This window comes from Dasypus novemcinctus, chromosome 9 (genome assembly GCF_030445035.2).
Source record: "Dasypus novemcinctus isolate mDasNov1 chromosome 9, mDasNov1.1.hap2, whole genome shotgun sequence".
NCBI classification, from domain to species: Eukaryota; Metazoa; Chordata; class Mammalia; order Cingulata; family Dasypodidae; genus Dasypus; species Dasypus novemcinctus.
In genome coordinates this window covers 118,518,321-118,590,409 of record NC_080681.1, presented here as the reverse complement: position 1 = coordinate 118,590,409, position 72,089 = coordinate 118,518,321, and the positions used below count along the sequence as shown (strand labels likewise).

At 40.2% G+C, this 72,089-nt stretch overlaps 2 protein-coding genes across 2 annotated transcripts; both read left to right on the top strand.

The window, feature by feature from the left end:
- The first annotated feature begins 17,352 nt into the window (after window positions 1-17,352).
- Window positions 17,353-67,681, top strand: DDI2 (DNA damage inducible 1 homolog 2). The gene is made up of 10 exons (XM_023582708.3): window positions 17,353-17,762; window positions 27,274-27,403; window positions 30,684-30,923; window positions 32,579-32,705; window positions 36,182-36,309; window positions 40,019-40,147; window positions 52,841-52,944; window positions 54,469-54,658; window positions 56,955-57,017; window positions 59,446-67,681. The coding sequence occupies exons 1-9, from the start codon at window positions 17,625-17,627 to the stop codon at window positions 56,969-56,971; spliced, it is 1,203 nt and encodes a 400-aa protein (XP_023438476.1). The 5' UTR covers window positions 17,353-17,624; the 3' UTR covers window positions 56,972-57,017; window positions 59,446-67,681.
- RSC1A1 (regulator of solute carriers 1) lies at window positions 59,478-67,681 on the top strand. The gene has a single exon (XM_058304345.2). It carries the CDS (start codon window positions 59,478-59,480, stop codon window positions 61,329-61,331), a length of 1,854 nt encoding a protein of 617 aa, XP_058160328.1. The 3' UTR covers window positions 61,332-67,681.
- Window positions 67,682-72,089: the final 4,408 nt, after the last annotated feature.

Sequence of the window (72,089 nt, the reverse complement as noted above, 5' to 3'; positions counted from 1 at the left end):
CTGAAGGAGAGCGCTAGCACAGGTCAAATTGCAATGACTGGGAAAGGTGTTTTTCTTTTTTCCTTTTTTTTTTTTTTTTTTGTTAGTTCCTGGCATTCAAAGAAAGCAGTGTCATAATACTAGCTGGATACAAGCCTAAGGAACAGATGCCTCAGAGTCTAAATTCCAGCAATAACACATCATTAACTATCAAAATGCCCAGGTTTCAACAAAAGATTACAAACCATACAAAGAAACAGGAAGTGATAGCCCAGACAAAGGAGAAGATTAAAGCATTAGAAACCAGCAATGAGGAAGATCAGACCTGGGACATTCCAGACAAAGACTTTAAAAAAAGATCCTCATTATGCTCAAAGAACTAAAGGAAAACATAGACAAAGAACTAAAGGAAATTTTAAAAAACCACAGAATATCAATAGAGAGATGGAAATTATTAAAAGGAACAAACACAGCCAAAGACTACATAACAGAAATTAAACATTCCCTGGAGGATACAGCAGCAGATCGGAGCCAGCAGAAGAAAGTATTAGTGAACCTGAAGATAAGAAAATTAAATCATCCGGTCTAAGCAGAAAGAAGAATGAAGGAACATGAATAGAGACTGGGGAACATGTGGAACACCATCTAATGTAGCAATGGATGCATTGTGGAAGCCCCGAAGGAGGAAAAGAGAAAAGGGCAGAGAAAATATTCAAAGAAATAATGATTGCAAATTTCCCAAATTTAATGAAAGACATAAATGTACATATCCAAGATGTTCAACAAATTCCAAACATGATAAATCCAAATAGACCTGCACTGTACCATGTTATAATCAAACTGCTAAATGCAAAAGATAAAGAGAGAAACAACATACCATATTTAAGGAAGCCTCAATAAGATTAAGTGCTGATTTCTCATCACAAATCATGGAGGGAAATGGATGTGGCTCAACCAATTGGGCTCCTGGCTACGATATAGGAGGTCCAGGATTCAATGCCCAGGACCTCCTGGTGAGGGCAAGCTGGCCCACGCAAAGTGCCATCCCATGCGGGAATGCTACCCCACGCAGGAGTTCTGCCCTCCTTGGGAATGCTGCCCATCATGGGAAAGCTGCCCTGCACAGGAGTGCCGGCCGACGCATAGAGCTGACTCAGTAAGATGATGCAACAAGAGACACAGAGGGGAGAAAATAAGAAGACGTAGCAGAACAGGGAGCTGAGGTGACGCAAGAGAGTAATCACCTCTCTCCCACTTGGAAGGTCCCAGGATCGGCATCTAGAGCTGCCTAATGAGAATACAAGCAAACACAGAACACACAGTGAATGGACACAGAGAGCAGACAACGGGGGGAATGGGGAGAGGATAAATAAAATAAATTAAAAAAGTAAATCTTAAAATCATGGCAGCAAGGAAGTGGGTGTGGCTCAAGCAGTTGAGCATCTGCCTCCCCCACATGTGAGTCCTAGGTTCAGTTCCCAGTGCCTCCTGAAGAAAATGAGCAAAGAACTAACAACAAGCCAACAGCAAGCCAACAACAAGCAAACAATGAGCAAACAGAAGAAGGAGTCAACAGATGAGGAAGAGCTGATGTGGCTCAGTGGTTGAGCCCCAGCTCAATCCCGGTCCTGGTATCTAAAAAAAAGAAAAGAAAGAAAGAAATCATGAAGACAAGAAGGCAGTGGGAAAACACTGAAAGTGCTAACAAGGAAGCAGATTTGGCCCAATGGATAGGGCGTCCGCCTAGCACATGGGAGGTCCAGGGTTCAAACCCCGAGCCTCCTTGACCCATGTGGAGCTGGCCCATGCGCAGTGCTGATGAGCACAAGGAGTGCCATGCCATGCAGGGGTGTCCCCCGTGTAGGGGAGCCCCACACACAAGGAGTGTGCCCCGTAAGGAGAGCCGCCCAGCTTGAAAAAAGTGCAGCCTGCCCAAGAATGGTGCCACACACACAGAGAGCTGACACAACAAGATGACGCAACAAAAAGAAACACAGATTCCTGGTGCCACTGATAAGGATAGAATTGGTCACAGAAGAACATACAGCGAATGGACACAGAGAGCAGACAACTGGTGGGGGGGAGGGGAGAGAGAGAAAAAAAAGCAAGTGCTAACAACCAAGAATTGTATATTCAGCAAAACTCTTTCAAAAATGGAGGAGGGGGGAGCAGATGTAGCTCACATGATTGAGTGCCTGCTTCCCATGTATGAGGTCCTGGTTTCATTCTCCGGTACCTCCTTTAAAAAAAATGAAGGAGTATTAAAACATTCCTATACAAACAAAAGCTGAAGGAGTTCACCACTAGACCAGCTGTACAAGAAATGCTAATGAGAGTTTTGCAAGTTGAAAGGAAAGGACAATAGACAACAGATTGAAGCCACATGAAGAAATAAAGAACTGGTTTAAAGGGAAGAGTCTGTCATGTATATTATAAGAGGAAAGCTAAAAAACGTAACATGGAACTGCGTAGCATAATAAAACCACATATGAAATATGAATGGGGTAAATTTTCATATATAAGATCATTTTTCTTTAAAGCTGAACAAATGTATCTGTTAATACTACAAAGCATTAATAGCAGACCAAAAAAAAAATATTATGCTAAGTGAAAGAAACCAGACACAAATTACTACATATTGTATGATTCCATTTCTATAAAATGTAAATATAAATCAATTTATAAAGATGAAATTAGATCTGTGGTTGTGTAGGGCTGGGGAAAGACTGCTAAGGGGTATAGAGTTTTTCTTTTTGGAGTAATGATATTGTTCTAAATTTTTTTGTGATGAATGCACAACATTGTGATTATACTAAAAGCCACTGATTATACACTTTGGATAGATCATATATATATGAATATTCCTCATTAAAACTGCTTGATAAATAAATAAATAATTGTGCAAGAAGAGCCAGAAATAGCAGCTATGTACAGCAGGGGAAAAAGAGAAAAATTGAGAGGTGAAGAATTTTCTTGTTTGTTTATTGTTTATTATTATAGAAATAATGAAAATGCTCTAATAATGATTAGAGTGATGAATGCACAAATGTGTGATTATACCAAATGCCATTGATTGTTCACTCTGGGCAAATTGTATGCTTTATTAATATGTATCAATAAAATTGATTTTTAAAAAATAAAAGAAATAAAGAGCTCCAGTAAAAACAAAGGCATGAGTAAATACAAATATATTTTTTTAATTTTTAACTCCACTTCTTCCTACAAGATCTAAAAGGCAGATGCATAAAATATGATAAATCACTGGTTTTGGATTGAAAATATATAAATATGTAATTGTGGCAAGAACCATATAAAGGTGGGTGATGAAGGGGTATAGCAATATAGTTCATGTTTTCTATTGAAGTTGGTATCAAAACAAACAAGACTGTTACAGATTTGGGATTTAAATTTTAGCCCCATGGTAACTACAAAGAAAATATTAGAGAATATGCAAGCTCATAGAGACAGAAATTAGAGTACAGGTTACCAGGGGCAGGGGGCAGGGTTAATGGGGAGCTGATGCAAAATGAGTGTAACATTTCTATTTGGGATGAAGGAAAAGTTTTACTAATGGTTGGTGGTGAGGGGGCTGCAATGTTGTAAATGTGATTAATTCCACTGAATAGTACGTTTGTCAGAGCTTGGGATGGGAAGATTTATGTTGTATATATATTTCCAAAGTTTAAACAAAGAAAAACTAAAAGGATAATGACAATTAAATACAATACGTGTTCCTGGACAGGATCTAAGAACGAAGGAAAAAAGGTTACAAGGAAATTATTGGGACATAAAAAATGTAATATAGACTGTAAGCTTTATATAAATGTTAGTTTCTTGAACTTGATAACTGCACTTAAAGTGATTACATAAGTGAAAAATCCTTGCTCGTAATAAATGTACTTGGAAATATGTGTTCAGGGAGTATGATGTGTGGAACATGCTCTCAAGTTTTCAGGAGAGAGAGAGAGAGAGAGAGAGAGAATATTAAAAAAAAGGTGGCAAAATGTTGAAATTGGTGAATTTGGCTATTGGGGGAAGGGGTTATGTTGGAGTTTTCTGTATGGGTTTGTATTCCTTTTGCAACTGTCCTGTAAGTTTGAAATTACTTCAAAATAAAAAGTTTAAAAAATGCAAATACCCTAAGAGCGATCATATTGAGTTTCAGTAGTCATTAATATCTTAGAGCAAGTTAGTTCTAGATCCTCTCTTGAGAGGACATTTTGGTTTCCCAGTGCATATAAAAGCTATGTTTACACATATTGTAGTCTATTAAGTGTACAGTAGCATTATGTCTAAAAGAAAAAATGTACATGCCTTAATTTTAAAAATACTTTATTGCTAAAAAGTGCTGACCAACATCTGAACCTCCAACAAGTTTGTAGCAGTTTGGCATTGTCTATGAATTCCAGAAATAGTTATTGGATTATGTTTGTAAACTTGTCTGTCAGAGGTATCACTTTTTTTTTTTTAAGGTTTATTTATTGATTTCTCCCCACTCCCTCCATCGTCTGCTCTGTGTGTTCCTCTGCGTCTGCTCGTATTCTCATTAGGCGACTCCCGAAAGCGATCCTGGGACCTTCTGGAGTGGGAGAGAGATGATAATTCTCTTGTGCTACCTCAGCTCCCTGGTCTGCTGTATCTCTTGTTATCTCCCTTCTGTGTCTCTTTTTCTTATGTCATCTTCCTGTCCCAGCTCTCTGCATTGGCCAGCACTCCTGTGCAAGGCAGCACTCCACAGAAGAACACACAGAGAATGGACACAGAAAGCAGACAACAGGGAGGAAGGGGAGAGAAGTAAATAAAATAAATCTTTAAGTAAGGGGGAAATGGAAAGGACAAATGAGTTTATATGTCTATGATTCTCTAAAAAAGAGTCTGGAGGTTGTCAGAAGGATTGCCCTTATGCACACCTGAGCAGAGTCTCAGAGACAGATAAAGTAGATACAACCCGAGGTATTGGTCCTTTTGAGGGCTAAAGAGACCCACAGGTTCTATGGTCATGGCAGATGGGGTTCACTGCCATGTCAGTTGGCCCTTCTTTGGAGCTGGTGTTTCTGCGTGATGGAGCTGGACTCAGATGGGATCTCTTTTCGCAAGTCTTTCATGCTACTTTACTGGAATTGTAGTTGGTGCTGGGGTTTAAGATATATCTAGGGGGGAAACAGACTTTGGCCCAGTGGTTAGGGCGTCCGTCTACCATATGGGAGGTCCACGGTTCAAACCCCAGGCCTCCTTGACCCGTGTGGAGCTGGCCATGCGCAGCGCTGATGCGCGCAAGGAGTGCCGTGCCACGCAAGGGTGTCCCCCGCGTGGGGGAGCCCCACGCACAAGGAGTGCGCCCATGAGGAAAAGCCGCCCAGCGCGAAAAGAAAGAGCAGCCTGCCGAGGAATGGCGCCGCCCACACTTCCCATGCCGCTAACGACAACAGAAGCGGACAAAGAAACAAGACGCAGCGAATAGACACCAAGAACAGACAACCAGGGGAGGGGGGGGAAATTAAATAAATAAATAAATCTTTAAAAAAAAAAAAAGATATATCTAGGGGATTTGAATCTCTGGACTGACAATATGATAGCCAGGCCCTGAGCCTCAACAGACTTCAGCTCCTACACTCTGATTTATTGGACTTACCCCACTCAGCTAACATGGCGTTGAAGAATGTCAACCACCACACCATGGAGCCTAGAGTGCCTACAACTGAAAGCAGGAGGATTGCATCCAGTATCCATGTGGAATCTAAACCCCCTCTTGACATAGATGTGGAATGGACACAAGCAAGCCAAGGTCCACAGGAAGGAGGAATACAGTAAGGATTAGAGTGGACTTAATGATATCCTATTCATGAACTATTGTGGTTAATAATCGAGAAAATGTGGCATTGGTGTGGAAAAAGTGGCCATGGTGGCTGCTGGGTGCAGGGAATGGGAGGAAGAGATGAGATGTGGAGGCATTTTCGGGACTTGGAGTTGTCCTGGGTGGTGCTCCAGGGACAATTGCTGGACATTGTATGTCCTCCCATGGCCCACTGGATGGAACATGGGAGAGTGTGGGCTATGGTGTGGACCACAGGCCATGGGGTGCAGCGATGCCCAGAGATGTACTCAACAGATGCAATGGATGTGTCATGATGATGGGGGAAAGTGTTACTGTGGGGGGAGTGGTGGGGTGGGAACGGTGGGGGTGAATGGGGACCTCATATTTTTTGAATGTAATATTTTTTAAAAAATGAATAAATTGAGTAGAATTTGAAAAAAAAGTACAAAAAAATCTTTAAAAATAAATAAAATAAAATAAATTATGATTAGGACTGTGGGCCACATCAGTAGGGCATTGAGTCCCTGCCCCTTGGTGGGTGGAGACTCACAGAGAAAAGACATGGCAAAGGACAGAGTTGGGAGTTTTTTGAGCTGGAGCCTGGGAGGTGAACACACAGGAGAACTACAGAGAGGAATAGAGAAGGCTCCTTAGACATGGCAGAAACCCTGGGGAGAGAGAGAGAGAGCCATTCGCCTGATAGTCTACAGTTGGCCTTGTGGAGCAAGCACAGAAGCTGAGCCCAGAGAAAAATGGAGCCCTGGGAAGAGAGGAAACCAAGAAGCCCGAACTCTTGGCAGATGTTGCCAGTCATCTTGCCCCAACACGTGGCAATAGTCTTTGGTGAGGGAAGTAACTATGCTTTATGACCTGGCAACTGTAAACTTCTACCCCAAATAAATACCCTTTATAAAAGCCAACAGCTTTCTGGTATTTTGCATCAGCACTCCTTTGGCTGACTAATACCAGGTTGTAATCTTTTTGCTAGTGGAAGTTCTTGCTGATGGCTGCTGACTGATTAGGGTGGTGGTTGCTGAAGGTTGGGGTGGCAGTTTCTTAAAATAAGACAATAATGAAGTTTGCTGCACCAATTGACTCTTTTTTTAAAATAATTTTTTGTCTTTGATTTTTTAATGTTACATTAAAAAATATGAAGTCCCATATACCCCTACCCCCTTCACCCCACTCCTCCCCCCATAACAACAACCTCCTTCATCATCATGAGACATTCATTGCATTTGGTGAATACATCTCTGAGCACCGCTGCACCTCATGGTCACCAATTGACTCTTTCAGGAAAGCTTTCTCTGTAGCATGCAATAGTGTTTAATAGCATCTTACCCACAGTAGAACTTCTTTCAAAACTGGAGTCAACCCTCTCAAACCCTGCCACAACTAAGTTGATGTAATATTTTAAATCCTTTGCTGTCATTTCAATGATGTTCACAGCATCTTCAGCGGGAGTAGTTTCCATTGCAAAAAATCACTTCAGTTGCTCATCCAGAAAAAGCAACTCCTCAGCCACTAAAGTTTTATCATGATGGGTGCAGCAATTCAGTTACAGCTTAGGCTCTACTTCTAATTCTAGTTCTCTTGCTATTTCCACCACATCTGTGGTCACTTCCTCCACTGAAGTCTTTAGTCCCTCAGAGTAATCCATGAGGGTTGGAATCAACTTCTTCCAGACTCCTGTGAATGTTGATATTGTGGCCTCCTCCCATGAATCCCAAATGTTCTTAATGACATCTAGAATGGTGAATCCTTTCGGGAAGCTTTTCAATTTACTTTGCCCATACCCAACAGAGGAATTACTGTCTATGCCAGTTGTATCCTTTTGAAATGTATTTCTTCAATAATGACTTGAAAGTCGAAAAGACTTCTTGGTCCATGGGCTTCAGAATGAATGTTGTGGGTGGCGGATTTGGCCCAGTGGTTAGGGCGTCCGCCTACCACATGGGAGGTCCGCAGTTCAAACCCCAGGCCTCCTTGACCCGTGTGGAGCTGGCCCACACACCGTGCTGATGTGCGCAAGGAGTGCCCTGCCACGCAGGGGTGTCCCTGCATAGGGGAGTCTCACGCACAAGGAGTGCGCCCCGTAAGGAGAGCTGCCCAGCGCGAAAGAAAGTGCAGCCTGCCCAGGAATGGTGCCACCCACACGGAGAGCTGACGCAGTAAGATGATGCAACAAAAAGAAACACAGATTCCCGTGCCGCTGACAACAGAAGTGGACAAAGAAGACACAAAAAGACACAGAGAACAGACAACTGGGGTGGGAGGGGAGGGGAGAAAAATAAATAAATAAATCTTTTAAAAAAAAAGAATGAATATTGTGTTAGCAGGTATGAAAAAAACTTTAATCTCATTGTACATCTCCATCAGAGCTCTTGGGTAACCAGGTACATCGTCAATGAGCAGAAATATTTTGAAAGGAATCATCTTTTCTGGGCAATAGGTCTCAATAGTGAACTTAAAATATTCAATAAACCATGTTATCAACGGATGTGCTTTCTCCAGGCTTTGTTATTCCATTAATAGAGCACAGGAAGAGAAGAGTACATTTAGCATCATTCTTAAGGACCCTAAGATTTTCTTAATGGAATTGAGCATTAGCTTCAACTTAAACTCACCAGCTGCATGAACCCCTAACTAGACAGCCAGCCTGTCCTTTGGAGCTTTGAAGCCACGCATTGACTTCTCCTCCAGCTATGTAAGTCCTAGATAGCATCTTCTTCCAATATAAGGCTCTTTCATCTCTATTGAATGTCTGTTCTTTAGTGTGGCCACCATCAATAATCCTAGGTCTTCTGGATAACTTGCTGTACTTCTACATTAGCACTTGCCGCTTCACCTTGCATTTTTATGTTATGGAGATGGCTTCTTTTCTTAAACCTTAAGAACCAGCCTCTGCAAGCTTCAGACTTTTCTTCTGCAGTTTTCTCATCTCTCTCAGCCTTCAAAGAATTGGAGAGAGTTAGGGCCTTACTCTGGATTAGGCTTTGGTTTAGGGAGAGTTGTGGCTGGTTTGATATTCTATCCAGACCACTAAAACTTTCTCCATATCAGCAACAAGGCCATTTCACTTTCTTACCATTCATGTGTTCTCTGGAGCAACACTTATAATTTCCTTCAGAACTTTTCCTTTGTTGTCACAATTTGGCTAACTAGCGCAGGAGGCCTACTTTTTGCCTATCTCGGCTTTCTTTCCTTCCTCTCTAAGCTTAATCATTTCTAGATTTGATTTTAAGTGAGAGACATGCAATTCTTCCTTTCACTTCAACACTTAGGGGCCATTATAGGGTTATTAATTGGCCTAATTTCACTACTGTTGTGTCTCAGGGAATAGGGAGGTTGGAGGTGAGAGGGCGAGACAGGAATGGCTGGTTGGGGAAGCAGTCAGAATACGCACAACATTTACCAATTAAATTCTCTTTCTTATATGGGCATGGTTCAAAGGCTCGAAAATAATTATTATAGTAACATCGAAGATCACTGATCATAGATAACCATAACATATAATAATATTGAGAAAGTTTTAAATTTTGCAAGAATTACCATAATATGACACAGAGATAGGAAGTGAGCACCTGCTATTGAAAAACTAGTACCAAATAGACTTGCTTGTCACAAACATTCAAACTATTAAAAAAAAAACAAAAAAACAAAAACAACATCTGTGTGGTGCAATAAAGAGAAGCGCAATAAACCTAGGTATTTCTATACTACTTGTGTACCCTTGGGCAAACTATTCTCTCCTCTCTAAACCTCAGTTTCCTTGTCTTTAAAACAGAGAATAGCTCACAGCATTTTTGTGAGGATTAAATGATTCCACACAAATATAGTGCTTAGAAGAGTGTCTGGTACAAAATGAGCGTTCAGTAACTGTTAGTGATCATTAGAAAGGTGCTTGGGACACAGCAGTGACGAATAATGTCCATTCTTCTTGGTAGCTAGTTGTCTGAAGCAGGATTCTGGATTCTGAGATTTCTCTTGCTGTCTTCAACATCCACTCCCAACCCACGCTGCCTTGGGAGAATTTACAGCTGGAAATGTCTCAAGCTATTTGTGGTTGCTGGTAATAGAGGTACAGAGTCTACTTCACAGAGTGATGAGAGAGAAGCAGGAGTCCAGATTATACCAGATCCCAAGATGCAACTGAGCAGATTCTGAAAGGGGCAGAGTCCAAAAGCTGGTTGGTAAAAAGCTGTGGGAACTTTGTGCTCTAAAAGAGTGTCTCTCAAGAGAAGCAGGAGGGTGGGGCATGAGTTCAGGGACACAGTGAGCAGAGCTGTTAGAAGGCTGGGTGGATCCAGGTGGGAGGAGATCGTAGAAGATCTCTGCATTCCAAGAGATCCTGGTACAACACAGAAAAACAGCATCTTGGTTACCAAGGTGTGTTGACAGTATATTGTCTCCTGGGTTTCCTTTTTCTTAACCTGGAATTCATTCTTCCCTCTCCTTCATCCTCCAAGTCCAATCCATTAGCAAGTCCAGCTGACTCTTCAAAATCTCTAATTTACCTACATTTCTATCTTAACTGCTGCCTCTCTAGTCCATCATTTCTTCCACCTAGACCCTTACGATGGGCCCCTAAACATTTTCATGCTTCCCCTTTTGCCCCAGTACAATCTATTCTCCACTCAGCAGCCAGTGTGTACTGAAAAAAATTTTACAGCTTTATTGAGGTATAATTCACAAACCATATAATCACCCATTTAAAGTGTAGAATTCAATGGTTTTATCAAAACAACCACAATCAATTTTAGAATATTTTTACATCCCCCAAAAAACTACCATTAGCAGTCGCTCCCCATCTCTCCCACTTTCCTCATCCCCCTCCAGCCCTCAGCAACCACTAATCTACTTCTGATTTTATTGATTTACCTTTCTGGACATTTCATATAAGTGTAATTATATAATTTTTAGTCTTTTTAGACTTGTATGTTTCACTTAGCATATTATTTTTAAGGTCCATCTATGTTGTAGCACATATTATTACCTCATTTCTTTTTAATGCTAAATAATACTCCATTGTATGGCTACAACACCCTTTATTTATCCATTCATCAGTTGATAGTCATTTGAATTGTTCCCAGTTTTTGGTTACTATGAATAATGCTGCTGTGAATATTCAGTTGTTGTGGGGATGGACAATTTCATTGCTCTTGGATATAAACCTAGGAGTGGAATTTCTTGGTTGTATGGTGACTCCATGTTTAACTTTTTGAGGAATTGCTAAACTCTTTTCCAAATGGCTGCACCATTTTACATTCCTACCATCAGTTATGTGAGGTTTCATTTTCTCCGTATCCTCAACAAGACTTATTACTGTTTTTCGTTTTGATGCTAGCCATCCTAATGGGTGTGAGTGGTATCTCTTTGTGATTTTGATTTGCATTTCCCTGATCGCTAATGATGTTGAATATCTTTTCATTTTGGCCGTTGTGTAGCTTCTTTAGAGAAATATCTATTCAAGGCCTTTGCCCATTTTTTAAATTGGGTTGTCTTTTTATTATTGAGTTGTGAGAGTTCTTTGTATGTTCTGGATACAAGTCCCAGATAAGTAATTTGCAAATATTGTCTCCCATTCTGTGAGTTGTCTTTTCACTTTCTTGATGATATCCTTTGAAGCACAAAATTTCCTAATTTTCATAAAGTCCCATTTATTTTTTCTTTTGTTTGTGTTAAGTGTATTTTTGTATGTGGTGTAAGGGGGGAATCCCACTTGATTCTTTTGCATGTGGATATAAAGTGGGTAGTCCCAACACTATTTGTTAAAAAAACTGATCTTTCCCCATTGAATTATCTTGGTACCACACCTGTCTTAGTTTGCCAAGGCTACTATAACAGATACCCCAGTCTGGTTGGCTTAAACAATAGGAATCTATTGTCTCATCATTTTGGAGACTAGAAATCCTAAATAAGGTGTTAGCGGGGCCATGCTTTCTCTGGAATCTGTAGCATTCTAGTGGTGGTTTGCCAGCAATCCATAATTCAATCTCTGTCTTTGTCACGCGGCCATATCTCTTCCTGCCTGTTTCCTACTTACTCTGCATCCAGATTTTCTTGTTTATAGGACTTCAGTCATATTGGATTAAGGCCCATCCTGATGCAATGTGGCCTCACCTTAATTACTAGGATTTTCAAAGATCCTATTACAATTGAGTTCATATCCATGTGAGTTAGGACTTGAACATGTCTTTGTGGGGGATATGATTCAATCCATGGCAGCACTTTGTCAAAAATCAATTGATCATAAATGTGAAGGTTTACTTCTGGACAGTGTGAATTTTTTAAAACATGAATCTGATATTTCCCTGCTTAAAACCCTCCCAGTTGCACCTAGGATAAAATCCAAATGCCTCACTATGGCCTACAAGGCCCTGTATATTCTGGTGCCTTCTTACTTCTCTAACCTCTTCTACCATATTTCCCCTCTCTCCCACTTATTCCAGCCCCATGAGCCTCCTTCTAAAATGATACCAAGTTTTTTTCTCACCTAGGGGCCTTGGCATTTCCTATTCATTCTGCCTAGAAACTCATCCTCCATATGCTCTGGATGGCTGATTTCTAATCTCTCAGACTTCAGTTCAAATAACACCTTCTCAGAGAGGTCTTCTCTGAAACATCCTATCTAAGTTTAAGTTCATCCTCTAGTCACTCTATGACATCATCCTCTTTATTTCTTCTCTGGTAGTTATCAAACTCTTTACTTGTTTTGTCTATTTATTTATTTGTGTTATTGTCTGTCACTTCCATTAGAATTTGTACTCCATGATGAAGGGATCTTATCTGTCTAGTTAGGCTGTGAATCCCTCTGCCTAAAATTATATCTTGAACATAGCAGGTGCACAAACTATATGTTGAATGAGTGTATGAACAACTTAAACTGTCTTCTAATACTTAATGAAATGTATTCAAGAGGGGTTGCTCAGGGCCGCCCAACAGGGTATGTATGCTGGATTTGGAGATTTGGGCTAATATTAGTTAGACCTCTCCCCACCTCCCCCCCCCCATGACTTCCTCATGTTTGCTTGTTGTTTTTTTGCTGGTTGTTTGAGCTCATTATCTGCTCATTGTTTTTGCTGGTTGTCTGCTCATTGTTTTTCGCTCATTGTCTGCTCTTGTCTGTTTTTCTTTAGGAGGCACCAGGAACCTCCCAAGTGGGAAGTAGGAGCTCAGCTGCTTGAGCCACATCTGCTCTGATTGTTTGTTTTTGCTAATTGTCTGTTTGTTGTCTTGCTTGTTGGTTTTGCTCCTTCTCTGCTCATTGTTTTTATTTGATGTCTGCTCATTGTCTGTTTGCCTTCTTTAGGAGGCATGGGGAACCAAGCCCAGGACCTCCCATGTGGGAGGTGGCCACTCAACTGCTTGAGCCACATCCACTCTGTTAGACCTCTTTTGTTTGCAAATTTTGGAACCCTAAACCCAAAATGGTTTAAGGAAAAATGTACTGGGAAGCAGATGTGGCTCAAGTGATTGGGCTCCCACCTACCATATGGGAGGTCCCTGGGCCTCCTGGTGAAGGTAAGCTGGCCTGTGGCAAGCTGACCCAAGTGGAGAACTGGCTGTGCAGAGTGCTGGCCCATGCAGGAGTGCTGGCTCACGCAGAAGTACTGGCCTGCATGGCAAGCTGGCCTGAGCAGAGAGCTGGCAGAACCAGATGACACAACAAAAAGAGACACAGAGGAAACAATAAGAGACATAACAGACCAGGGAGCTGAGGTGATGCAAGAGATTGAGTGCCTCTCTCCCGAAGGTCCCAGGATTGTTTCCTGGTGCTGCCTAAAGAGAAGACAAGTAAACACAGAAGAATACACAGCAAATGGACACAGAGAGCAGACGATGGGGTAGGAGGGATAAAAATAAATAAATCTTTTTAAAAAAATTTATCTACCCGAATACTCAAAGTCCACAAAATGGATGAATTGTGGTATATTTACACAATGAAACATATAGCAATGAAAACGTACAATTTCATGCAATAATGTGGATGAACCCATTTAATATTGAGTGAAAGAAGTCAGACACAAGACTATTTGCTGTGTGATTCCATTTACATATGGTAGAAAAATGATAAAAGTGATCTGTACTGTAAAAGTTAGGACACTAGTTACACTTGGGTGGGGTATAGACTGTGCTTGAAAGGGAGTATAAGGGGGGCTCCTGAGGGACTGGTGATGTTTTGTTTCATGAATGGAATTCTGCTCACACAGCTGTGTTAAGTTTGTGAAAACTCATTGAGGTGTACACTTGACATATGCACTTTTCTTTTTTTGTATATTATACTACAATAAAAAGTTCTTTTTTTAAAGGAGTTTATTGGCTGCGCCTATATTCAATGTTCCAGTTATTATTCCTTATAATAAATCACCCCAAACTTATCATGCCCACAGGAACTCAAAAAGTATAGAGGGGAGAGTTCCACTGGAAGATGCAAAGGCTGGTGATGACTGAATGGATGGGGCTGAAATCATTGGGCATTTTTTTCATTCACATGTCTGAGGGTTTTTCTGGTTATTGGCTGTGACCTTACCTGGACTCTTGGCTGGAACACCCACATGTAGTCTATTACATGAAATTTTACTGCATGCGGATAGGCTTCCCCCCAGCCTAGCTTCTGGGTTCCAAGAGAACTAGGCAGATGCTGTACTGCCTTTTATGATGTACCCTTAGAAGCCACACAATGTCACTTCCGCCAGAGTCAGTCTGGCATGATTCCAGTAGAGGAACAGAGATCCTCCTTCTTGAAGGGAGAAGCATATAAGGCCACATTGTAGGAAGAGCACTGTTACCATCTTGGAAAATACAATGTGGCACACATGGGCACCTGAACAGCACTAGAAAAAAAGCAAACAAAATTAATGAACTCAAGAGTCCAATTACAACTGAATCCACCTGCCAATCTTACAACATTTCCCTGCTAAACTTGCTTTAACTTGCAATGGTCATTTCAAAGCTCTGCTGTAACAGGTACTACGAATCTCTTACCTAACACCCATTACCAAACCCTTCCTTTTTTTTTTTTAAAGCTTTATTCTTTTACTTATTTCTCTCCCCTTCCCCGCCCCCCAGTTGTCCGCTCTCCGTGTCCATTTGCTGTGTGTTCCTCTGTGTCAGCTTGTATCCTCGTCAGCGGCACCTGGAATCTGTGTCTCTTTCTGTTGCGTCATCTTGCTGTGTCAGCTCTCCGTGTGTGTGGTGCCACTCCTGGGCAGGCTGCACTTTTTTTGCACTGGGCAGCTCTCCTTACAGGGCACACTCTTTGTGCATGGGCCCCCTACACAGGGAACACCCCTGAGTGGCACGGCACTCCTTGCATGCATCAGCATTGCGCGTGAGTCAGTTCCACATGGGTCAGGAGGCCCTGGGTTTGAACCTTGGACCTCCCATGTGGTAGGTGGACGCCTTATTCATTGGGCCAAATCCACTTCCTGATTACCAAAACCTTTCTTCCTAATCCATGTCTTTTAAAGAGGTTGGAAAAGCTAAATTCTCTCTTTCCCAGCCTCTTTTTGCATCTATGTGACCCAGTTCTGGCCAGTGAGAGACAAGTAGAAATCTGGGCAAGACTTCTGGGCAATCTCTTGCCTTGAACAGAAAAATGACGCATAGAATGGAGGCAGCCAGCCAGCCTGTAGCCTTTTGGGAAAGGATGAAAGAAATGCACAAGTATTGGCCCTGTTATCATAAAGACACTGAACCAATGAAGCTGTCTATGTCAAGGCTTCCAATTATGTGAAAAAAACACAACAACACTTGTTAGATGAAAAAATAAAGATGATATATAAATATACATATATATACACACACACACTCTCGTTTATTTAAGTACTGATTGTCAGGCAATCCATTGCTTGTTGCTATAGTCACTCTCTTCAACCCTCTGCTTCTCCACCTTCTCTCTTTATTCTCCACAGATGACCTCCTCAAGCAGAGAGGGTAAGGCAGAGAAAATAAAACTCTTCATCTGGTGTTGGCAAGGATGCAGAGAAATAGGAACCCTTGCACACTAGTTGTGAGAATGTAAAATAGTGCAGCCACTGTGGAAAACAGTTTGGCGACTGGATTTGGGGAACGGAAAGTTCATACCAAAGGGAAGCAGAGTTTCTATTTTCATTCCCCTCACCTGCTCAAGCAAATACCATGAAATGGATTGACATAAAAATGGGAATTTATTAGCTCACGGTTTGGAGGCTAAACGAAAGTCCAAATCAAGGTGTCATCGAAGTGATGCTTTCTTACAGAAAACTGGTGTTCTGAGGCTGGCCGCCGGCACTCCTTGGTCCTTAGCTTGTCAGGAACTTGGTGTTGCCTCCTTCTCTCTCCCTTTTCTTCCGGGTTCCACTGATTTTACCACAATAAAAAATTTAAAGAAAAAGTCTTCAGCTGGATAAAATGAATTAATCTCAAAGAGATTGAGAATTTGGGAGAAAAGGAGTTGATTTTACTGTACAATGTTATCAAGCTGAACTAGCCTGAAGTCTCCATGGGGATACAATGTGAGCAAAAGGACATAGTTACTTCTCTCCCCAGGTTACATTTTGGAGATGTGACTGCTAGGTGAATCAGAATATATTCAAGTACCCTGCCAGGATAGAGCTAGGGACACGGACAATTTTTTTTCCTCTGGTCATTATATTTCAAGCTTCCATGCAGACCTCTACCTTACATGCCAGTGTTACCTGAAAGTTAGTTACACTTTAAGCTCTTTCATTAGTTTTAAGATATATCCTTGTTTCCTTTATGTTATTAGCACAACACTAAGCTAGGAGTACCTCTGCAGGTGGCCAATCATTCACTTTATAGACCATTAATAAGTTATGCGGCTTTAAACAGGCTGTTTCACCCACAGAATAGCAAGTATTTATTGAGCAGATTCTAAGCTGTGTCCAATAAAGGCACAGTGCTAGGTGCTGGACAGTGCCAGGAAAATAGACACAGTACAAGTAGAGAGAAAACTACTTACGAGGTGGGGGCAGGGGAAGGAGCAAAAAGACAGTTACTTTCAGTCGACCACGTGGCTGGAGGTTAGAGTCAGGTGAGGGTTCAGGAGGTAAGGTTGGAAAGGTAAGTTGGAGCCAGACCCAGCTAGGCAGGGTAATTTTGGTTTTAAAATCGCTACGACAGAGAGTGCATTAATCTCTCTGAGTCTCAATCTCTACCTCGGAAAATGTGTTTTAGAACTACCTGCTTAATTTTATCAGTCTTCTCTGTTAAGTTGAAGAGTTCCGAAAGGACTAGGACCTGTGTTTTTATCCACTTTTGTATACCGAGCGCTTAACACATAGTAAGCGCTTAATAATGCCTGTTGGATGAATAAATGAGTTCGTGGAACCCTGCTTTGATTTCAGTTGCTAAATCATGTAATACACGGCTCTTTCGCGGCATTCCCTTCCATCCCCTCCTCTTTGCTCGCCCCTACTCCCGCGCCCCTCCCACGCCCCGCCTCCAGCCCTAGCGCTCCAAATCTCCTCCTGCTTCCAGCGCCCCTTCCTCGGCCCCGCCCCTCCACTGCGTCGCGAAGGCGGAGGGGGTACGGCCAGCTTTACGGCAGCCGCGTTGCGGCGGGGCGGGGCGCCGGGCGGCCGGCGCGCTTGGCGGCAGCGGTGGGAGGCAGGCCGGCAGACAGGCAGACGGACTTGCAGGCTGGTGGCGGCAGTGTTCGCTCGTGAGGGCGGTAGGGAGTGAGTCACTGAGCGTGTGTGAGGGAGGGAAGGCGCCAGCGAGCGGGCGAGGAAGCAGCCCGCGCGGTCGGTCCGCAGCACCAGCCAGGCCCCGCCGCCAACGCCCCTCCGCTCCGGGCCGAGCCGAGCTGGGTCGGGCCCGGGCCATGCTGCTCACCGTGTACTGTGTGCGGAGGGACCTCTCCGAGGTGACCTTTTCCCTCCAGGTCGACGCCGACTTCGAGCTGCACAATTTCCGCGCGCTGTGCGAGCTCGAGTCCGGCATCCCCGCAGCCGAGAGCCAGGTACGCCGGGCAGCGGACGGGGCCTCCCGCCCCGCCTGGGGGCTCATCCTTTCCTTTTTCCACTGATGGAGAATGGGAGGAGGACCTCAGGGCTGGCCATTCCCAGCTCGCCCCCGCATCCGGGAGGGATCCGGAATCGGTGGTTGCCCCCACGCACCCCGAGCGTGGAGTGGGGTGCGAGGGGAGGGAGCGGAGAACGCCGCCGCAGACGCACCCACTGCAACGTGAGGGGCGAGTGGACTCTTTTGGAGAACTCCCCCCACTTTCTGGCTCTTTCGTCCCCTTTCCCCTAATTCGATTTTGGGGTGTAGTTGTGGACCTTGTAGGCTCCCTGAGTTTTCAAGGGTTCATACATCCAGCTTCCCCAACCAGAAATACCAGTTTGGATCACTGTGGTAGGTAGATGTTCATTTGATTTTTTTGGAGAGGGTTCCTGCCTAAATGTATGTAATTTACCTTTAAATGTCCCAATTTGCACCTGAAATGAGGGGGAAAGTTTGAGACTTGCACCACTTCGTTTTGAGGTTTTGGGAAAAACTTTTAACTACCATAAGCGTTTCTGGCTCTGTTCTTTAAAAAAAATCATTGGTTCAACTCAGGTTGTTTGTTTCTCTCTTTTCTTCCCTGGTGGTAGGCCAAAAGCCCTCTTTCTTTCAGGTCACAGGTTAGTGTTTGGGTCAGTTCAGAGCTCAGTGTTTTATAAGGATATTTGCTTGAAAATGGTGTAGTATCTTATCTTCTCCTTAGTGTAATTTGGTTGTTTCATTTCCCTATCCTCCATGAAAGAAGTTCAACTCCTTTTAACACTTTAAATAAAGTAGTTTATTCTCAGAATGCTTCAGGGCTGCCACTGGTCTTTATCAAACACGATTGGGAACAGTAACTCTGTAGCCTTCACATTAAAACACTTAAATCCTGACTTGATAAGTAAGAGTTGGAGTACATAATCTAAACATTGAAGGAAATTACAGAAGTCCTCCAAGGCCCCAGAATGTAAATCTTGATTTTCTACTGCAATTATGAAATAGTTCCCCAGACCATCACCCCACCACTGCTTTTTCTGCCCTGTGTTAGGGTAAACAGATGTGTCAATATTTTGCTCAGAAATGAGTGTGATTACACTTTGAACATTAGAACCTTGGCATAGAGCAGAATATCAAAAAAGAATTTAGTTTGGGGCACCAAGCGTCACTCAAATATGCACTTTGGCAACAGGTACCAAAAACTGGTAAAAGGGATTTTTTGCAACTCCTATAAAAAGTTAGTCTACAAAAACTCAAGAACCAATTCCTGTTGATGAATCCCCTCATATAGAGAACTAGGAAAGGACAGTTTATGTTCAGAGAGAAAATCATCTCTTAAATTTTTGAAGATAGCTATTTCAATTCTTCTATTTTCTCTAGCTGCTGTATTACCCTGATTATAATCACCAGCTAGTAAGAGAAATAAGAGATTAAGGTTTAAATTGGTTTTGTTATTGGGGCTTGGAAAAAGAAAGATTGAAATTGTCTGTATTTCTGTACTTACTTTTAAATGAGGTACCGGGTATTGAACTTGGCACCTCGTATGTGGGAAACAGACATGCAACCGCTGAGCTACACTCGCTTCCCTCTCTTTTTTTTGAGATGGCTGTATTCAGAAAATTTAAATTAATTAAGGGTGGTGTCACATTTGAAAGGGAAGTAATTTATGGTCAAGGTAGGCACTGTTTTTGCCAGTTTTAAGGATAGGAAGAGCTTACTAATTGAACAATTAGATAACTCCAAATTCTTTCTTGATTGTTGTCAATGTTTTGGTATTTACTTCCTTCACAAGCCATATTAGCGTATAGAAATCTGGACTCCCACCAGTGTTAAACTTGTATTACATAGCTGTAAACAGCTCTTGTTTTTCAAGTTTGTTCTGTTGGCTCCATTGTAACCTGACAACACAGTGTCTATTTTAAGCTGTCTGGTGGTCGGTTGTCTTTCATTTACTTGCCGATCAGGCGGGAACAGGATCCATCCTAGACACTTGAGTCATTTCCTTTCATCAAATCATAATAGTAAACATCATTAGAGTTTTAACCCACAAATATATGTCTTCTTCCCTTACTTGAGTCTCCTCCCCCTATTCACCTCCCAGGGTTCTCCCACATTACTCATTTTCCCTTCTTCCCTTGTAATTCTCCTGGTCTCTTTACCTCCTCTCATTTACCTTCTCCATTCTCATTCCTTCGCCTCTCTTTTCTGACTCCATTACTTCAAGGGAGTATATATATTTTTTATATTTTTGGCTATTCTTTTTGGCCACTGTGTGTCCAGACCACTGGTCTCCAAACCTTTTCCGTCATGTACCACTATCAGTAAAATGCTTTTAAACGTGCATCCTTGTTACATATATGATACATTATATATATAAACTAATTAATATATAATTTATATACATCATGTATATAAACTAATATTTTATGTGTGTTATGTGCATATAATACACTTCACATGAATTATATACAGAAGTAATACATCATCTACATTATAAATAAGCATAAAATAGAATTAAGGAAGGATGAAATAAAATGAATTGAAATGAACATTCTAGTATTTTTGGTTTTCTTCCCACACCCTTAAAAAATCGTCTTCATGCCTTCCTTACCTTGGGAATCACTGGTTTAGAATTCAGTCTTTCATATCAGCATCGATTGTGCAGGAGCATGTATTTTGAAAGGTGATCATTTTTAACAGCTACATTCTGATTATGGTGGTTATAATGCCGTGTTGAGCATGGTAACAAATTTAGAATAGAAACCATCTCGCCTTTTACATGTGATTAAAGCTGGGCATGTTCCATCTCTTAATACAAGTATGGGCTTGGAAGCCAGACATGGCTCTGCTTGATGCTTTGCTGCAGACTTGACTGCGTGAACTTCAGTTGCCAGAACTTGGCTTCAATTTAAATTAGTCTTCAAATTTTAAAAGCATCATTATAATTTACCTCTGTAGGCGGCCTGTGGTAAACTTTGTGCAGAATGTGTAAGGACCGTCGAATAAAAGACATATTTTAAAAGTCAAATAATAGCAGTAATTATGATCTGCAAATGCAACTCTGCACACAGCACGATTTGTTGTTTGTAAAACACTATTTTAAACTAGTGGAAACTGAAATTCTCTATTGTTGCCGTTTTTGGTATGTTTATTTTTACAGGTAAATTTCGTGTGTTTTTTTACCCTGATAAGTATTACGTATTCACTATAGAAATGTTAGGAAAAATATAAAGAAGAACATAATCACTTCTTACATCATAATCCAGAGATACTGTGGTTTACTTTTTTAATGTTGTTTTTTTTTTTAAAGGAGGTACCAGGGATCAATCCTGGAACCTTGTATATGGGAAGCAGGAGTTCAACCTCTTGAGCCACATTCGCTCCCCACAATTTTATATCTTTTTTCAGTTAACACTATATTGTCAGAGTTTTCCCATTACAGTTCAGATTCTTCAAATTTAAATATATATATATATATATATATATATATATATATATTTTTTTTTTTTAGGAGGTGCTGGGGATTGAAGCTGGGACCTCATATGTGAGAAACTGGGAAACAAGTGCTCAACCACTTAGCTACAACAGCCATAGTCCTCCCTTTCAGGAGAAATTTATAATTTTAACAGCTGTGTAATAGTCCATCATATAAGTGTGATATAATTTATTTAACAACTTCTCTGTTGCTGTTAATTTGAATTGGGGAAAACTGGAAGCAGTTATGAGCAGCATTGCCATGGACATCCGTATATTGTCCCCATTCCTGATTATTTTCTCAGGACAAATTCTTGGATCTGGAATTACTAGGTCAAAGTTATAAACTATTTGAGAGACTTTTAGTAATATTGTGAAATTGCCCTCCAGAAGGATTGAAAAGTCAAGGTGGCTATTATATGGCCATTATATGTAGAGCAGACTCAACTAATGGTAGACACCATTTGAGTCATTCCAAAAGGTTTTATGGCCAGTTTTTGGTCCTCAATGCTAGAAATGCATTGTTAAGGTTTTGTTAATTGAAGGCTTGCTCATCTAGATCCAGAAAACATTTGACTTCATGCTTAAAAGTTTTGGAGTTTTATTAACTAGTCTATTGCTAAATGTTGATTAGAATTAGAATTCATTCTCAAGGATGCCTCCTCTGGAGTAAGTACAAGCAGTTGTGCTAGTTCTGCAGATTAAGACTTCTAGCTGTTCAAGTTTTCCAGTCTGTTGTATGGTCTCATAAGTGCCAAAACTTAAATTTTGATCATAGTGGCCTTTGAGTTGGATAAGTTGAATTGTGAAAAGTGTCACCTTTAAGTCTGGAATTCTGTTACCAAATTTGTTTGGCATGGTACAGATTTGAAACCATTAGTTCCAAAGGAACACATATTAAGTTTGAAAATTACCACATAGACTTTCTCTGAGATTTAAGCTGTCAAATAATTATTCGTAGACTTCTCTAAGTCTATTCTAACTAAAAGAAATCAGTTCTTTGTGGCAAACAGGGCAAGTATTATTTCAGCTAAGCTTTTGTTTACCTTATTTGTGTTCTTGGCCTAAAATGAAGTTCACCTGCTGTTTTGTCATTATAAAGAATGTTTTCCTCACCCACGCTCCCCAATATCTCTAGGAAATTGGGGCAGATAGCAGTATTCCATATTTCAAATGCTTGGTGTTAGTAATTAACTGGATCTTACATTTTTATTGTTAAATCATACTGACTTTAAAAAATTATATTGGGAAGCAGACTTGGCCCAGTGGATAGGGTGTCCGTCTACCACATGGGAGGTCCGCAGTTCAAACCCCGGGCCTCCTTGACTCGTGTGGAGCTGGCCCATGCACAGTGCTGATGTGTGCAAGGAGTGCCATGCCATGCAGGGGTGCCCCGCACGTCGGGGAGCCCCACGCGCAAGGAGTGCGCCCCGTAAGGAGAGCCGCCCTGTGCGAAAGAAAGTACAGCCTGCCCAGGAATGGTACCACACACATGGAGAGTTGATGCAGCAAGATGACACAACAAAAAGAAACACAGGTTCCTGTGCCGCTGACCAGAAGTGGACAAAAAGAACACTCAGCAAACAGACACAGAGAATAGACAACTGGGGTGGGGGAAGGGGTGGGGAGAAGAGGAGAGAAATAAATAAAATAAATCTTTAAAAAAAATTTATATTGTCTTAGGAAATATTGTGGCAGTTGAACAGTGATGGGAGTGAGGTATTGCATTCATCAAATGGGAGTGCAAGCAGTGAGGACTTGGTAGTATTCCTTTCTTTATGTTTGCAGTGGACATTAAGCACTGGACAGTATTTTGATCCCCTTGGTGGTTATAGCCCTGGCTCAATAGTACTTGTTAAAGTCACCCAACTAATTCACCAGACCAATATGTACAGTTAGAATATGTCACTCCCCAGGAGACTGAGCATGTGTCTTTATGTGTACTGATAATTGAGTGTCTGAACCTGGAAAATTAAGGAGTACTTGGACTACTGTTGACTTCATTATATTGTCTTCCTTCTTGCTACACACCTCAACCTGTGGAACTTAAGATTTATGTTTTGTTTTTTCCAGGCAGCCCCCAAGTTATAATATTCTTGTGTTGGTTTACAAAAAAAAATTCTATGTTTGATTATGATGGTTTTGCTATGAGATAACCTGCTTAAGTGAAACCATGTGATTGGGGTGATAGAGTGACAGGTACAATCTGTTGTAATGTTTTAATTCTGCATATTGAGAGTGAGAACTAGTAATACTTTCCTAGCCATGTATAGAACTTGTAAAGTATAGTTGAACCTGCAAGCTCTGCAAATCAATTTTTTGTTCATCCCCAATGTTGGAGGGAACTAAATTTAGTTTCCTGTTAGTTCTGTTCCTCAGGTTGATGTAAATTCTGAGAACAAAAATGACAGAATCACTTTTTTTCCAGTTTAAATCCTGCATTTTCAGTTTGGTGCCATGCAGCCTTCCTGTGAGACCTCTGAGGACACGTGAGGAAACACTGTAGAATGTTGGTGTAGCAGAAAGACAATGTAATGATTAGTCCCAACTGCTTGTTCGAGAAATGGGAGGCCAGGACCAGCCTAGTGACAGAGCCAGGAGAGGACTCAAGTTCCTTAGTTTGCTTGTGTCCTGGTGAATCGCCCTGAAAAGTGAATCCTTAGAAAGAAAACCATTCACAGCCTGAGGTTTATTCTGAATGCCCCCCCAAGCATGATAATACAGGGCAGGTTTTCATGTTCCTTCATGCCTTTGTGTATTCTTTTTTCTTTTCCCAACACATTGTTTCATCTATTTTTTATGCTCTCAGTTTTTCTTCAATGTTTGATTTCACATCATAAAAATATTTTTATTGGTACTACATTCCTGGCCCTTTTGCATCTGTATTTAATTATTATTTTCTGGGTTTTTTTTTTTTCTTTTCACTTTTTTTCTTCCATTCATACACATTAGAGTAATAAATTTTGAGGGTGGTAGAAGAGAAGGAAGAGTGCAGGAAGGGTAATATTTGGAAACAGTTTGTACCGGCCAGTATGCAAGCTCATTTAAAAGTATGTACACGTTTTAAATTGTGGTAACTTGTACACAACATAAAATTTCTTTTTAACCACTTTCAAGGGTACAATTCAGTGCCATTCATCATTCTCACAATGCTGTGCCACCATTCCCACTGTCCATCTCTTACCAAAACTTTTTCATTATTCCAAACAGAAACTAAACCCATTAGACATTAACTTTCTATTCCCCACCACCACCAGTAATCTGTAATCTACTTTCTTTGAATTTGCATATTCTAGTTATTTCATGTACATGAAATCATACAATATTTGCCCTTTTGTGTCTGGCTTACTTCACTCAACACGATGGCTTCAAGGCTTATCCACATTGTAGCATGTATCAGAACTTCATTCCTTTTTATGGGTGAATAATATTCCACTGTATGGACTGTGTACCACATTTTCTTTACTCAGTCATCTCTTGGTAGATACTTAGGTTGCTTCTACCTTTTGACTACTGTGAATAATGTCATGAATACTGTGAACATCTGTGTATAAATATCTGTTTATACAGATGTTTTTTATTCTTTGGGGTAGATACCTAAAAGTAGGTTTTGCAGTGGGGTATATATACCTAAAAATAGGATTTCCAGGTCATGTGGCAGATCTGTACTTGAACTCTTTGAGGAATCACCAAAGTGTTTTCCACAGTGGTTGTACCATTCCCACCAACAAGGTATAAGAATTCCTATGTCTCTGCATCTTTGACACACTTCTTTTCTTTCTTTTCATTGTTTTTTTTTAATAACCATTCTAGTGGGTGTTAAGTGGCATCTTACAGTAGGTTTGATTTGCATTTCCCTAATGGCTAATGATGTTTAACATCTTTTCTTGTGCTCATTGGCCATTCTGTTTTCTTTTTCAGGAAAATGTCTGAGTCCTTTACCAATTTTTAATTGTTGTCTTTTTATTGTTCAGTTTTAGGAGTTCTTTATATATTCTTGATATTAAACCTTTTTCAGATATATAGTTTCCAAATATTTTCTCCCATTCTGTAGGTTATCTTTTTTCTTTTAAAGATTTATTTATTTATTTGTTTGTTTGTTTCTCTCCCCTTTCCACCCCCCACCCCCCACTCCGGTTATCTGTTCTCTGTGTGTATTTGCTGTGTCTTCTTCTTTGTCCGCTTCTGTTGTCAGCAGCACAGGAATCTGTGTCTCTCTTTGTTGCATCATCTTGTTATGTCAGCTCCCCGTGTGTGCGGTGCCATTCCTGGGCAGGCTGCACTTTCTTTCGTGCTGGGCAGCTCTCCTTACGGGGTGCACTCCTTGCGCGTGGGGCTCCCCTACATGGGGGACACCCCTGCGTGGCACGGCACTCCTTGTGCGCATCAGCATTGCGCGTGGGCCAGCTCCACACGGGTCAAGGAGGCCTGGAGTTTGAACTGTGGACCTCCCATGTGGTAGACGGACGCCCTAACCACTGGGCCAAGTCCGCCACCTGTAGGTTATCTTTTCACTTACTCGATAATACCCTTTGATGCACAAAAGCTTTTTAATTCTGGGAAAATCTAGTTTATCAGTTTTTTTCTTTTGTTGCTTGAGCTTTTGGTATAAAATCTAAGAATCCATTGCCTAATATAAAGTCCTGAAGCTATTCCCCTATGTTTTCCTATTTTAATTCTTTTTTTTTTTTTTAAGATTTATTTATTTCTCTCCCTTCCCTCCCCCCCACCCTGGTTGTCTGTTCTCTGTGTCTATTTGCTGCTGCTTTGTCTACTTCTGTTGTCGTCAGCAGCACGGGAATCTGTGTCTCTTTTGTTGCATCATCTTGTTATGTCAGCTCTCTGTGTGTGTGGCGCCATTCCTGGGCAGGCTGCACCTTCTTTCGTGCTGGGTGGCTCTCCTTACGGGGCGCACTCCTTGCACGTGGGGTCCCCTACGCGGGGGACACCCCTGCGTGGCATGGCACTCCTTGCACGCATCAGCACTGCACGTGGGCCAGTTCCGCACGTGGGCCAGTTCCACACGGGAGGGGCAGCAGATTTGGCCCAGTGGTTAGGGCGTCTGTCTACCACATGGGAGGTCCGCGGTTCAAACTCCAGGCCTCCTTGTCCCGTGTGGAGCTGGCCCATGTGCAGTGCTGATGCGTGCAAGGAGTGCCCTGCCACGCAGGGGTGTCCCCCGCATAGGGGAGCCCCACGCGCAAGGAGTGCGCTCCGTAAGGAAAGCTGCCCAGCAGGAAAGAAGGTGCAGCCTGCCTAAGAATGGTGCCGCCCACATAGAGAGCTGACACAACAAGATGACGCGACAAAGAGACACAGATTTCCTGTGCTGCTGACAACAGAAGCAGACAAAGAAGAAGATGCAGCAAATAGACACAGAGAACAGACAACCGGGGTGGGGGTGGGGGGAGAAGGGAGAGAAATAAATAAATCTTTAAAAAAAAAATTAAACCCAAGATGATATCCATGACTTCCACAGATTCGTTTATCTTTTAATTGAGGAAATATTTCTCATCAGTTATATAACAGACCTTATTCTAAGCATTGGAGCTATAGCGAACAAAATGAAGTCCTTGTCCTCAAGTAGCTTGCATTTTAGTGAGGCAAAAAGACAATAAACTAGTAAGTGCATAGTATGTTAGGTGAAGTTATGTTTCAAAAATTGTAATTAAGGAAGACCTCTGAAGAGGGAATGTTTGATCAGAATAATGACTGGGGAATGCACATTCCTCAGAGAAAAGAACAAGTGAGACAGCCCCAACAGGAAGCTTGATCCCTGTTATTTGAGGAGTAGCAGTTGTGGTAGGAGATGAAGTCAGAGAGGGAGGCAGGGCCAAATTATTTGGGCCTAGTAGGTGATGGGAGGACTTGGTTTTATGCTAGGTGTGTTGGGAAACCACTGAAGGGTTGAGCAGGGAGCAACAGTATCTGATTAAGGGGAAGCCTGTGGTCTTTCTGCTTTATACGCTGTTATTTCTTGGTTCTTTATGCTCTTACACCTTTTCTTCTTGTAGATTGTCTATGCTGAAAGACCTCTCACAGATAACCACAGATCACTGGCTTCTTATGGCTTGAAAGATGGGGACGTTGTGATTTTACGACAGAAGGAGAATGCAGACCCTCGACCTCCAGTGCAGTTCCCAAGTAAGACATCCCATAATGGTTTGCATCTCCTAACACAGGCATCCAGCGGTAGCACAGCCTAGTGATTTAGAGTGGAGGGCTTTGGAGAAGGACTACCAGGGTGCAGATCTGACTCTGCCCCTTGCCTTGGACGAGTTATTTAACCTCTCAAATCCATTTCCTCATCTGTAAGATAGGTACAATAATTCACCCCAGCTCCTAGAGTTGGAATGAAACTAATGCTTGTAAAACCTTTACCTCATAGCAAGCCCTCAATAATGTTAGTTTCTTTTGTTGTTACCAGTGATAATTATACAATAATCTTTATCCTTGCGAAGGATTTTGGAGTTAGATGTGCCTGACTTTGACCGACTGACTTTTGCTACTTTGTGTCTGGCCTTCAATGGCAGACCTTTATTTTCTGATCAGCCAGGCATTTGCACCCAGATATCCTGTGATCTCATAGTTCTGTTGAGGGTGAAAAAATCCTCCTTTATAGTTTTATATCATTAACAGATGAAGCTCAGATTTTAAATGATGTCTTTGAAGTTAAATAGCCAATAAGTGAAAGCACAGTAAGAAAATCTTGGTGCTTTCTTCATTACACTGAACTTTATGAACATTAAGCAGCTGAATCACCAGTTTCTGCTTTCCTACCAGCTGTATTAATCATGTAAAGAGGAATTTACATATATATATTCATATATATTCATGGCTCCATCCAGAATAGGTATTTAAAATCTATGCATTAGGATTTAGGATCTCTCTTTGTCTCTGAAATAATTGGCAGAAGTGTGTGTGTGTGTGTGTGTGTGAGTGATGGGGAGAGGGTCCATAGATTTCTACAGACTCAAACAGATTCATAACCCATAAAAAGTTTATGTATTCCTGATGTGTAACTACTTAATGAAATGTATTCTTTTTTCCCATTCCCTCCTAGATTCTGGTGAATACCTTTAAGCAGTGTTTAGTCTCTATCTAGGTCAGCAGGTTTTTAAGTTTATGGTAACAGATGATAAGTGTCTGGGTAATGACAGGCTTCAGCCTCATAACACAGTGCTTTCATTCAGCCTGAAACTGAAGCCAATAGAGACCATCAAGCACCATCCCTACCACATCAGGAGTACGTTAGATTCTTGGTATTATTGCTAAAATGGTGAAAATATGCCACACAAAATTTTACAGATATAGCTAACCAGAGCTCTCACTGTTTAATTCAGAGAGCTTGTTAATTAACCGAATCTTCTACTATTTAATTTAGAGAACTGAGGATTTGCCTCTTTTCTCCCCCCATACTTTCCCATTCAGACGAGAACCTAGTAGGTACAAACAAAAACGTGGTTTATAAGGCAAATAAGTTTTTCGAAGTTATTTTGAAATGAATGGACACTCAAGATAATATGTGTAATAGGAGTGGAGGTAAAATAGCCAGTAACTCTAAAGATAATGTGTAAAAGGCGTGGGGATAAAATATCTCAACCAGCGAAGAACACCCACCCATAGTTGATACAGAATAACTACACAGAGAGACCATGCGCTCCAGGCACCTTTTCACTGGTTGGTAGTTCTAGTGTGTATCCTAGCTGCCAGCCATAGTGTGTTTGAAGAAACAGGCTGGTTAAACCCATACCAAGAGGCAATAACCTTAAGCATTTCCTCTTTCTATTTGAGGCCCAAAAGGCTTTAGACTAGCCCAACACCCGGGAGAAGCATGACTATCAGATATATATTTTTTGAGATTGAAGAAATGTGGACTCGCTCAAGTCTAGCCTCTCATTCTGGCTCTACTTGTTTATTTTTCTAAAAAAATAAAATTCTTAAAAATAACAGTTTCATTGAGATGGAATTCATGTCATACAATTCATTCATATGAAGAATTTTTAGTATTAATATATTTGCAGTGTTGTATAACCATCACCATACTCAGTTTCAGAACATTTTTGTCACCTTATAAAGAAGTTCTGTACCTATTCCCCATTTTCCTCTAACCCCTCTAGCTGTAGGCATCCAACCACCAATCTACTTTCTATCTTTATGGATTTGTTTGTTCTGGGCATGTCACATAAGTGGAATCACACAGTATATGGTCTTTTTTGTACCAAAATTCTTAAAAGAACCAAAACTACCTTTTACTTTCCTTTAATTGTAATAAGGTCAACTCATCCTAGATTATGGAACCTGGCAGTTGCAGCTCCCTAAACGTTTTGTGGCTTTAGCTGCACTAAGCACTAAGAACCTGTGTGAGTCCCTTCTCCTCTGCCTTTCTCTCCTGTAACATGATAGTACCCACTCTTTCCAGGAGCCTGAGAAGAGTAAGCAGTGATGCACAGATGAACGTGCACGCTCAGAGCACTGTTAAGAACCTTACAACCAATAGGTTTAGCACAGACTTGCAGAATTTAACATCTAACATTTGTGCTAGTCACTTGATAGGTGTTTCAGTTTCCTAGCTGCTTAAACAAATAACGTATGATTGGTTGGCCTAACAACAGGAATTTATTGGCTCACAGTTTCAAAAGCTAGAAGGCTTGCTTCTTCCTGGGGTCAGTATTTTCTGGCTGGCTGGCAGTCTTTTGGGTCCTTGGCTTTTCTGTCACGACAATGCATGCGGCAGCATTTTTGCTTTCTCTTCTGGGTTCCATTGGTTTCCAGCTTCTGACTGCTCCCCGTGGTTTCTCTGTGTGTGTCCAGGTTCCTCTGTTTATAAGGACTTGAGCTATTTTGGATGAAGGCCCACCCTTGTTCGGTTTGGGCACACCTCAACTAATAACATCTTTAGAGTTCCTATTTATACACGGGTTCACACCCACAAGTCCAGGGGTTGAAACCCGAACATGCCTTTTGAGGGGGAGATGATGCAGTCCCCAACAACAGGGTGGTATTCTTTCAGTTGTCAGGGCTCTCTGAAGTTTGTCAGAACAGGTTAGGTATCAAAGCAGGTTAGGTGTTTTCTTAAGAACCATATCTAGATTTAGGAAATCAGGTTTATTGAAACTAGCTTTAATGTTTTAAAAAAACATAAAGTTAATATCACATTCTGAGATTTTCATAAGCCAAAAGCTTGGGGTTACTACCATTGCTCCCCCCACCCCTTCTTTTCTATTAGTTCACCCTCATGGACTCCACTCTTTAAGCTAGCACGAGAAGGGTAGCGAGAAAGAGCATGGAGGAGTGTTAAAAGAGTGTCTCCAGTTACCATTTAATACCATGGTTTCTTAGATGAGCAAATGTTCTGTTCCTTTCAAATGTTTGTTTTTATGGAGTCATTTGGAGTAAACTTTGAATTGATTTTCCCCAACAGACTTACCCCGAATAGACTTCAGTAGTATAGCTGTGCCTGGCACATCAGGCTCCCGGCAGCAGCCCCAGCCACCGGGAGCACAGCAGTCCCACACATCTCCTGGAGAAATTGCTTCATCTCCTCAGGGCTTGGACAATCCAGCCTTGCTCCGAGACATGTTGCTGGCCAATCCCCATGAGCTGTCCTTGCTGAAGGAACGTAATCCACCCCTGGCAGATGCTCTGCTCAGTGGAGATCTTGGTAAGCTTATAAACCTGGAAGGCTGTCAAGCTGACCTGAAGTGAAGTAATTGTGTCACAACAAATGTAGAGAGACTCAAGCAACTTGTGTGTTCAGCTCACTGCTACGTGAGTTACTGAAAATATCAGTTGGTCTCTGAGAGGTAAATTAGTGCTGACATTACAGGCTGAGTTAACTGGCAATAGTGATAGAATTTTAGGACTGCGTAGAGCCCTCATATTCATCTAGACCTGGGGTTCTTACAAGGGGTCCATGAGCTTGAAATTCAAAAACATTCTTCTTGTGGGGATGTGTTGGTGCGGGTGTGATATATTTATTAAATAATACTCAATATAGTGTGGACTTAGTAAGGTGTTGTTGGTTTTCACCTCACTGGCAAAGGGGTCTGTGGAACAAAAATGGTTAAGAACCCATGATCTAGACCAGTCCCTCATTTTACATCTCTAATTGTTTTTAGCACACAGTTCAGGTACTAATTTTCTGGCCTATTCAGTTGAGCCTTAATTGAAGAGAGTATCAACAAGCCAGCTGATGCCAGTTGAAATGCTTTTATTGTAGGAAACAGGTCCAGTACCCTCAGCCTGTATGGCAAATGGAGCTCCTTTATACTTACCCAACCCAGGTTTTGGTGATAATAGCGTTGTTGCTAGCAGTTTGTTTAGAGCTATATTTGAACCATTGTTTTTTTTTTTTTCAGGAGGTACTGGGGAATGGACCCAGGACCTCATACATGGGAAGCAAGTGCTCAACCCACTGAGCTACATCTGTTCCCCAATGAGAGTCGGGTTTTTTTTTTTTCTTTCTTTTTTTTTTTTTTTAGGAGGTACTGGGCATCAAATCTTGGGCCTTGTACATGGGAAGCAGGGGCTCAAACAATGAGAGTTGGTATTTTTATTGTTTGTTTATTTTTAGGAACTACCAAGGATGAACTCTTTCATGTTTGGCTTCTTTTATGTAACAGTGCTTTCTAGATTCATCCTTGCTAATACGGTTCATATGACTGTTACCTTGACTTCTTAAATTTCTTATGTCAGGATTTCTAGTTGCCAAAGTCTGTGATGATGACACCTGACAGTTTTCAAATTTAAATGCATCACTATTTAAGAAATAGCAAAATAAAGATCCTTATAATACATGTCTTATAGCAAATAGTGTTTGCTCCTTAGTGATTTTACTACTTATTGTCCTCAGGACACACAAAATATAGGTTAGCAGTAGTTTTGCATTTAATTTATCAGGTTTAAGTGAGTTAAAAAGGAAAGGAAACTGGAAAGAAAAGGGAGGCTTTGTGTGCTCTGTTTTCTTCCTAGTTATTAGGATGATGAGGGCAAGGCAAGGGGAGGAGTGGGGCACATTTAATTGCCACACTGATTTAAATTGCACAGTCATTATCTCTGAGTAGAAACAATGTGATGTGTAACTTAAAAGAATAAATGATCTTTGCAAATACTTTATTTCTTTACACTGCTTTTAAGTGAAGAAATAGTCTTACCTGTGGAATAGAAACTAAATGTAATTGCTCAATCCAAATAAATTCTGGGCATCCTCTCTGCATCTCTTATTGTTGTATTTTGAAAAATGGTTGGTGTGGAAAAGTACTAATAAAGAATGAAAATGCAATGGGACTTAGATATTTTTCCCCCTTACTTTTGCAGAGAAATTTTCTAGGGTCTTGGTGGAACAGCAGCAGGACCGAGCCCGTAGAGAGCAAGAAAGGATTCGTCTTTTTTCTGCTGACCCTTTTGATCTTGAAGCTCAGGCAAAGATAGAAGAAGACATAAGGTAATGGCTTGTCTCAGTTTTCTAGGGCTGCCATAACAAAGTACCACAAACTTAGGGGGCTTACAACAATGGAAATTTCTTGTCTCACAGTTCGGGAGGCTAGAAGTCCTGAAACCAATGTTTTGGCAGGGCTGTGCTCCATCCAAAATTGGTAGGGGAGAAGCTTTCCTTGCCTCTTCCTGGCTTCTGGTGGTTTACCAGGAGTTCATCCTGTTCCTTGGCTTGCTACTGCAACACGTGAATCTCAGCCTCCGTTGTCACGAGGCATTTCATGTCGCGGTCTTCTTTCATGTGCCAGTGTCTCTTCTCCCTTTCTTATAAGATCACCAGTCATACTAGAGTAAGGGCCCACCCTATTTCCAAATAAGGTCATTTTCAGAGGAACAAGGGTTTAGGACTTCAACATAGCTTTTTGGGGATACAGTTCAACTCAGGACGTGACCCCTTTGCCAAGTAAGACTCAGACAGTGCAGATTTCCCATACTATAGATCATCTTGCATTCGGTGGGAATCTGCTTTAAGGTAGCTTCTCTTCTTTTCCATCTCCGTCTTCTTTCTCCCAAAAGTATAAGGACTCCCTGACAGGCAGAGACGGCATCATTAAACCAGCTCCAGGTAGATGACCCCACCCCAGGTCTGAGGAGAAGCCAGCATCTGGTAAGAGTTAGGCTGGCTATGCTGGCTATGTAGGCTAATTTGATCTTCTTTCCTTAAAATATGTGAGTCCTGATCAAATCTGAGGCTTGAGAATGACTGGATTAGAGAAACAGCTTTCCGTGAACGGTGCCTATAGTCCTAAATTTGTTTTTCCTCCACCGTCCTTGTATTGCGCTCTGTGGGTAAACTGGTTGTTGGACCCATTTCTAGTACTAGTTTCTGTAATGCAGTGGTTCTCCCCTGGGGCTGAATTAAAATCATGTGAGAAGCTTTTAAAAATAATTAGAATCTTCAGGCATGGAACCTAAGCAAATACAATGATTCTGATGCCAACCTTGGTTAGCGTAAAAGTCACAAGCAAGAAATTGTTCAGGCAGTGCCTTTGAATAAAAGAACAACCCTCTTCCCCCTCACATTTTGTTGCTAGTTGTGAAGGCCAAAATATAACTAAAATGAACCTTTAATTGTGATGATACTACTTGTAGTCTGAGTAGCCTTTTAGGGGCCGTGCCATCCTCTCTGTGGTTACTTAAATGAAGCCTAACTTGATCATTACATTACACTCTCAGCTTGGCAGTCAAATAATGCTTTTCTTATTTGTCTGACAATATTTGAAATCTGAGAAATATAAATTGTATACCAGTATCAGTCGATAGCCTACGCCATTCACTGGTGTTCCTTTTAAGTGTTCCCATTAACTGTATCTGATACTAGTGCATTTCTTTGAGAAACATCACATTAGTTAAATCTACTCATAGAAATAGAAAGATTTTTGTGTGCTCTGAAGTAGACCCTTTTATAGTTATAAGGGAGAACTGACAGACTTTTCAAGAATAGTTATTTTCTTTCCAGGGAGCTGCGGGGGGCATCGTGGCCACACCTTGATTCTGCACTGTTAGAAGAATAGAAGTGAAGTGGGGCATGTCCATGTGGCTCATGTTTCTTCCCAGCAGTGGAGAAAATGCATCCATTCTTTCAAAGGAGAAAACCTTGTGCCACAAGAAACTATAGCCCAGAATAGCTAAAGGAACTAGTGTTATTTCTGAGGACCCTTTACTGGTTGGAGTCATTGCTAGGTCAGAGTTACAGAACTAATTTTATGTTATTTCTAAGTTCCATCATGTGGCTTTGGCAGAAAGCTGTGTAATTACATCAAATGTCTGTCAAGAGTTTTATTTGGTACACCATACTAGTGATTATACAGGTTATATGCATGCTGGTATATAAAAGCTTGCTTGACTAAATTAAACAAGTGTGCATTGGTTTTCTGAGATGTCTAATATATTTATTTATTTATTTTTATTATTTTTTTAGGCGGCACCAGGTATTGAACCTGGGACCTCAGATATGGGAAGCAGGCACTCAACCACTGAGCTATACCCACTCCCCTAATATCTTATTACAGAAAAGCTGATAAAACCATCAATTTAATTGAGCTAGAATACTATTACAAAAAGGACAGGGGAGGGTACTACATATTTTCAGCTTTGCAGGCCACCTGCTGTCTGTTGATGTTGCTCAGCCCTGCCACTGTAGTACAGAAGCAGCCATCAGCAGTATGTAAATACATGAGTATGGCTGTTTTCCTGTTAAGCTTAATTTACACAAACAGGTGGTAGGCTATAGTTTCCAAGCCCTGGTTTACAGTATAGCTTACCCCCAGATCTTGAACCCTATTTTGTCATTGTCTCAGTCTTTAGGCAAGTTGCCCAGCCCCTACTTTAGTTTCCATATTCCACACATGACTGATGGTAATATTTTATTTTTAGGGGTGTTGGATAGTTAAAAGGAGTATGGGAGTGAAGACATGAAACGTTCGAGTAAGCTAGAACTCCATTTATATGTTTTTGTTGTATATGATTTAGGATATGTTGAATTTTTGAAGAAATGGTTTGATGTACCAGGTGAACTATGATAAATGTATTTGTGTAATTTTAAGGTAGCTAGCTAGATTTGTGCATTTTTTGCTCTTATGTTAGTTTTGTATATGAGGCTTTATGCCTCTCTATACAACTCTATAATACAAATTATTATCTTCAATTCATGGATTTGAAAACACAGTCTTGGAAATAAAGTGGCAGGTATGTTTGGCTTCAAAATTATTTCATAGCATTAATCATAAAAGCAGTTGACATTTATTAACCACTGACTGTGTGCCAGACACTCTTCTAAGAACTTCACAAGTATTATCTTAATCCTCACAACAACCCTATGTGGGTAGGGTAAAATGAAGCACAAAGAAAAGAGGTTAAATCATTTGCCCAGGCTATGTAGTCAGGAATTGGTGGAGCCAGGATTCAAGTCTATTAGCACCCACATTCCTTACCTCTACACGAGTGCTCCCTTGACATCATGACATTACTAAGGAACTATGGTTTCGTTAAACATATGCAGTTGAAGTATCTATGTATTATGTTTGCAAACTATTTTATCACACCAGGTATAGGAAATGTACCCAGATACCCTCAATTAAATCCTCAGTTAAAATTGGAGCATTCATGAAATTCTGATATTCTACATAATTAAAAGTATTATGACCCTTGCTTTCCAGAAGTTTATTTTCCTATTTGAGCTTGTAGAAGGATCATAATTGTTTTATGTAAGGGTAATTTTTAGACCTTTATGTTTTCTACCTCTGTATCTCAACCTGCCTTCCTACTGAGTCTCCTGGTTCAGTATAAAGCACCCATTTCATTTCCATGGCTCAGCTGCTGTAACTAGGGCAAAAGATATGCAGAGTTCTATTTTGAATGTTATGACATTGAAACAGATTTCTCGTGGAAATAATGCTTTTAGTACCTGGTTTTGGTCTGTTACAGGCAACAGAACATTGAGGAAAACATGACAATAGCTATGGAAGAGGCTCCGGAAAGTTTTGGCCAAGTAGTGATGCTTTATATTAACTGCAAAGTGAATGGACATCCTGTGAAAGCCTTTGTTGACTCAGGTGATGCCTCCATCTTTCGTGTCTCAGTCTTCCAATTCTGACCTGACACAGGGGGAAGGAAAGACTCTAGTGTCCAAAGGATGGCAGTTGTCCTTTGGACTTCTAACAAGGGAATATTGTTTCATTTGCCAATCTTCTTTTGTTTGTAATAGGTTTATTTCTTCATACACTTTTTAAGCAGTTTTATATTTTGTGGTCTCTCTTTTCTTCCTGCTTCCCCTTATTTTGCATCCTGAATCTCTAGGAAACCTTGGTAAAAAACAAACAACCAAAAAAAAAACTGGGAATAAATAGATTTAGAGTAAGGAGCTATAAGAAGGAGTCATGTAAAGTATAGGTCAGCTATTTTAGCCTGTTCTGTATGCCAGCACTTTTGTCAGGAGCTTTGAGGAATGCAAAGATAACATACAGGGTGTTTGAAGAACTAACATCCAGGTATGGAGACAGGCAGTTTCTCCACTTGAGGATTCATATAATCCCTGTACTAATAGGCATTTCACTTTTTAATAACAGCTCTTTGCTTTTGAGTAAGAACACAGTGCAGTACTGTGGGTGGTGGTAGATATGAGACCGAGTGGTCATATGGGTGTTAATTCTGGATATCATACTCTAGACTATAAGATAGAGTTTCCTAGAGTAGAAAAGCCCCTGCTCAGATAATATTTTTTCTTTATTTTCTCATCCACATATACTTAAGCAGTTGCTAGGTTTCAACTGTCTTGAGATGTGGATGTACCTGGGAGAAATAAATCTGATGATTATTCAGTTCTCAGGGTAAGCCCTTGTGCTGAGTGCCTTGAGGTAAGACTAACAAGCTTGGGCTTCATAGGGATTTTATAGTGAGAAAGACGAATAGACAATAGACAGTGAGAACCTATTATAGCACTCTCAATAAACAATGAGAACCTGTTATAGCACTCTGCATTTATTGAGCCCTTACTGTGTGCTAAGCCTCATGCTAAGTAGTGTACACTATCTCATTCAGTTTCATTCCATCCTTAGAACATTTCTATGAGGTAGGTTAAGTCACTCTTCCAGGCAGGCAGAGACGTGACTGGAGGACTTTGGATTCAGTCAGAACTCTCAGTCACCGTGCAAAAATTAGATAAATGTTAGCTAGACAAAGAGGTCATATTTTCACTTTGACAGGGATGCTCAGGAGTCACTTCCCAAAAGAGGGCATTTGGACTGAGCTATCTTCACAGGCAGAGACTGGGCCTTCAAGCTGAGGCATGAGAAAAGGCAGGGGAGCAGTGAAAGAATCCCTTCCTCTCCTAAGTCAGTTACTTTAATTACATCAGTAGCTAACTTGTGTAGATTGGAGTTGGGAGAGAGGAAGAAAAGAAAGACCTGCCTCTCCAAATTCCCTTTTCCTTGATTCTTTCTGGGCCTTCTTGAATCTAACTTCCTCCAATGCCAAAAACTTTCAGTGCCCATAAAGTTTTATAAACCTAATGAGTAATACGATTTGGATTTGATTGATGGGAGAGATCACTGGGAAAGGAGGGTCAGTCAGGGAGAAAGTGGGTCTTGGACCTTAGGTGGATTCAGAGAAAGTGAAAGCAGGGGTGGGGGAGTTCATAGGAGAAGTATGGTCTGTGTCAAGGGTTGAAGGGGACACATTGTTTTTGCTAAAGTAAATGTTTAGAGTAGTCAGAATATAAGGCTGGAAATAAACAGTGGAACCTGAATGAGGTAGTGGTAATGTGGTTTGAAACTAATGTTATAAAGAGTGGAAGGCATTGAGAATTTTTGAACAGATAAGTGACCCGAACAAGGTGATACTTTTGGGAATACTGAAGGCAGGGACAGATCTGGAAAATTCTATACCCCTTTTTCCTTGCTTTAAATTATATATCCACAATGTGTTTTAGAAGCCAGAGAAGTTGTCCACTTGCAAGGAGGTTAAGCTGGTTGCTGTGGCTAGAAGAAAGAAGGTCAGACATGGCAGAAATTATATAGAATTTATTAACAGAATTGGAATGGGGTTTGAGAAGAGGGAGAAAGTTAAGAGAAAAAGAGTCAAAAGTGAAAAAAGGTACCTGGGAAACGAATGTGGCTCAATACGTTGGGCTCCCGTTTACCCTATAGGAGGTACAGGGTTCGATGCCCAGGGCCTCCTGACGAAGGCGAGCTGGCCCACATGGAGTGCTGCCCCGTGCGGGAGCAACCCCCATGCAGGAATGCCACCCTGTGCAGGAGTGCCAGCTGACAAGGAGCTGGCGCAGCAAGATGATGCAACAAGAGACATAGAGGAGAGACAGTAAGAGACATAGCAGAAAAGGGAGTTGAGGTGGCTAAAGAGTGATTGCCTCTCTCCCACTCTAGAAGGTCCCAGGATCGGTTCTCGGAGCTGCCTAATGAGAATATAAGCAGACAGAAGAACACACAGTGAATGGACACAGAGAACAGACAATGGTCGGGGAAGGGAGGGAGGTTGGCGGGAGGGAGAAATAAATAAACCTTAAAAAAAAAAAAAGCAAACAATACTGAAGTTTCATGATTCTGAGAAACTGATTCCATTGCAAAGATAGAAAAGCCCAAAGTGAGAATTTTTGGGGGATAAAGAGTTTTATACCTGTTGACTTTGAGGTGGAAATGTCTTACACTCGGGAATATGAAACTAGAGTTTGAAGAAGAGGTTGGGACTGTGGATAAAGATTATAGAGGTGTCTTCTTCTGCACAGGCTAACTCCTTCTGTGTGAGTGAGTACATATAACTAGGAGAGAGATTACTTAAAAGCCCTCACCCTTACAGGGAAGAGGGTCAAATTGTTGGAGTAGAGAATGGGGAGTCCACTTCTAAATTTTTGTGTGATTGCAGGATATATCTTTTTACTAGTAAATATGTCCCCAAATTTGAAATAAAAATAACTTGATAAAATCTTTAGAGATACTCATAAAAACTGCTCTGAATGCAAAGTGGTACTTAATTTATCATAGCCATCTATAGACAAAGTAGTCATCATTTGTACTTTAGGAAAGTCCTTTCCAGGTATTAAGAGTTTTGTGGTTTTTTTTGGTAAAGTTTAAAAATATTTACTGGGAAGCAGACTTGGCCCAGTGGTTAGGGCATCTGTCTACCACATGGGAGGTCCGCGGTTCAAACCCCGGGCCTCGTTGACCCTTGTGGAGCTGGCCCACGCGCAGTGCTGATGCGCGCAAGGAGTGCCCTGCCATGCAGGGGTGTCCACGCGTAAGGGAGCCCCATGTGCAAAGGAGTGCGCCCTATAAGGAGAGCCGCCCAGCGGGAAAGAAAGTGCAGCCTGCCTAGGAATGGCGCCGCACACACAGAGAGCTGACACAACAAGATGACGCAACAAAAAGAGACACAGATTCCTGTGCCGCTGACAGCAACAGAAGCGGACGAAGAACACGCAGCAAATAGACACAGACAGCTGGGATGGGGAGGAAGGGGAGAGAAATAAATTAAATAAATCTTTAAAAAATAAAAAAAATAAAAATATTTACTATATTGCAACAAAGTACTCTTTCTCTCAATGTCAAGTTTCTACACTATGCTTCAGATCCTAGTGTGGAACTGAAAGTTCAGTTAAGCGCAGCAGGAAACCTGCCAGTTAGGAATGATTTTATAGGGAAAAGCCCTGGAGTTTACTTGTTTTCTGCCCTGTTCTTAGTGCTGTAATTTGAGTCTTAAGCACAAATGTGGATTTTGTTTTTTTCGTCCCATATTTCCTTCCCCATCCAGGTGCCCAGATGACTATTATGAGCCAGGCTTGTGCAGAAAGGTGTAATATAATGAGGCTGGTGGATCGTCGGTGGGCAGGAATTGCCAAAGGAGTGGGCACCCAGAAAATTATTGGAAGAGTACATCTAGGTGAGTGAAAATCACTGCAAATTAATGTCATTTTGTAAGGTTATAGTTATTTTTTTAAATTTATTTTTAATTGTGGTAAAATATACATAACAAATATTTTAACCATTTTAAGTGGACAGTTTTTGTGTTGAATACATTGACAGTACTGTGTAATTGTCACCACTGTTTCCAGACTATTTTCATCCTCCCAAAACAAAACTACTTATTTAGTAATAACTGCCTATTCCTCTCTCCCTCCTTCTGTCCCAGTAACCACTATTCTGCTTCCTGTCTCTATGAATTTGCTTATTCTAAGTATTTCGTGTAAGAGAAATCATACAATATTTATCCTGTTGTGTTTGGCTTATTTCATTCAACATGTCTTCAAGGTTCATTCATGTTGTAGCATGTTCTAGCACTTTACTTTTTTTTTACTGCATATTATTCCATTGTATGGATGTACTACATTTGTTTATCCATTCATCTCTTGGTGGACACTTAGCTTGTGTCACTTGGCTATTGAGAATAATGCTATGATGAACATTGGTATACAAGTATCTGTTTAAGTCCATGCTTTCAATTCTTTTTGGTTTTATGCTGTTGTGGTCTAAGATAATGCATTGTATGGATTTCAGTATTTTTATATTATATTAATATTTAATAATTAAACTTATTAATATTTTTAATAAACTATTTGTGACCTAACATGTAGTCTATCCAGGAAAATGTTCCATGCACACTTGAGAAGAATGTGTTTTCTGCTGTTGTTGGGTAGTATTCTGTGTTTGTCCATTAGGTCAAATTGGCTAATCGTGTTGTTGAAGTCCTGTGTTTCTTTATTGATCTGCTTAGATGTTTTTTCAATTCTTTTTCTCCCTTCAGTTCTGTCAATATGTGCTTCATATATTTTTGGGCTGTGTTGTGAGGTACATGTACTTTTATAATTGTTTTCTCTTTTTGCTGGATTGAAACTTTTATCAATATATAATATCGTTGTCTCTTGTAATCATTTTTACTTAAAGTCTTTTTTTTTCCTGAAAGTAGCCATTCTAGCTCTCTTTGATTATCGTTTGCATGGAATATTTTTTCCATCCTTTACCTTCAACTTCTTTGTGTCTTTGTACCTAAAATATGGCTCTTGTAGATACCATAATAGGATCATGCTTTTTCATCCAATATGCCAATCTCTGCCATTTAATAGGGGAGTTTTAATCCATTGACATTTAAGGTAATAACTGAAAAGAATTTACTTCTGCCATTTAGCTATTTGTGTTTTTTTTGTCTTTTGTGTTTTCCTCAATTACTTTATTGCTGCCTTTTATTGTATTTAATTGTTTTTTGCAGTATACCATTGATGATTGGTATTGATTACCTTCTTCTTTCCTTTTCTCTATGCTTTTTTAGTTATTTTCTCATTGGTTAGCTTTGTAATTACAATTAACATCTTAAACTGACAACCTAGTTTGAGTAAAATCAACCCTATATAGCTCTATCACTACTTTTTTTTTTAGATTTATTTTATTTATTTCTCTCCCCTTCCCCCCCCCCACCATGTTGTCGGTTCTCTTTGTCGGTTTGCTGGATGTTCTTCTTTGTCTGCTTCTGTTGTTGTCAGCGGCACGGGAATCTGTGTCTCTTTTTGTTGCGTCATCTTGCTGCATCAGTTCTCCGTGTGTGCAGCGCCATTCCTGGGCAGGCTGAACTGTCTTTCGTGCAGGGCGACTCTCCTTATGGGGCGCAATCCTTGTGCGTGGGGCTCCCCTACGCGGGGGACACCCCTGCATGGCACGGAACTCCTTGAGCTCCTCAGCACTGTGCATGGGCCAGCTCCACACGGGTCAGGGAGGCCCGGGGTTTGAACCACGGACCTCCAATGTGGTAGGCGGATGCCCTGTCCATTGGGCCAAGTCCGCTTCCCACAAGATTTTATATTTACCTATGTAGTTAGCTTTTCCAGTATTCTTTATTTCTTCTTATGGCTTTGAGTTACTGTCTAATGTCCCTGTATTTCAGCCTGAAGAACTCCCTTAAGCATTTCTTGTTAGGCAGTCCCCTGGTAATGGACTCTTTATTTTGTTTACCTGTAAATAATTTATCCTTCATTTTTGAAAGACAATTTTGCTGGATATAGAATTCTTAGTTGACAATTATTTTTTTCTTTAAAGACTTTAAATATGCCAATCCTACTATCTTCTGGCCTTCATGGTTTCTGTTGAGAAACCTTTGTACATGACAAGTTGGTTCTCTCTTGCCGCTTTCAAAATCCTTTCTTTGGATTTTGGCAGTCTCTCTATAATGTGTCTTTTTTTTTTTTTTTTTTAAGATTTATTTTATTTATTTCTCTCCCCTTCCCTCCAGCCATTGTCTGTTCCCTCTGTCCATTTGCTGTATGTTCTGCATCCACTTGCATTATCCGGTGCCAGTGGGAAACTGCGTCTCTTTTTTTGTTGCATCACCCTGCTCCGTCAGCTCTCCATGTGTGTGTAGCGCCAGTCCTGGACAGGCTGCGCTTTTTTCATGCGGGGCGGCTCTCCTTTTGGGGCACACTCCTTGTGCATGGGGCACCCCTACACAGGGGTCCCCTGCGTGACACAGCACTCCTTGTGCGTGGCAGTACTGCATGTGCGCCTGCTTACCTCAAGGGTCAGGAGGCCCTGGGGATCAAACTCTGGACCCTCCATATGGTAGACAGATGCTCTATCAGTTGAGCCACATCCACTTCCCTCTATAATATGTCTTAGTGTTAATTTCTTTGAGTCTATGCTGCTCGGAGTTCTTTAAGTCTCCAGGATGTGTAAATTCATGTCTTTCATCGGATTTGGGAAGTTTCCAGCCATTATTTCTTCAGGTATTTTCTTCTGCCCTTTCTCTTTCTCTCTTCACCTTCTGAGACACCAATCGTGTATATATTGGTCGACTTGATGGTGTCCCACAGGTCCCTCAGACTGTTCATTTTTCTTCTTTTTTCATTCCTTCTCCTCACACCGGATAGTTTAGTTGTCTATTGAATCTGTCTAATGAGGTTTTCATTTTAATTTACTGTACTTTGCAGCTCCAAAATTTCTGTTTGGTTCATTTTTATGATTTCCATCTCTTTATTTTGTTCAGACAATGTTTTCCTAATTTTCTTTAGTCTTTTGTACATGGAATCCTTTAGCTCAGTGAATGTATTTAAGATAGTTGATTTAAAGTCTTTGGCTAATAGTCCCAATGTATGAGTTTTGTCAGGGATGGTTTCTAGCAAATTATTTTTTTCTGGAAAATGGGCCATAATTTCCTGTTTCTTCATATATTTTGTAATTTTTTTGTTGTACACTGGACATTCCGAGTATCACGCTGTTACAGTTCTGGGAATCTAGTTCTCCCAATCCTCTGTGATTGCTAGGGTTTTTTCTTGGTTGGTGGTGGTGGTGGTGGTCTGGAGCTGTCAATTTGTAACTTTCCCAAACTATTTTTGCTCCCAAGTAGGAGTAGAAAGAGAAAAGAGCAAAATAAGACAAAACAAAAAGAATGTTTTAAAAAAAGTGATCTATTTATCTTTTTTTTAAAAAGACAAAAAAATGTTAAAAAAAATTTTTTAAAAACAGGTACTGCCTCTTTAAGACTCTTCTGTGGCTTTTGCCTGGTGACCTCCCTCATGACTGGTCCCCCAGTGATCTGAAGCAGCTAATCAAAAGCAGTAATCACTAATCAGACCATACATATCCAGATTTGGGGGGCCTAAGTCCTTCTAGCTCACCAGCAAGCTGTACAAGGATCTCAGGCTACAGTCCCCACTGCTGCCTGCCATGCAGCTGGGGGCTAGGGGATGGTAGCCTCTCTGCAAGGGGGGTGAAATTCCCAATATTTACTACAATTTACCAGCCTCTTCCTCCAGGTAGTCCCTGGATGCTGCATAGTGTTCCACTAGATTCCAGAGTTTCAAAATAGGTAGTGCCTGCCAGTTCATAGTTGCTTTGGTGGAGGGACTGATTCCTGGAGCTTTCCTCTCTGTCTACTAGGGTAATAGCTTTTTAATGTCTGTTGTTTTTGGGATTTTTTTTTTTAATACTTTTATTATTTCTTTTGGGTGATATATCTGTACCAGCAAGCCTAATTCCTAGAAATTTTAAATACTGTATTTGATCAAAATCATACATGTGGGGAAGCAGACTTGACCCAGTGGTTAGGGCGTCCATCTACCACGTGGGAGGTCCGTGGTTCAAACCCCGGGCCTCCTTGACCTGTGTGGAGCTGACCCACGCGCAGTGCTGATGCGCACAAGGAGTGCCATGCCACGTAGGGGTGTCCCCGCGTAGGGGAGCCCCATACAGCGCAAAAGAGAGTTCAGCCTGCCCAGGAATGGTGCCGCACACACGGAGAGCTGACACAAGATGATGCAACAAAAAAAGAAACACAGATTCCCATGCAGCTGACAAAAACAGAAGCGGACAAAGAAGAACTTGCAGCAAATAGACACAGAGAACAGACAACTGGGGTGGGGGGCAAGGGGAGAGAAATAAATAAAATAAATCTTAAAAAAAAAAATCATACATGTGTATGTTTTAGCTGGTTACCAATAACATCAGTCCTCTACATACTTCCTCTTTTGTTTCTCAGAAACCCTTTCAACTATTTTAGCTGCTTTTTTTTTTTTCCTTTCTTTTATTTTTGAGGTACCAGGGGCTGGGGATTGAACCCAGGACCACATATGTGGGAAGGCGGTGCTCCAGCCCCTGAAGCCACATTGGCTTCCCTGAGGTGATTTGTTCACTTGTTTGGCTTGTTCTTTGTTTTTGTTGTTTTTTTGGTTTTGTTTTCCAGGAGTGCCAGGACCATCTGGGAAGGAAGAGCTCAACAGCTTGAGCCCTAAATAACATGTTTATATTTCTATTTCCTGATACGACTATGTAAATGCTATTGAGAGCTAAGCCATCTAATTGACTATATTGATTTTCCTTTCATTTCTAGCATTTTTTCTTGTACTTTTTTTTTGGTCGTTTGGTTTTCTATATGATTATTCGTCCCCAGACATTTTCCTACTTATATGTAAATACCCTTTCAACAGTTTTAAACACATCAGGTATTCTGTTCATTTCATCCTTTTGAAGATGCTTTTTCCTGGGCCGTCTGATCTACTGCAGCCTGAACCGTTTACTCTAGGCGTACTTCACATCTGTTCTTTATTTATTTTTGTTGTTGTTCTTTTAAAATTACCCTCGACTGTCCTGCAGAGTCCCTTCACCTAGGTCTTGTGTTGTATAACATGAATCTTTGGTTCATGATTTTGAAATTTCATAATGATGTACTTTGGTGTGCATCCATTTTCATCTACTGTGCTTAGTACTTGGTAACCTTTTCAGTCTGGAAACTCATGTCCTTCAGTTCTGAGGACTTTGCTTGTGTTATTCTGATAATGACTTTTTTCCCATCTGGTTTATCTGTTATTCAAATAGAATAATTTTTTATCCTTTTCTTGTCCTCTTTGTTTTCTCTTTTATTTTGTTCTGTTTTGTGCATGTGTGTTTTAGTGGGATTTCCTCTACTTTGTTTTTCAGACTTTCTGTTATATTTTGTACTTGTTTATCATTTTCAATGTTTTTCTCAAATGTCTGGTAATCCTAGGCATCTGCCAATACGAAGATGGGACACCAAAAGCTGTTTGAAAGTTTGCTTGAGTGGACAGCCACGTTGATCATGGTGTTCGTGTAGGGTGATCTGAGAGCTGGGAGGTAGGAAAGAGGCTAGGGACTCTGTAAACTTACACTTAATCTAACCCTTGGTTTTCAGGAGGTGCTTATTGTGTTCCTGTCTCCACACCTGCCTCCATTAGGAGAGCTGTTTTTTTTACCTTCTCCAGAAAATGAACTTGGGTCTGCTGCTGTGGTGAAGGGAGTAGTCACCAGGGTGAGCAGAGTTAGGAGGGGGCTCCCCAAGGCCTGACTGCAGCGACGTAGACGTCCAGCCAGTCCTCTTGTTTGGGCCCACCTCTACCCCTATTTGCAAAAGTAGTTGTGACCGATTTCTACGCCTCTTGGGAATTCTGTGATGTAAACTGGGTTGCTTCTCAAGTTTTCCTCACTGTGATCTTCCTATTTCCTAAAATTTTGTGTCTGTTGACTCTTCCATTACTTTTTTTTTTTCTTTCCCAAAATGTGGAGCAAAAGAAAGAAGCTTTATTTAGCAAGTAGTCATAATGAAATCACATGCAAGGAAATGCAATTGCTAAAGTAATTATGACATTATCCTACCGCTTTGCAGGCGCTGTGCAGGTATCAGATTTCTGCCTTCAAAATAAAATTCTTTTTAAGTGCTCCTCAAACAGCAGCAGCAAAGTAAACAGCAGTCCTCACTTCTTTATTTCATTTTACACCAATTCCTGATGATGTAAGGTCTCACCAAGAGCCTTGTTTTATCCTTTGTTATTACTCTGTTTCCAAATGAGCTCCACAAATAAACAGGTAATTCTGTGTAATTTTCAACAGTGAATCAGGAAATAGATGTCTTCTAGTCCATAAGTGACACTGCTCAGTTAATCTGAGAGATATTTTCTGAGTTCTCTGTGATTTAACAAGTATTATTGTGTCTGGAATTATGCAGACTTTTTGTTTCCTTTCTCTCTGCTTTCTGTGACAGGAGTTAAATAAAGCATGTGAAATAGTCATTTTACTTATTCATGACAAATTTTTGGACAAGACATGTAATGAGGAGAAAGTTAACACTATCAGCTATAATCCAGACTCTAATTCAATTCTTCACATCTGGTTAGTACTTGGGGAAAAATTTTTTTTTTTTTTTAATGTAAAATATCACCTCTCAAGCCCTTTACTTATGGTCATTTAGAGAAACAAAACAGGAAATTCTAAAACCTTAGCATCTGTTATAAGACTCTCAAATTTATAGAAATGATAAGTAATGGAGGGCTTGATGAAGGAGAGTACAAGGTATACAAGTATTTTCTCATAATTTTCCCTTTGCCTGGAGATGGGGCAAAAATCTTATTCTAAAAGGCCCAAGGAAATGTTCTTTTGAAAACCTGCCCCTATCATCTGCCCTACTGGACTCCCACTGAAGTTCCAATCATGTCTTTTATAAAACACTACATTACAGTTGTTCATGTATCTGTCCCTCCTTGGCCCTTTCAAAAGATAAGCCCTTTAAGGATCTTCCATTATTTTTGTCCTTAAAGATTTGTTCACTTAAAACAGGGGTGGAGGGAAGCAGACTTGGTCCAGTGGATGGGGCATCCATCTACCACATGGGACCGCGGTTTGGGCCCTAGGCCTCCTTGACCCGTGTGGGGCTGGCCCACGCATAGTGCTTATTGCTGCGCAACTCGGGTGCCCTCCGCGAAAAGAAAAAAAAAAACGGGTGGAGGGAGCCTACGTGTCTTCAGTGATTGAGTGCTGGCATCCCACATACAAGGTCCTGGGTTCAATCTATTTTTTTTTTAAGCCTATATTGTAATATTACAAGAGTAAAGAAAGATAAATACATGTATTCAGTCCTTAATTTCTAATCAGTGATTTTTCTTTTTTGTTTTCTGCTTTTATTACTCATTTAATAGATGCTTATTGTAGAGAATTTGGGAAATATAGAAATGTGAGAGGCAAAAAGACCTCAAATCCCTTCAATGAGCATCAACTATCATTAGTATTTGGACATATCTCCTTCTGGTCTTTTTTTCTATGCATTTTTTCTCTTGCATACAAAGTCACGTGATATATAGAATCTTTTTTTTTCTTTCTCTCCCCTTTCCCACCCTTCCCCATCCCCCCAGTGGTATGCTCTCTGTGTCCATTTCTGTGTGTTCTTCTGTGTCTGCTTATATTCTTGTCAGTGACAACAGAAATCTGTGTCTCTTTGTTCCATCATCTTGATGCTCTCCATGTGTGCGGCGCCACTCCTAAACAGGCTGCACTTCTTTTGCACTGGGTGGCTCTCCTTACAGGGTGCACTCCTTGCGCGTGGCACAGCACTCCTTGCACATATCAGCACTGCACAAGGGCCAGCTCATAACACGGGTCAGGAGGCTGCAGGTTTGAACCCTGGACCTCCCATGTGGTAGATGGACGCTCTATCCGTTGAGCCAAATCCGCTTCCCAGGAATCTTGTACTCTGCTTTTATACTCTAGTAACAGTCATAACATTTCTCCCAGGTCACTATAAATTTCATACACATGATATAAATAAATACGTAGCATTCTGTGTGTGTGTTTCTTTTTTTTCTTTTTTCAGTAGGTACCAAGAATTGAACCCCGGACCTCATACATAGGAAGCAGGCACTCAATCACTGAACTATACCCATTCCCCTAGTGTGGGTTTAATGACCAACTTTTGGGATATTTTATATTTTGACCTATTTCTTTAATTGAAATACCTTATAATTGAAATTACTAAATCAAGGGTTGGGAATATTTCAAGGCTCTGATAAGTTTTTCTGGTTTCCCCAGCACTAAGTGACTATTTATCTTAATATCCTTAAATTATTTCAGTATTATTAGTTTTCTCCTCCATTAATTTGCAGGTAAAAAATGCCTTCTTATTTTAAGTTGCTTTTCTTTCACTGCAAATGATAGGTTTTGGGTGTTTTTTTAACCTATTCACCTTTTCCCTTTTTCTTTTGACATATATTGTGTATTTATTAATTACTTTGTGTTTCTTTATTGATGTGTGTAGAGTAAGGATAGTTTAAATAACTTATATACTTTCCTCTATACTTTAGGACTGAGATGTGGGTAGGAATACCACAAACTGGTTGTTTCACAGGCTGTGTTCTCAGATTTTTGATATTATTAAGGAAGAAGACAATAGGAACAGACTAAAAAAAAAAAAACGCACCTGTCCCTTGTGTCCTTCCTTACCATCTTGTAACTTAGTTTTAGTTGAAAGGCTATGTATGATAGGCATGCAGAAAACAGTGTAACTGTATGAGAAACTTAAAAGAGACCTGGACCATGGTTTGGGAGGCTCATTATGTTCAAGACAGTAACTCTCCCACATTGACTTACAGAATCCGAAAAATATCACTGAAATCCCAATAAGGTTTCTTTGGTGAGACTTGATGTGCTAATTTTAAACTTTATATGGGCTCTTTATTGTAGGAGTAGGCAAGACATTCTTGAATAACAAACCCTTCCAGATATCAAGACCAAAGGACTAGAACTGAAACAGACCCAATCTTTATATGGACCCTGGTAAATGAGAGATGAGGTCTTACAGAGCAGTAGGGAATGTTTCAGGAAGTGGTGCTAGGATAACTTTGATAACCATGTGGCAAAACAAATTGGAAATTGAACCCTGCTTCACAACTACATAGGAGTCAGTTCAAGGCAGAATAAAGACAGATGTGAAAGGCAAAGTCAAAGCTTTTAGAAGAAAATAGTAGGATAATATCTTGGTAGGGAAGGGGTTTGTCAGCCAAAGGGGTGCTGATGCAAAGTACCAGAAATCTTTTGGCTTTTATAAAGGGTATTTATTTGGGGTAGAAACTTAGAGTTGCCAGGCCATTAAGTATAAGTTACTTCCCTCACCAAAGTCTTTTGTCACTTGTTGGAGCAACTTGGCTGCCGATGTTCGGCCTCCTCTTCCTCTGAAGGTGCTGTGGTCCCAGCTTCTTCCAGTATCAGCTGTAGACTGGGATAAGTCTCATCTTTTTCCTGGGGCTCATTGCTCTCCAGTCTCAGCTGCTCAGGGCTCTGGTCTCTGCAGCTGCATACTATCAGGTAAATAGCTGGTCTCTCTTCCCGGGGCCTCTGCTATGCCTATTTGAGCCTTCTCTCTGTTCCTCTGTGTTCTCTCCTCTGTTCAATGGTAAACTTCTCTCCTTCCTCACATATCTGATTCTCTGTGTGTTTACTTCCTGGGCTCCAACTCAAAACTCTAAACTCCCTTCTCTGTGGTGTAGTTTCCCTGCCTTGGTGGGCAGGGACTCAGTGTCCTATTGACATGGCCCAATCAAAGCCTCAATCATTATTTAATCAAATGAAAGTGAAACTTGTGAATCCAATATCTGATGTGCCCAGAAGAACAAACCAGTTTACAAACATAATCCAATATCTATTTTTGGAATTCAGAAATAAAGCCAAACTGCTACAAGGTTCTTTATAGATATAAAGAAGGTGATGGGGGAAGCGGATTTGGCCCAGTGGTTAGGGCGTCCGCCTACCACATGGGAGGTCTGTGGTTCAAACCCCGGGCCTCCTTGACCTGTGTGGAGCTGGCCCACACGCAGTGCTGATGCATGCAAGGAGTGCCCTGCCACACAGGGGTGTCCCCCGTGTAGGGGAGCCCCACGTGCAAGGAGTGCGCCCCATAAGGAGAACTGCCCAGCACAAAAGAAAGTACAGCCTGCTTAAGAATGGCGCTGCCCGCACTGAAAGCTGACACAAGATGACGCAACAAAAAGAAACAGATTCCTATGCTGCTGACAACAGCAGAAGCAGACAAAGAAGATGCAGCAAACAGACACAGAGAACAGACAACTGGGGCGGGGATGTGGGGAGAGAAATAAATAAATCGTTAAAAGAAAAAATAAAAGAAGGTGATTATTAAATCTGACCATATTAAGGATTAAGGTTAGAAACTTTTCCTTAAAAGAGATCATAAAGAAAGTGAACAAATACAAACTGGGCAAGGATATTAGTAGTATATATAACTGATAAAGGATTCATTTTCAGAATGTGCCTATGTGTATCCTCCAACTCAGCAAGAAAGACAATGTAAGAATTTATAGAAACACTTGAATAGACCCTTAAAAGAGGAATTCAAGTGGTTAATAAATACAGGAAAAGTTGCTTAACCTCTTTATTAATTAGAGAATTGCAAAATTAGGTACCAGATTAGCAACAATTGTTAAATCTAATAGTATTGAGTGTTGGAGAGATTGTAGAGCAGTGATAACTCTCATGTGCTGCTGGAAATCTTGGAAAATAATTCACCGTCATCCAGCAAAGTTGAGCATATCCTATCACTCTGTGATTCCACTTCCTAGAATGTTCCTTAGAGAAATTTGCGTGGTACACTGGGAGAGGTGTCCAAGAATGTACATGATAGGGAAGTGGATGTGGCTCAACTGATGAGAGCTTCTGCCTACCATATGGGAGGGCCTGGGTTCGATCCCTGGGGCTTCCTGGTGAAAAAAAAGAGTAAGTGTGCCCACGCAGCAAGCCAGTGCCCTGCACACGTGAGTCACAGCAAGATGATGATGCATCCAAAGAGAGACAAGGGGAGAGTCAAGGTGAGGCACAACAGAAACCAGAAACTGAGGTGGCACAGTTGACAGGGAACCTCTCTCCCCATCAGAGGTCTCCAGGATCGAATCCTGGTGAATCCTAGAGGAGAGAAAATGAGAAGACAACACAGCAAAAACAGTAGGGCGGGAGAAGGGAGGGACAGGGAGGAAAATAAATAATTTTTTTTTATGTTCATGACAGTCTGTGGTGTGACAGGAAAAACTAGAAGCAACTCAAAAGTCCAGTAGTAGTAGAGTGAATAAATCAACTGTGATGTATTAGACCTTGTAATACTCTTAATGACTTATTTAAAGAAATTTAGCCACAGTCCCCTACCAGAATGTGTCAGAAATTTTTGTGTGTAAGAAAAGCAGGTTATATTTCCAAAACACAAAACTGAACAACAGGGAAACGGACTTGGCCCAGCGGTTAGGGCGTCCGTCTACCACATGGGAGGTCCGCGGTTCAAACCCCGGGCCTCCTTGACCCGTGTGGAGCTGGCCCATGCGCAGTGCTGATGCGCACAAGGAGTGCCCTGCCACACAGGGGTGTCCCCCGCGTAGGGGAGCCCCACGCGCAAGGAGTGCGCCCATAAGGAGAGCTGCCCAGCGCGAAAGAAAGTGCAGCCTGCCCAGGAATGGCGCCACACACACTTCCCGTGCCGCTGACGACAACAGAAGCGGACAAAGAAACAAGACGCAGCAAATAGACACAGAGAACAGACAACCGGGGGAGGGGGCAGAATTAAATAAATAAATAAATCTTTAAAAAAACAAAAAACAAAAAAAACTGAACAACACATCGCTTAGAAAAATACATCCAAAACTGGTAAAAATTATAAAGAATAGCTGGAAATAATTAAGTTCGTTTTCTGTTTCTTAACTTGGGAAGTAGATGCATTCTTTGAGCTGACCATGTATTTTATGTACGCCTTTTTGGTAAGATACATTTAGTAGTAAGACAAAGTAATTTTTAAAATCTTACATATGAAGTACGAAGAGTATCTGATGAAATAGACAAGGCAGGAGGAGGATCCAGGTAAACACAGACTTTACTATTGTCTCTAGCAAATAGAAACTTGATTATAATAGGCAATAACAAATAGTTTTCCTTTCAGATTTAATAAAGGTTCAAAGTATATAGATTTTACTTACCTTTTAGAAAACCTCTCATGAATGTACAGGAAAAAGGTAGTTATATTGTAATTGTGTTTTGGTTGGTTTTTTTAATCCTTTAACGCTTGCTTTCCTCACCAGCAGAACGGTGTCCACGGGCATTCTGGATAGTAGTTCTATCAGATTCACTTTATGAAATGGTTCCCTATTTGGCTTTTAAACTAATCCATGGTCTTTATGGATTTTCGTACTTATCTGTTTGCCTGCTTTGTGTTAGCTTTCACCAATTGCAGGAAACAAGGCACAGAATGATATACACTTCCAAAGCTTGCCTGGGGCTCTTGAAACAAAGATCAGTGATGTGTTCTCTCCTTCATATGCTTTAGCTCAGGTTCAGATTGAAGGAGATTTCCTGGCATGTTCCTTCTCTATCCTGGAGGAACAGCCCATGGACATGCTTCTGGGACTGGACATGCTTAAACGGCATCAGGTAATTAAGAGCTTCACTTTCTTTTTGCCTATGCTTTTTGTGTTATATGGCTGTTTTTGCATCCTTTTTGACTTTTCAAATCTGGAAAGGTTCTTATTGATTATGATGCCATACAAGGGTTGAAATCAATATCAATAAAAATCAATATCAATAGAAATAGGATATATTTTTATGAAGTCTTTGTGAATCTGTTAAGTCTTGCTGTCTGTTTTGACATTATAATGAACATTTTGGTTCCCTTGTGTAATTTCAGATTCTGATTGGATCTTAAGTAGCTTTTTTTTTTTTTTTTTTCTGATTTGTAGGAAGTTATACTACAAAATGATTTTACTGCAACTGTTAACTTTAGTAAATCCTTGTCAGTCCTTAGATATTGGGCAAACAGTACTTGGGAGGAAGACTTTCAAGGTTAAGGAAGATATATATATGGTGTTGGGAGTGAAAATGTCAAATTTAGTACAGAGGAGGAGCAGGTACAACTTAGTGGTTGAGCACTTGCTTTGAATGTAAGAGGTCCTGGGTTCAATCCCTGGTACCTCCTAAAAAAATAGTAGAGGGAATAATTTGTAAATATATTCATATGTGGTGATATTTATATTTCTACTTTGAAAGCTAATAATTTTAAAATATAACCTCATTGAAGAAGCAGTTAGTGTTCACTGGGCAGTAAAGTTTTCACAGCAAGATTTCTTATCTAGTCAATATTTTTATGTCACTAATACTTTCTAAAATATTTAATATTAAATTCCTGTAAAATAACATGAGTTTTATTGATATTTTAATCAAGGACTGAATTCTAAATAGAAGAAATGAGTGCCTGTATATATTTTAAAAAAACAGTAAAATCTGATTTATTAACTTGTTGCTGTCTTTCCCCATGGCATAATTTTTAACTCGTGATAGACCAGCAGTCTCCAGCTTTATAGATATAAACATTTATGTATGCAACTGTCCTATATTAAGTAATTATAAAATACACAGAAAAGGAGGATTGCATAAATATGAAATACGTTTTTTAGAGAATGCTTTGCATGTTTACCACTTTTGAGACCACTGGTATAGACTTTAAATATTAAGTTAGACTTTACATGATAAGTGGAAGTAACAAAAGGTAAAACTGTATAGATGGTATGGTCTCAATATTATAAGAAAAAATCATGTTTCTTAAAAGTAGGGCTACTGATTATGTTTGGCATTTTTCCAAATTTTGTACAATGAATATAATATATTTATGATCAGAAATGAACAGATGTGGTAAAGACAAATGTAAACTATATCCTATAAAATTTATTCTGCTATAAATTTGAATATTAAAAAAATTATGTTAACTGACAATATCATGTAGGTTAATATCTTAATACTTTTAGCTAAAGTTTTTTTGGTTTTTTTGGGTTTTTTTTTTCCCCACGCTTCTCTTTCCCTGTCAGTGTTGCTCTGTGTGAATGGTGTTATAAATTCAGGATCATAATGTTTTTGTATAGCATTTTATCTGCTATCATCATTCTTTGGTTTCTTCCATCTAAGTGTTCCATTGACCTCAAGAAAAATGTTCTTGTGATCGGCACCACGGGCTCACAGACCACCTTCCTCCCTGAGGGAGAGCTGCCAGAGTGTGCCAGGTTGGCATATGGGGCTGGGCGAGAAGAGATGCGGCCAGAGGAGATCGCAGACCAAGAATTAGCAGAAGCCCTTCAAAAATCTGTAGAGGATGCAGGTATTTGGAATGGCTGAGCTCTTGCATAAAATCTTGTTATTGGTGGGTAAGCCAGGGAAATGTACACTTCAAAAGGGGGTAGGGACCTTTCCAGTTAGTCATCAGTCTCGGCCAGTAGTTGATATGTTCATTGTTTGTCCTCTTACCTCCTCCTCCCATCTCTTACTGCATTAAAGAAAAACCCCATGTTTAAACAGATCGAGAAACAATAATCCATCGTTGTGGGCAAAACAGATTAGGAGTTAATTTACTTAGGCACATTTTGGTAGGCTTCCTAACAGTCATTTTTTTTTTTTTTTTTAAAGAAAGTTATATAACAGTAAGCACACAACTTCTTTTTGAGTTCAGCAATATTTCTTTGAAAATTCCGATTCTGAAGGATAGCTGCCATAAAAGACAAGAATCAAAAATAAGAAGGAAGCATAACTGAACATTACTCGGAATTATGTGGTTTTGCTATTAATGAGATCACAGTGTGTGTCATTGGGCCATTTTACAAGTGTATAAATATTGAAATCAAGCTACGTATACTTTTTTCTAAGTCTTGACTGTTACGGTCTGCGTAAATCTAAAGACTAAGCCAAGTTTTCTGGATAAAATGGAGCAGTACAGTTTTGCAGAAATTCCACCTCCATGGATAACTTTCCACCCCATCTGTTAGAGAATAGCGACTCTAGGGTGCATTTTCTAGAAGCTGAAAATAATTCAGTTTTAAGTTTGGGTTATTTTAAAGTCTTGAGCTGGAATTACTCATCAGTATGACTAATATCGCACATTACTTTTTCTGGTAAAATAAAATGTATTAGAGTTACAGGTTCAGAGAATTGCTTTCTCCTAAAGACAAAGGAGATAAGGCCTTTAGAAATAAGCAGCCACATTTTTTTTGCCTATGTTTATTACTGGATAATATCTGTTGTTGAGGCTCTTAAGAAGGCATGGACAGCTTTTGGAGCTTTGTAAGCTGGCCTTGTTCAGAATCTACTCCAACTTTTGGCTCAGTTTAATATACCAAGTACAGTTTTGCTTGTAACTTAAGTAATTGGTAGGAAGGGGAGAATTTTGAACCAGACAGGGAAAACTTAATAGTTCTAAGCTTCCCTGTAAGGAGTGCTTGAGTAAGTTTGACATTACTATTTACAAGTTTTGCTTTTTTTTTTTTGATTATTTTGTCATCTTAGTCATAATACTCTAATAATAAAGTGTGGATGTATTCCCATTTGGGAAAATTTCTCATTTTCCCCCCAAAGTGTTGGTGCTCTTATTTGAGAAATACTAGCTGATGATAGTAATATTTTCTAAAAGTTATCTTCTTTGGGTAATTACCTTCTTTTAATAAAAAGTTTAGGAGATTAAATTAGATACCAAAGATTGTTCAGGCTCAGTGAAACAGTGTATCAGTTTTAAAAGATTAAAAGGAAATGTCTTGGAGAGTGCGTGTAGCTCAGTGGTTTGAGCACCTGCTTCCCATTTATGAGGTCCCAGGTTCATTCCTTGCTACCTCCCTTAAGGAAAAAAAAGGTAATGGCTTTTTACCCATGTGACCTTTTGTTATTGTTATGGCTTGTGTTAATTTTTGTAATATATAGATAGTGAAGTAATTCTGCAGTAACTGTCCTCTTTGTTCGGGACATTGACTTCCCAGTATCATCAAAATCTTAATGGGGGACCTAGTAGGTGAAAGTATTTTCCTGAAAGCTGTTTCTTTGGTGGCTACTTTAAACCAAAGAGTCTTTATCTTTTCTATCAGTTGAAAAATAAATCAGAATAGGAGCTGTATCTGAAATGTTTTCTAAAAACTGATTAAAAGATAAAGGAGGTTTTTTAAAAAGAAAGATGAAGATAAGCCGGGATAAAATTTAATCAGGTTTGGTTTGTTTTCTTAAAAATAAATCTGAACTGAGAAAGAAATTTGGAAAATGACTGCTACATGTGCTCACTCACCTTTACTCCATAAGATTTTCATATTACATAATTCTGTCTGAAAGGTCTACTGAGGCCCTTTTTTTCACCTGTCTTCATGTTTGCCCATGAATCCTCTGTGTGTAGGTGTGTAAAATTAATTTCTTTCCAAGTTCTTTTGAAATCTGTTGACGTTGACACACTGCTTTATGTACTGAGAGAGATTTGAAGCCAACAACAAATCTTTTGAATGTCCAAACTACCGAAACATTCCTCAACTTCGATTCTGTCAGTTGCTGATTTTAAAGATGGCAAAGGAATGGAGACGATAACCCTGCATGCTGTGTAGTTTGCATTGTTAACCCAAGTTTGCTTGTCTGTTTCCTAATTCAAACAGAACGTCAGAAGCCATGATGCATGTAGTGTGTGTGTACTGCAGCTGGAGTGGGCCCCAGACCAGGTATTTATAGACACCACGTTAAGCCTTCCATCAAGTCATCATCTGTGGTCGGAAAGTCTCTGTACATGCAGCAGTTTGGGGATTTAGCTTCCGTCACTCACCATTTCACCTTGTTTAATCTGGTTATAACTAGCCTGTATATATGTTTGTATGTTGGTATACATACATGTGTAAATATCATATAATTTCCTTTTTAAAATTATATCAATTATTAGATCATTCCAAAGGAATTCCAGATCAAGAACATTGGCACTGTAGCGTTTTGTTGTTGGAGATAACTGTGCTGCTCTGGGTTTCCCAAGTGCCTTTCCTTTGAAAAACTGAAGTCCTTTTTTCACATTACTGCACATGACTACCTGGAGTTGAAGTTTTCTACCTGGGCAGAAATTTTCATTCTGTTAAAAGTCAAGGAGGACATTTAGACCATGTGACTTGTCCACGGTCACAGAATCAATGGCATAGGCAGAACTTAGTTTTATCCCAACAGCAGGAACTGGGACTTCGCTTTTCCATCTCTCCCTGGCCCAGCAGATTTTCCACGGGAGGCACTTTGGTTCTGTTTCCCTGCCGTGTAAATATGGTCAGTGTCATCCTGAGTATATTGGCTGATTTATTGAGAGGATGGATGAAAGGTAGTCTTTTAAATGGTTTTTGCAGGCTGGTTGTAATTAGATAAATTGCATTTAATTTCTTCCTTCTTTTTCTTTCTTTCCTTCTAAGGATGGGTTAAAAGCAGGCGTAGTTTAATTATTAATGTCCGTTATCCTCCTCCTTTCCTCCTATCATCCTGTAGTACTGACCCAGTCCTCCCCCACATTTAGGACTTAGGCCAGTGAAACAGACCAGCTCAGCTACAGGAGGACTGTTTGCTGCTTTCATAGTGAGCACAGAATCCACTGAGGCAGCATTCACTTTGACCTCACCTGGTTGCTTAAAACTGACATAAGAGTACCAGAGGCCATTAGCAGGCCCTACTCTGTTGCTAACGTGGCTATTCACTATGCTGCATTAGCTCAAAATTGAACCTCTTTGAGAATCAGCTTTAGGGATTGGTAAATAAAACTAATAACTTGAATGAATACGGTTTAGACTAGGATAAATGCTGTTTTTCTTATTTTTTCCTGAACTAAAAGTAAGGTAAAATGGTTTCGCAAGAAGTCAGTAACTTTCTAACTTAGTGCGTTATCTTCTCACGCTGGTTGGAGTGACTTGGAGCCTTTGACTCTTACTTGCATTGCTTGATGACTGTATAAGTCAAGATATGCTCCATGTTGGGCATTAACATTCAGCACAAAGCGTTTGCGTTGCCTCTGCTCTAATAGATTCTATTGGGAAATCATTTTTGCTACCAGCCTTTTGACTTTTAATTAAAGCTCTTAAAATAAGTGGGTAGAGAAAAATTTTTAACTGAATTGATGGAAGAATGGAAAGATGTAACTGATGTTTAATGACATCATTATTATGTTTACATTGAGCTAATGTTTAAGACTGCCGTCTTGTGTGAGTAGTGGTCAGTAAGTTGCAGTCGATCTAAATAGTCATTGCCTGTGAACTATCTCCTTCTGCAGCTCCCCACCTTCCCTTGTTTTTAAAGTGCTTAAATGTTATTCTTAGTATACTGTCTTAACGTGATAAAGTATCTGATAATCCTTTTAAAGTTGCATTATTTTAGTGGGAGTGATTGAATTTAATCTGTTTCATCTTTAGCTTTGCTTTTGTTCTCTAAGCCTGGTTTGAAGTGAATAGAAAGTTTCCAAGTCTAGAGGTCCCTGAGCATTACATTCTTTTATTACTTTATAATTCCTCCTCTGTCCAGGTATACCTGATTTTAGATTTCTCATTTATAACCTCAGTGTTCACATTTGAAACATGAAAAGTGCATTAGCATGAGACTCATTCTAGTACAGATTCTCAAAACTTATAATGTGCTTAAGAATCACCTGAGGAGTTTATTGAAAATGCAAATTAATGGGCTTATTCCAAGAATAGTGCCCCAGAATCTGCATGCTTATTAGCAAGCACCTTAGGTGATTTTAGAATAAGTGGTGGAGAGAACATACTTGGAGAAACATTATTTAGAGTTCTGAACCCACTGGGAAAAAAGACATATAAATGTCCTTCAGTTCTGACCATTAACCCAGCCAGTATGTGGATACCTATTAATGATTATACTTCAGTGATCATTTCAAATTAAAATATGAAGTGTTTTATTAAGAACATGCCTATCTCTTGTGCCGATGTTGTGATGTTGGATGGTCTACCACTATGAAGAATGGTTCTTAAATATTTTTTTCATATCTACGCATGTAAGACAAACTTGAGCTTAAGGACCTGATTTTATTCTATCCTGTTGAGATTTGTATCCTCTGCTAATTTAGTGGCCTTCCTTACCTGCTAATCTTTTCCTTTTCCCTTTTGTTCCATATAGAGAAAAGCAGTAAAGAAACTACCTCACTGGGAATGTCATCATTACCAACTTCAGATGGATTTAACCATCCAGCCCATCTTTCAGGACAAAGTCCTGAGATTGGTAATCCTACGAGTCTTGCTCACTCTCTCTCTGCTTCAGTCTGCCCTATCAAGCCCAATGACCCAGATAGCATTGAACTTAGAGCTGTCAAGGCTTTGAAGGCTTCAGCTGAATTCCAGGTAACCTCTGAAAAGAGAGAACATCATCCTCTACGGGATCTTTCTGATTGTGCTTCTTCAGCAGACAGTGCTCTAGCAGACCAGAGTCCAGCTTTGCCTTTGCAGAATTCATCAGAAGAAGCAGTTGTTGCAGGTGAATGTCCTGCTGGAAAAAACACGCAGGCCCCCAAATTTCATCTCCACACAAGATGGGAAGCTAGTTTATCCATCACAACTACTAGGGTGCATGAATCACAGATGTTTCCAGGTGAAAATGGTCAGCAACCAGAATATCAGAACCTGAGTCAAGTTAATGGCCTTCAACAGCACGAAGAACCAGGGAATGAACAGCATGAGGTTGTACAACAAAATGCTCCATGTGACCAAGAACATCTTTGTGACACAGGAGACCTTGAACTTCTTGGAGAAAGTCAACAGAACCAACAAAAAATTGTTGATTTGGAACCTGAGATGAAAGGAGACGGTCTACAGCAGAAAGTGGACCTTCCAAGTACAGAGAACAGTAATCTACCTTCAGGATGCTTTGGCTGCTCAAATTCAGAAACACTTATGGAAGTAGATATAGTTGAACAATCCCTGCTTGCTGTGCTTAATTCAGCAGGCAGTCAGATTGGCAACGCAAAGAACATTGGTGCAGCTCAACTCACTTCAGATAATCCCTTGATGGAAACAGAAACATCAAAATGTGACCCCTCATCTGAAATTTTAAGTAATTCCATTTCCACTCAGGATTTACAACTCCCAGAAAATAATGTTGAAATGTCTGGAGCAAATAAAAAATATAGCAATTGCTCCCCCCCATTAAGTCGCTGTGGCAGTTGTCAGCCCTCTGTGGAGTCATCAGAGGAATCTTGTTCATCTATAACAGCAGCCTTGAAAGAACTTCATGAACTTTTGGTCATTAGTAGTAAACCAGATTCAGAAAATAAATCTGAAGAAGTTCTCTGTCAATCAGAAACAGTGGCTGAGAGCCAGATAGGTTTTAAGGACCTTTCTGAAAGATGGATCCAAAATGAGCATCTTACAGCACCCCACACTGAACGGTGTCCACAAGTCTCCTTTCATCAGGCCATACATGTATCAGTGAAAACAGAAAAATCAGCAGGTACTTCAACTGGTGCTGGAATAGAAGATATAGAAAATAATCACTGTAGGGACCCAGGTGATGGTATGTCAACTGATAAAGATGTCCCCAAGTCTAGGGAATCAATAAATGAGAGCAGTTCTGTCACTGTAACCTCACCTAAAACATCTAATCAGCTATGCTGCACCTTAGGTGCAGAAATTTCACTCACATTTTTAGCAGGTCAGGAAGATGCATTCAGTCAGACTTCTGAGCAAACTAATTCCTTGCCATACAGTTTCATATTGGTTAAAGACTTAAGTCAGGGCATACAGAAGCCGATGACAGACAGACCTGTAACCAGAGAAAATGTCTGTCCTGAAGTAGCAAGGCTATTTCTTGAATTTGAACCACCTGTCAGCCATCCATCATCAAATTCCTCCATTCTTCCACCATTAATTTTTCCTGCTGCAGATATTGACCGGATTCTCCATGCTGGCTTTACTTTGCAGGAAGCTCTTGGGGCTTTGCATCGAGTTGGTGGAAATGCAGACCTTGCTCTTCTTGTTTTGTTAGCCAAGAACATTGTAGTTCCTACATAACCATAGAAAGGTGGGCTAGACCATACTCCATTCCCTAATTTAAAAATCTATAGACATACACGTGCATACACACACATGTATCCAGTGTATGTAGAAACTTGCAAGCAGAATGTTGAGCCAGATTTTTTTTTTAAGATTTTTTTTGGCCAAAGTAATTTATGATCTCCTGACTGATGGATTTGTCTATTCTACTTGTTAAAATTTGGGCCTTTTTAAATGTATTGGCAGTATGTGCATACAAAAGCTTTTTATTCTCATTAAGATGATGTATTCGGAATAAAACTGATGGTTTTGTGTATAGCATACCATTTTAGAATAAGAGTTGAATGCTTTGAAAAGCAGAAGCCACAAGAAGTCCTACCACCCATGCAGCTAAAAGCAGATCAACTTAACACTAGCTGTGTGTGCTGTAGGCAGGGTATGGCTTGTTGACTCAGTTGTCAAGTTACAAACATCTGACCACATAGTTTGCTGTTTGGAATTTTACTTAGTGCCCTGTGTGTTATGATTCATGGATTATAACAGGAAATTGAAGAATAATTGAATAATATCTCCTAGAGTGGTATGTTTTTTATTCGTGTGCTTAGAATTTGACATTTTAATGGAATGAATGGGTGGGTTTAAAACTTGGGCTACTTTGTGCATCACAGGCTGCTGCATGGATTGCCAAATATCATATTACACTGGGTGGGATGTTGTTGGGGAATTAACATTAGGGTGAAACATGGTGCTACCCAAATTGAAGAAGAAAACTACAATTCCGCTTGTAAATGTCTTGGTGATGTTTCAAAAACTGTTGAGTGAAAATGGCCTAAACACTGGAATTTGTTAGAGATTGGATTTGTTAGCCTCTCATTGATCACACCTCAACCCTTAGGACTAATGGTGAACTTAAAGTTCAACTAATGGGTTGATTGCCAGCAGTTTATTTCCTTCTAAACTCATCTGCTAGAAAGTTGAAATGCTCAGTTTTAAGCTGTGACCTGAGCTTAAATGTGTGATAACTCCTGGTCACCAGTTCATCTCAATGCTTAGAGGGATCAGTCTATTGGGTGAGTGTCCTTCACAGCAATGGAAAGAGTAAAGGCAGTTTCTCTCTCAAGTGACCTTGGTAGAGTTTTCCATCTCTTTCTCCAACTCTTTCAGGAGTTTCTTTTTTAAGCAAGATTCATCACATTGTGCTTACCATGTAGAGTCAGAGTGGGGCATAGTATGTAAATGTATTTATTGTGGCCTTTTATATGAGGACTAGCCCTTGGAAAGCATTGTCCTGTAGGCCCCGCTGTGCAATAATCCTGCTGGATGGGTTTTAGATAGTTCTTTCCCATAAAAGAAACTGTTCTATTAGAAGTCTGAAATCTTCTAATAGAAGTCTGAAATCTTTGTTTCATTGAAAAGAATTTAGAAAATGGTAATTCTTGATTCTAGATTATAGTTTGCAACATGTTTGAGACAGAAGCTTTGAAAGGATGATTTGTGAACTTTGTGTTAAATGATTTTACCTGAATTCTGACTCTCTGAAAGCTTGTTCTTGCCATCAGATTTCAAGTCATCAAGCACAATCATAATGGAAACTCATGTCTCAGGATTTTTGAAATTTTAATTTGCAGGCACTGAAAGACATTTCTACCCTATTCTAACTCCTTTCTTTTTGCTGTGTTGTTTATATGTGTCTTCTAAAACTTCAGTGATATGATGAAAATTAACACAGATTCATCATGATCCTTTCTAAAGTTAGGAAATTGTTGGCAAGAGTTGTAGTTTACTGTTTTCAAGAGGGCACTCAGAACAACAGGTTCACTGGATTGTCTTTAAAATGTTCTTTTAAACAATCATGTGTTGTAGACCCTTTTGCCTACCCTACACCAAAGATGTAAGATGCACTAGGAAACTGCTTGTAGGATTTCTGTCAGCTGACACCTAGAGCTGTGATTGTAGTTAAATAGTCCGTGCTATGATTGACATAAAATCTAGTAGCAATACAATGGGCCCTGTATTTGCTTTATGGTTTTGGGAAATTTTTCTAAACAGATCTTTGGGGTCATGGGATAGGGTGGTGTGGTATGGTGAGAACTCATCAATTACAAGAGACCTCCAGAAAGGCCTTCTGTGAGAGGATCAATCTTCACCATTTTGTTCGTGAGCAAAACAAACTTTGGGGGACTGCTCAGAGGCATGGCGACAGAATTTTAACAATATGAAGATTTTGCGAAACAGTCCCAGATGGATTAGACTATCAGTCTGGAGAAAGTTTTCATGACAGCTTTTTATGAATGCATAGTGTATTTATTTTTAGGAGAAAATTGAATAGGCCTATAGTTTTACACGTATTCTTTTTTTAAATACTTGGAATGAGCTTCACCCCTTTGCCGAATATCCATGTCCCTTTTTGTCATTTTTTTTTCAACATATAATTGCTTTTGATTTTTAAAATCTTAATGCCTATCCATCATTTGTATGAAAATAAAGCTGACATTGTTAGGATTTTGTATTATTTTTAAGTTTAGTTATAGAATGAACACAAAGGGGACTTAGGAACATGGCACTAATGAACCGTCATTGTTGTTTTATTCAATGTTTAAAACTTTAAGAACTCTAGAGTGCAAAAATTATAGTTTCCTAAGGAATAAGATCAAAGCATTGTGAACTCATCTGATTACCAACAGAACTGGAAATGGCCAGCAGTACCCACTGTTGGACAGCTTTACTGGACAGCCCCTTTTCTGTAATCAGTGATGGATAGCTCTGTGGTCAGAGTTTACCTCCAAGGGTAGTCTCTTTATTCACCAAAGAGAGGAGGGGATTTTACCTTATAACTTCCACAGTTTCCCTCAGGTTGGTTCCTGTGTATCAAGATGTGCATGGTAACCAGACAGCCACACCTAGGCTATATTTTGCCTATTGAAGCTGGTAAGAATTATTTCCAGTTGTACTTGTTTAGACCTCCAGACATCCAGACATCAGCGACTTCGTCCCATTTTGGACTTCAGCCACTAACATCAAGATAATTTGTTGCTTAGCAAAGGAAGCTGAGTAGATGGTGATTGGATGTTAAAACTGTTTCCTTGCTGCCTACACAGCATTTTAGAACTCCTGTCTTCATATGTACTAAAAGAAGACCCAGCCCTATGTGTTTCTTCCCAAAGGATTTCTATAGCACAAGAGGGTTACATAGAAATGGAAGGATATGTGAGATTTGTACTCCTGATTTTATTATAACCAGTTAAAATGGAATTTGCCTGTTCTTCCTTTTCCACAACTTTCTCTCTACTGAAAGCCATAAAAATTTAGTTGATTTAACTTTTCAGCTCGTGTGTGTGTATATATATATATACACACACATGTGTAATATCATGTACATATGGTGATTGACAAGTATCTTACAGTTAATTTTGCATAGATTAAAATTGAGCAATTTTTATATCTTCAGATATATTCTTCACTTACGGCAGCTTTTATCCCACTATTTATATAAAACCACCCTTGCAAATACCTGGCCAGGAGGGGTGCGTGAATTCTGGTATCTTTTTCCTGTTTGCCATTTGCAGTGAGAGTAAGCGGGAATAATTGAACTGCTTCATATTTCAGATTTCTCATCACTGGTAATGTGTCATAGGAGAGGATAACTGGATTATGCGTTCTGCCATTCTCTAGCACAAATACTCACCAAAAAGCCACATTTCTCCTTTGAATGTTGGTGTCTTAGTATAGTCTGGCTGAACTAGAAAGAAAGCATCATTAAGAATTTCCCTTTCTAGAAGGTGTTACCGTTCATGTTAGGAGTTCCATAAAACAATAGCAGCTTTTCTCTTAAGAGAAGCCGATTCCTCTTAGCAACAAAGTAAATGCAAAGCATGTCCCTGAGTAACTGGAAATGTAAAATCATGGCCTAAGTTTTATAAGTTAGTGATCCCTCAGGAAATGTTAACTAGGAGTTCATTGAATAAATTGAAGGACTTAGGGGTAAACCTTTGATGTACTTGATTTTTCTTTTGTGCCTTAGTTTGTACAGAGCCATTAAATTTTGCTGGGGGAATAAAACTGGGTGTACGGGGGAGGGAGGGCGGAAACGCCTGCCTGGGTGTGGTGGGCGTGCAGAGGGTCCTGAGGCTCACCTTGATGAGGTTGCTTCAGAATCCTGCACCAAATCATTAGGTTTCCAGAGAGAAGGAAGATAACCTGGATTTTTCTGTCATGCATGCCAAAAAATGGTTTATAGGTGTTTTTACTGTGTTCTGTGTTGCATTATCAGTGTTGTGATGGTTGAGGGAGCTCAAGAAAATGTTACATATTCCAACAGAAAACTGGCACTCATGAAAGCTATGCAATGTAAGTTTTTGAACAAAGAATGCATTGTTATTTCTTTGATTCACTCATCAAACATATTGAGTGCCTGTGTGTCAGGTACTGGTGACTAAAACATTTGATCGAAGTACTGCCCTTGTGAAGCTTTCAGTCTGGTAGGGAAACTTGAAACATTTTAGCTCCAAGGCAAGATCTGTTTTGGCCTGTTAGCATACTTTTATTTCAAAAGTCATACTAGAGTAATTTGGCTGAAATTCAAAGCATCAAACTGGGAAAACCAGGCTCAAAATGGAATCACAGAAACCAACAAAAACTAAAATGTTCTAATATTTGATAGAAATACTTTAAGGGATCAAAAATAAATTTATACTGCTGGAGAATAATTGGATAGGATGGGAGAAGTACAAGTAAGTGGCAGATGACCTTAAATACCCACCAGGGCTTCCTGCATGGAAAGAGGTCATGAGCGCTGTGGCCTCCCCACCCCCTCTTTGAAGACAGCCACTCTGGAATACAGATGATATGGGCTCACTGGTCTTAGCAGAGAATTTTGCAGGATGTGTTGTTTTTAAAGCAGCCACGTGCAAGACGGGAACAAGCGAATTTAGAACAGAAAAATTAGTAGTAGTACTTGACTGGATGGTGAGCAGAATTGTTTACAAGATTTCAAGGCTCTGCTAAATTTTTCTGCAAGATAGTTCCATCAAAGGGATATCCATTAACCTGTTACTTAAAGTGTCACAATATACATTGTAATCCTTGTATAGGTTGAATTTCTGCATCTTAAGTATTAGTGATTTCTGAGGTTTACAATTGGAAAATGTTCTCAAAGGTTTATCAGTTATGTATTGGTGACTGGTAATCTAGACTGCAAAAGGAGAGGGGATATAGCTGATAAGTTTTAGGGTATGATCTCATGGTACAAGATCTGCCAAGAGAAAATGGTTCAAGGGCGTAGGGGTCAGAGAACATTTATCTAAAAAGAGTTAAGCAAACTACAGAAGACGTGAGGTGGGCAGTGTAGAATGCAAAATCATTTTTTATGAAACTATATTTCTTTAAATATGTACTTTAAGAAGATTTTTATTAGCTGTTTTGCAGGGGGAGCATGCTAGGGTATTTTTCCCTGGAAAAATGCATCTCTGATAAATGATTTGTTTACAAGAGCTTATTTTACACAGAAACCAGATTGAATGCATCTGTGGTCTAAAGAAAGGTAGACCTGTATTAATTTCCTACCAGAGGCAGTCAGATCAGTTTGTTTTCAGATTCCTTCTGAGATTATCTAATGCTGACCAGATTTCTTTTACCTCCCCAAGGGCCCCACAGCTTTCTGAGCTTATGCCCACCATCCGAGACCTTCCCGTTGGAATCATAAGCTTTGTATTCTGTACTCCTCTGGTCATCCTTTCGAAATAGTCTGGTGGTAACACTCAGAGCAATTCAACATACTGATTGAATTTGCCATTTTCACTGTGCACCTATGATGAAAATTGATTTGCTTATTTTTATTCAAGATCTCTTCATGGCAAGTTGGGCTGTCTTTTGCACTCAAAAAAGGTTTGTTTACTAGTTTTATGGCCATATTTGGCAAATCGTAGCAAGTCTAGAAGCTCCTTTTGCCCTTGATTTTGTTCCTGCGATTGCTCATGTATGGCAAGATTTTTTTTTACTCTTCTTCAAGCTTTGAGACTACTGCATCTTACAAGATGAACTAGACTGATTGGCAAAATAGGCTTGCCAGGAACTCAGTCATTCCCATAATGCTTTGGTTTTGAGAGTTGGGAAAACTCTGAGAACTTAAGGGAACCAAACTCAGGAATCCCAAAGTTGGTTGCATTGTGCCATTGGTTAAGGGGCTGAACATAGGACCTTCCTGCAGCTGAGTGAACTAGATGCATTTGGGTTTGAGTTTTTGTCAAATACTGAAATGCAAGTCAGCCCTAAATAATCAACACTTTATTTTATTTTTTAATAGGAACTTTGAAGAAAAAGCAATGTGTAAAACATTTGATATTTAACACAATAAAGTTTTTATCATAAGACTTTCGTTTGATCAATTTCTTTTAAATTGAGGTGGTGACTGCTGAACTTTTGTCCTTGTCTCTACCTCCCTGCCCCGTTGAATAACTGACTTATGGCTAAGTGCCTGAATCTCAGAAGAAATGGGCATCTCAGTGCCATTAAAGTAACTTCTACTTAACTACTGCTAACATAAAAGCTATGCATTCTCTAGTTGCATAAGTGGTCAGTGCACAGTAATAAAAATAAACTAGCAATAGGAGATAGGAGTTACAGTTGTAGTCTCTAGAGCCAGACTGCTTGGGTTTAAATTTCAGCCTTGCCACTCAGAAGCTGTGGGTAAGTTGCCTACCCTTCCTGTGTCTCTGTTTCATTTGGAAAATGGGGACTATCATAGACTGGTTGTAGAGATTAAATGAGTCAATACACATGAAGTGCTCAGAACAGTGCCTGGCACATAGGAAGTGCCCGTTAGATGTTAGCTAGCATTACTCAGTGTATCTGCTTAAGGGACTCAAGAATGCTAAATGGGATTTCCAGAGATAGGTTAACTCATCTAACAGTCTGATGTGGGGGGAGGCTCTCCCCTTGCTGTCAGTCACTCAAGGACTGAGGCTACTGGCGCGCTGCGCTCTACAACGTGGGCCTTCTAAGGTCATCTTCTAATGTGTCATTAGCACATAGCTGGCATATCAGAGAAGGAGGTTGTCCATCGTTGGGGGGCGGGGGGCGGGTAACATACCAGGCCCAATGGTGCTGTGTATCATTTCACTGCCCACTTTCCAGTGGCTGGAATTTAAGTCACAGAGCCATGACAAACTGGAAGGGAGGCTGTGAAGTATAATCCACTTGTGTACCCAGAAAGAATAGGTGCCTGGTTTGGTGGTCAGCTGGTAGTCCCCCAATTTCACCTCACACATAGACTACACATAACGCTTTCTCCAAAAGAGGTGGCCCCATATTCCATCCAGGCACTCAATGTCCACAGTCCCCTGTGATACCCTGTCCTCTCCTTCAAGTCTTGCTTATGGCAGCATATGGTCTGGCAAACACTACTGCTAAGCTATCAGCTGCTCCACATACAGTGATGGGGTAGCAGCAGATGCAACTCAATTTTTTTTAAAAATTTGGAAAAGGGGAGAAGGGGGAGAGCAGTCACTGGCCCTAGCAAAGTTGTGCTGACAAGTGTTGTGATAGTTGGGAAAGTCCTTTTATTAGCTTCTCACTATACTCTTAGGAAGGAACTCCCTTGTCCATTGTCCTCCACAGCTCCATCTGAAGAAGGCATTGAGTTCGTCTTCCTTGGGAGTTGCACAGCTTACAGTGATTAAAGTTTGGGTACCTGAGGGTTGTTTATGGGATTGGGAAAGTCGGTGGCTTTTTTTTTTTCAGTTAATGGAGGCTGGGGCTGGGACCTTATATGTGGGAAGCCGGCACTCAACCACTGAGCCACATCAGCTTCCCTGCGTTGGTTTTTTCATTTGTTTTTTTCTAGGAGGCACTGGGAACCAAACCCAGGACTTCCCATGTGGGAAGCAGGCACCCAACTGCTTGAGCAACATCCACTTCCCCTGCTGGCTTTTAAAATCTGGCCTTCGGGTTTCTTTGGCAAAGTAATTAGTTACACTTAATAATAGGCTTCTATTATTAATAATTTGCTTCTAGTCAGTTCTGCATACCAGTAATCACACTCAAGAGTTATTTTCCTATACACAGTCCTCAAGTCTGATTCATTTCTTTGCTCTCTTCCATAGTGCTCTCAGTGGTGTCTACCTTGAGTTCATCTGAGGTGGTTTTGGGTGGGAAAATATGATTTTTATGGCAGGACCCGTCTTACAGGGCCTTGGTATTCAAAGCCTATTTCAAACTTAGTTTCTTCTTATTTGGGATCTAGAAGAAGAAAATTGACTTATATAACCCTTCAAGACCACAAATTTCTTCACTTTATTCCTCTTCATTTCTGCTTAAGGCCAGCTAGTTCTTTGCTAAGCTTAGCTCTTCCTTGTAATGCTTGTTAACAAAAGTCAACACACTAACATGACTTTTCAACCCTTTTTGTTAGACTAGAGATACAGGCTATACGGTTAATGTAGTCAACCATCCAAGTTGCCGTGGGAGACCATTTTACCAAATGTTTTGCCCCCTGAATAACAGGGGTCTCCATTTTCTAGCCTCCAATATCAGTTTCTTTTTTGACCACATGCCAATATCATATTTTAGGTTTTTATGATAATATTCCATTTTGGTACTAATTTCTGTATTAATTAAAGTAGGCTGACTGAAAACAAACCCACCCCAAATATCCGTAGCTTAGCACAAGAGAACATTATTTCTCCTTCACCAACAGTCTAATGTGGGTCCCAGGCAGTGCAGGTAGGGTGATGTCGTTCAGGGTCCCGAGCTTCCAGCAGCTCTTCCATTTTCATGCAGCTTCCCAGGTTGTCTGGGCCTTCAACATTCAGTTGGAAGATGATGGAAAAGAGGAGACAATCAAACTTGAGACGTTTTTATGGGCCAGATCTGGAAATGGTACACTCACTTCTTGCACAAAATCAGCAAAAATTCAGTCACCTGGCCATGCCCACCTGAAGGAGAGACAAGGAAATGTAGACTAGCTGTATGTTGCATCAGAGGAGAACCGCTAGCCCAGTTTTTATCTAAGAGAGAAAGGATACCAAATTTCTAATGTCTGGTTAGGGAACAGAGTTTTGTCTTGACCTCCAGTCACAAACTGAGACCCATAATTCTGAACTGTTTAGAGTTGATTTCTTATTGTTGAGTTTTGGGACCACTTCTTTCTTATGCTAAAGCTTCCAGATGATATGGGCCTGTGTTTATTTTTCCAAAGTGATTTAAAATTAGCCACATCTAGACCCTGGAGTAATTTAGAAACACTCTGTGGTGTTAACTAACCGGTACAGAGCCATTACCTTGTGTATGAGTTTGTGCTGTGGGCCTCTATCTGAGAGGGTTTCAATGTACATGGACCAGCGGGTATACATGGCAAGTAGTTTATAGACAAATTTACCCTCGTTCTGTTAGGCTTTTTTGCCTACATAAAGAGAATGATTTGAGCAAAGCTCTTTGTAGTTGGAAGTAAGAAGTAGTTTGCCTTTGTTCGTATCTCAAATCTTTTGATACCCAATTTCATTTGAATTGAGGTTTCTAGTATTTGATAGATCTCTGATTTATAGTGATAGAAATTGTGAGTCATTATCAGTGGAAAGAATTAGAGATCTTTGGTACAGAGAAAGAGAAACTCACTATCTTTATAAAGAAGATTTTAAACATCGGGAATAAATACATTGGCACTTTTATAGCGGAAGTCTTCTAGCATAAGAAAAGAATAAGATATACATTTAAAAGTAGGAATACAAAAAAATTGAAAATAAGAGTTAAAAAAAAAACACTCCATAGTTCTAAATCTCAAAATATGTACCAAGAAAAGCATATATCTTACATTAAAGGGCTAAATTCTCACCAGATACTCTTTCCCTGTTCAGAGATATTAAGTGTACTAATGAGATTAGCCAATTACAGATCCGTCTCTGTGGATTTTGTCCTCAAAAATATATATATATTACAGATTGTCCGGCTTGGTTCCTATTAGAAAGTTACAGGAAGCTATTTTCCCTTTTCAGCCTCAGAGACCTCAAACTAAAGAGCCCCAAACCCTTAAGACTCCAGTGCCCCCAACCTGCTCCTCTCACAGGCTCCCCGAGAAGTGACAACTTCATCCGTCCAGTTGCTCAGCCTGAAACCTTGACTCCTTTCTCTCACACCCTATATCCAACCCATCCTAAGCCCTATTGGCTCCACTTCAAAGTATATTCAAAATTTCATATTTCGGAGGTGGCCCAAATGACAGGAAACCTCTCTCCATATCAGAGGTCCCCAGGATAAAATCCCTCTGAATCCTAGAGGAGAAAGATGAGAAGAAAAGACAAAAAAGAAATAGATACAGAAGATCACACAGCGAATGAACACAGCAAAAGTAGCAGAGCAGGGGCCAGGGAGGGGAAAAATAAATCTTTTTTAAAAAGCTGAGGAAGAGACTGAGGCCACCAGTTAGGGATGACATGGGGGTGAACACTGCTTACCCTTCCCTTAACCCACCACCCAGGGGTGAGGGTGAATTATAACTTTAAGAAATACTTGGAGAATCAGAACTTTCCATGCTTTAGAAAGACAGTAAGGAAATACAGAAGCAGGAATATAATAAAAATGTGTTATTAAAAACAATGACTTGATAGTGGGGATATTAAACACAGGTCTCTCTGAGGGTATATTTTAAGTGATTCTTTACACATTTCCTTGTTTTTCAGATTTTCTACAGTGATTGTGAGGCGTTCTTTTAAGAAAGAAATTGTACAGTTGGGGAAAATCCTCCATCTTTAATGGCTCTCAAAGCGCAGGTCCTAAAAAAAAAAT

What these genes read in the sequence shown, in the direction of transcription:
- RSC1A1 (XM_058304345.2), top strand. Translation starts at nt 59,478, where the DNA reads ATGTCATCATTACCAACTTCAGATGGATTTAACCATCCAGCCCATCTT.
- DDI2 (XM_023582708.3), top strand. Translation starts at nt 17,625, where the DNA reads ATGCTGCTCACCGTGTACTGTGTGCGGAGGGACCTCTCCGAGGTGACC. An exon ending in ACCTCCAGTGCAGTTCCCAA is followed by an intron (nt 27,404 to 30,683) that starts GTAAGACATCCC and finishes TTTCCCCAACAG; the next exon opens with ACTTACCCCGAATAGACTTC. An exon ending in ACATGCTTAAACGGCATCAG is followed by an intron (nt 52,945 to 54,468) that starts GTAATTAAGAGC and finishes CTTCCATCTAAG; the next exon opens with TGTTCCATTGACCTCAAGAA.